We start from the raw sequence: 72,089 nt of genomic DNA, 5'->3' as shown, positions 1-72,089 counted from the left end.
CAGCCATGATCTGTTAAAAGATGACTATGTTGAATATTTCAGTGTCGGCTAAATGTCAAGCTCTATGTTCCACAGGAGTATTCAGAATTTTAATGGGAAGAGAACAATCAGTAACGTACCTCGATATGACTTTCTGGATCCTCTGTGAGGGCAGCAGACACGGTTTCATCCTCCTCATCCTGGATAAATAACATCTTTCAGTATATTTGCATATATTTTTCCAAACTAACATTTGGCAAAAATATTCTGAGTATTTCCTACTGACAGTTTCAGGTTGGTTGTAGCATGAAGGGGCTCCAGGCATGAAGGGGCTCCAGCAGGCAGATAGAACCTTCACAATCAGGGCTAAAAGAAGAAAATGACATGAAAGACAAAATAAATATTTGTATCAATAACATTTTTAAAATATTATACTCAAATAATGGATAATAATATCAGATAAAACAGGATTAATTATTTAACATAAAATGATATAGATTTGTGACATAAAACAACGGCACAGTCCATAAGCCACTTAGTATTTGTGCTACTTTACAATGTTAAACATGCTTAATATGATGAGCCTCATTGAGAGTATGCCGAGGTCTTTTGAACAATGTTTTTATATTTCATCTTTAGCTGCTGCCATGTGCGCTGCTTCCCCGTGGGATTGCAACTGAATGAAACACCTTAATTGGTGACCATTCAAACAGTTTCCCTGTAATAATATTTAATATTTAATAATATTCTGATATAAAGGACTACATTTAAACTGACGCATTGACATGGGCAGCAATTTTCTGCCATGGCATCTCCCTCTCTTGCTGCTGCAGCGGAGTTGCATTTTTTTCTAAAAATGTGTTCCAGACGCTCTGCGCTTCTCTGTTGCCATGGTGACTCGTCAAATTGGCACTCCATTGATGCTGGCTATTTATAGTTGTAGTGCATGTGCTAAATCCAGGTGAAACTACTTGAAGTTGAGCAATCCAACTCAAATCAGCTGTTGTGTAACCGAAAACCCAGTGTTTTCCTTTTCAGAGTTGATCAACACAGACTGAGGGAATCCACCATTTTGGGAATCCCCAACTGGGCGGAACGGGCTACGAATGCCCAAAAGCGACCCCAATGGAAATGGGGGACCTCTATTTGGGCTCCCTGGGAATTTTGGGCTACTGGTAGCCCAAAATCACCCAAAAGTAACCTGTCTTTTGGGCAACTGCAGGAAAGAATAGGCTACTTCCTGTGATGAGAGCCAATGGGCACTAGGTGGACCCGTCTTAAAATTTTTCGGTTGGCCACCCCCTTGGGTTTCGGCCCCTCCCCTGGCCCCGCCCACCTCAATAAGGGCCACCCCAGGTCATTTTGGGGGACTTCCAACCCAAAGTATCCCGTTGGCCCCCGGAAGTGATGTCATGGCCCCGCCCACTTCAATAAGGGGCACCCCAGGTCATTTTGGGACACGTTGTCCCAAACGCTCCCAAAGTCGCCGGGAGTGATGTCATGGCCCCGCCCACCTGAATAAGGGGCGCCCCAGGTCATTTTGGGACACTTTGTCCCAAAACGCTCCGAAACGACACGACGGGTCTGCGGGTGACTGCTCTCGGCCCGTGGGGTTGTGTACATGTGTTTCAAAGTGAACCACAGGTTATGGATCATTTTGGGCTACTCATACCATTAAAGAAGTTGCCTTAAATGACGACTTTCTTTTCGGATTACTTTTCAACCACAGAAAGTAGCCGTAAATGAAGAGGTCACTACCTGTGTTCGAACAAACATTAATAGGTAAGTTTGGGCTACTTTTTCTCATAAGGAAGTAGCCTCAAATGAAGACAAGGTCTGGGCTCTATGGACTCCCAAGGCTAAGGAGGTAAATTTGGGCTACTTTTCCCATTGGAAAGACGTAACCCTTAATGAAGACTTCATGTTAGGCTACTTTTTAAGCTCCATGAGTTGCCCAAACTGAAAAGGTCACTTGTGGGTTTCTGTCATTCTGCCAGGCGAAGGAGGTAAATTTGGGCTACTTTTCTAATTAAAAAGTTGCCCCCTTCCATAAGGGGCACCCCAGGTCAATTTGGGACAGCTTGTCCCAAACTGTCCCAAAATGAAACAAAGTACCCCTTACTGAAGTGGGCGAGGCCAGCACAACTGCCCTCAGGGTCAACGGGTGGCTTTCCAGGTGTTTTGGGCAAAAGTGTCCCAAAATGACCTGGGGTGCCCCTTAATGAGGTGGGCGGGGCCGTGACATCACTCCCGGCGTCTTTGGGAGCGTTTGGGACAAGGTTCCCCAAAATGACCTGGGGTGGCCCTTATTGAGGTGGGAGGGGCCATGACATCACTACCGGGGGGAAACGGGAGACTTTGGGACAAGGTGCCCCAATATGAACTGGGGTGCCCCTTTTTGAGGTGGGGGATGGGAGGCTGCTCTCACAGCCAGCCAGCCTGCAGCCTCCGTTCTTTCTCAGAGAAGAGTTGACTGCCCATCCCCCACTTGAGTCCCCCAAACGATTGACACTTCATTTTAGGATATCAAAAAACTGACTGAAAGTGCCCCGAATGCACAAGGGGTGACCTTGGCTACTTGGGAAGGTCGCACGTGTCCGAGACCCGGCACGCTGGTCGAGCGCGGGGTCAAGATGTGCTTACTCAGTTTTCAACCTCCTAGCTCAAAGCGTTTGTGAACCAGGAGCAAAAAGATACTCACGGCTTGACCTCTCAGCCAATTAGGGTTGACCTTTTGTACTTGGGAAGGTACATCGCATGACATCGGGCACAATTTATTAACGTGATGACACGATGCACATACTTGGTTTTCAACTTTCTAGCTCAAAGCGTTTTTGAATTAGTAAAAAAAAGGGACTTAAAGTTTGACCTCTAAGCCAATTAGGGTTGACCTTTCGTACTTGGGACGGTCGCAGGTGTATGACACACACTGGCACACTTGAACGCACGCAGTGACATGATGCACATATTCAATTTTCAGCCGTGTAGCTCAAAGCGTTGTTGAAATATTAAAAATAATTGGTGTTCCCTCCTTTTTCAGATTCAAATAGGGGGACTCTTAACTGCTCCAGGTCAAAAGGGGATACTTTAAGTATCGGCCCCTTTTTGCATCCCGCCAAGCCCCCCGTGACCCTAGAGACCCCAGATTCGGAGTGTAGGAGGGCGTGGGGCCCCTCTACCAGGATACGAAAGAATTAACTTGCCACACCCCTCGGAAAGTACTTTGGCCCGGATAAGACAGCTGCTTCAGCAGGCTGTCAGGCCCATGTCCCCAGACACCATTCTGACAGAGATACTGTGAATAGAGCAAATGGCTTTGCGAAGGTCCAAGGAGGCTGATTTTTTAATATCTGGTAGAGGAGCCTGGGATGAGTCCAGAGGCGTAGGTTCGGTGCCGATCGGACCTAGACTTTTCGGTGGGCGGGCCTTTGAAAAATTGCCTTTCTGGAGTTTCCACGGCTCGCTGTTTGCAAGCGGTAGCACCAAACCTCTTGAAAATTGGCCTCTGGGCATCATATCAGACCCAGATTCAGTGTGCCAAGTCCCGTCTTGATATGCGCGCCGGTGAGCTAACTAGCTTCCCGGAGGGCGTATCAAGACGGGACCAAACCACACCCACACGGGGTCGTTGGTGAGGTCACATAGTCCAGAATCGGGTCGACATTCCAAGAGGACGCCATTTTGAGCAGTGTTGTTTTTTTTCAATTTGGTTTACTCTGAGTGTTTTCAAAGTCCCCCACAATGTAGGAGAGGTGACCTTGGACACTTGGGAAGGTCGCACTGGTCCGAGACCCGGCACACTGGTCCGCCTTGAGCTGACGATGCATAAACTCAATTTTCAACCTTCTAGCTCAAAGCGTTTGACAACCAGGAGCAAAAAGGGACGTTAAACTTGACCTCTCAGGCCCTGACGGTTGACCTTTCGTACTTGTGAAGGTCATAGCAGTTTGCCGCGCAGCACACTGGCGACACGTCATGACACGATGCGTATACTCAATTTTCAACTTTCTACCTCAAAGCGTTTCTGAACTACGAAAAAAAGGGACTTAAAGCTTGACCTCTCAGGCCCTGATGGTTGACCTTTCGTACTTGGGAAGGTTGCAGGCATATGACACCTGGCACACTTGAACGCACACGGTGACACTATGCGTATACTTCAATTTAAACTTTCTACCTCAAAGCGTTGTTGAAATATTAAAGATAATTGGTGTTCCCTCCTTTTTCAGATTCAAATTGGGGGACTTTTAACAGTTTCAAGTCAAAAGGGGCTACTTTTAACAAAAAACCTCTCTCTGGGTCTCCCGAAGCCCCCAGGGACCCTAGAGACCCCAGATTCGGAACTTAGGATGGCGTAGGGCCCCTCGGCGAGGTTTTATGTGAAACGAGCGACTCCGCACGGCTTCCGGAACGTACTTTGGCCCGGATGAGCTCGGGGGAGACCGGACACACTACCCATGTCCCCACCTGAGAGCCCAGAGTGAGGAGAGGGCTGACTTCATTTTGGGCTACTTTAAAGCGTGACAGAAAGTAGCCACAAATGATGAATTAAAAACGGGCGACTTTTCAAGCACCCAAAGTTGCCCAAACTGAAGAGGTCACTTGGGCGCCCGTCATTGTGGGAGACCTGAAAGAAGGAGGTAAATTTACGCTACTTTGTCCATCAAAATAGTAGCCGCAAATGAACACTTTCATCTTGGGCTACTTTTTAACCACAAGAAGTAGCCCGAACTGAAGAGGTCACTGTGCGCACGTGTGTTTCAAAGTCCACCGTAGGCAATAGGTAAGTTTGGGCTACTTTTTCCTATCCGAAAGTAGTCTCAAATGAAGACAAGGTCGGGGGTCTCGGGACCACCGGTCCGACGTAGGTAAATTTGGGCAACCTTTCCCATGGAAAAAAGTAGCCCCTTTGTTTTGGGCTTCTTTTCAAGCTGAGAAAGCAGTCAAAACTCAAGGGGTCAACTTGGCCTTCTTGCCCTTGCAAGTGGGTGGGGTAAAGGCGACCACCAACCCCCAGGGTCAACGGGAGGCATTCCCTGACGTTCGGGGCCAGGGTGCCCCAATATGAAGTGAGATGCCCCTTTTTGAGGCGGGGTATGGGAGGATGCTCTCACAGCCAGCCTGCAGACTCTGTTTTCACTCACAGAAGACTGACTCTACTGCCCATCCCCCACTCGAGGCCCCAGAGTGAAAAGGAGCCTACTTCATTTTGGGCTACTTTCTATCCCGCAGAAGGTAGCCTCAAATGACAAAGTAAAAAAGGGCTACTTTTAAAGCACCCAAAGTTGCCCAAACTGAAGAGGTCACGGGTACTTGTGGTTACAGGAGACCCAAAAGGAGGTAAATTTAGGTTACTTTTTAATGAAAAATAGCCGCAAATGGAGACATTCATCTTGGGCTACTTTTAAACCACAAGAAGTAGCCTAAACTGAAGAGGTCGCTTTGCACATCTGTGTTTGAAAGGGATCCATAGGTAATGTATTCAATTTGGCCTTCTTGTCAAAATTCAAACAGTGGCCCAAAATGAAAACTTTATTTTGGGCTACTTTTTCAATTGTAAAAAGGAGCCCAAATTTTAGACATTAATCAGCGCTTCTCCTCAAAGAAAGGAAGACTTCACTTCAGGCAACGTCCCGTGTTTAAAAAGTAGCCCGAAATGAAAATTTTGTGCCCCTGGTACTCCGTAGAGGTGTATTTGGGCTACTTTGTCCATTGGAGAAGTGCCCCAAATGGAGTCTTCATTTATGGCTACTTTCCACAGTGAAAAAAGTAGCCTAAATTGAAGGCATCTTTCTTGAGCTTACATGAAACAAAGACTTCAATTTGGGCTACTTTTGGTCTTTGGAAAGTTGCCTAAATTGAAGGCGTCACTCCTTTCCTTGTAACAAAAGTAAGTTTTAATTTTGGGCACCTTTTTGTGTTTGATGAGTAGCCCCAAACGAAAAGCTGGCTTCTCCTGCCACTGCAAAAGAGGAAAGTAAATTTGGGCTACTTATCAAAATCTGAAAAGTTGCCCAAAATGAAGTCTTCATTTTAGGCTACTTTTTGAGTTTTGAAAAGTAGCCCAAATTGAAGACATTAACCTGATTGCTTCTCTTTAAGGAAAGTAAGACTTCATTTCGGGGCAACCTCCCGTGTTTAAAAAGTAGCCCGAAATGAAAATTTCGTGCCCCTGGTACTCCGTGGAGGTGAATTTGGGCTACTTTGTTTATTGCAGAAGTGGCCGAAATTAAAGCCAATGAAGATTATATTTTGGGCTCCTTTTTGTATTTGAAAAGTATCCCAAAATAAAGACGCTACTTTTTAAAATGTAAAAAGTTGCCCAAAATGAAGTTTTCATTTTGGGCTACTTTTCAAATGTTAAAACGTAGCCCAAATTTACTTCCCTCTTTCGAAGTGGCAGGGAAAGCCAGCTCTTCAATTTGGGCTACTTTTCAAATACAAAAAGGAGCCCGAAATGAAAAAGCAGCTTCATTTCCGGACACAATAGAAGGAGGTACATTTGGGCTACTTCATAATCATGAGAAGTAACCCAATATGAAATCTTCAATTTGGTTAGGGTGATGAGATGACTTGCAATGGAAGTCATTTTTGGGTACTTCTCAAACTGACAAAGTAGCCCCAAATGAAGACATGATGTTCGGGGTCACTGTGGTCTCCAGTCACCTGACAGAAGCAGGACAATTTGGACTACTTTTTAATCATGAGAAGTAACCCAAAATGAAATCTTCAATTTGGTTAGGGTGACGAGATGACTTGCAATGGAAGTCATTATGGGGTACTTCTCAAACTGACAAAGTAGCCCCAAATGAAGACATGATGTTTGGGGTCACTGTGGCCTCAAGTCACCCGACAGAAGGAGATGAATTTGGGATCCTTTTTAATCATGAGAAGTAACCCAAAATGAAATCTTCAATTTGGTTAGGGTGAGATGAGATGACTGGCAATGGAAGTCATTTTGGGGTACTTTTCAAACTGACAAAGTAGCCCCAAATGAAGACATGATGTTTGGGGTCACTGTGGCCTCAAATCACCTGACCAAAAGAGGTAAATTTGGGCTACATTTTTAATTTTTGAAAGTGCCCTAAATTGAAGCAGGTAACTTTGGGGCACTTTCTAAATTGACACACTAGCTAAAAACGAAGCAGTAAAATTGGGGCACTTGAATGTTAAGAAATCGAGATTTTTGAGATGCACAATGTGTTGAAGGACAGCTAATAAGACGGTGCTTTGCTGTGATGGCCAGAGAAGCAGGTCCGGGGACAAAAGTCCCCGAACCAAAGAAAGGCATTCCGTACGGTACCGCCCCACGACACCCCGTGCACCTCGAGTCGCTTTGGGGCGCTGTCTCGCGGGTCCTGTCTAAAGTGCCCCAAATTTGCAAAAAGTACCCCCGACGGCAAGGGAGCGTAAGCGCCCACCTGCGCGACCCGGTTGGGAGACTTCCGGAACGGCTTGGGGACAAAGTCCTCCGGAGTGAACCGAAATGCCCCGCTCGGAACCCCCACACCCCCCACGGGTCGCCCCGAGACCTCTCGGGGCCTTCTGCCGAAGACGGCGCGCAAAGAGTCCCGGATGGGAGGGGGGGTCCCCCAAATTGACGGAAAGTACCCCTTACGGCATCCCGGCATCGAAACGAATGGAAAGCGCCCCAATGTGAAGAAGAAGTCCCCAAAAGTGGAAAAAAGTTGCCCCTCTTGGGTCCCGGGGCATCCCGGGAAACCTTCCCCCAAACCGAAGCGAAAGTCCCCCTAATTGAAGGGGGCGGTCCCTGGGCGGTCCGGGGGCGGGACCCGGCGGGGTTGCCCTTTTTAAGTCGGGCTACCCGAAGCCTGCCACCTGGTGGCCGATCGAGGGTTAAGTTGCCCTGAAACGAAAACGGAGCTTTCTCCGCTCAAAATTCCCAAATGCTACTTCAGGATTTCCCTCAGAGCTTTTTCAACCTGCTTGGTGAAATATACCCCTGTTGTCAACGGTTCAGTCTCACCCCACTTCAACATCGATGAGGAGCTTTTGGTTTTGGAGGTGCAAAACCACAAAATACTTAATGACCCGTCACATGCTTTTTTTAAGGATAACCATAGAAAAAAGTTGCCGAAGTTGTTGGTGTGGATGGAAAGTCAATTATGTGTTTATATACAGAAAAAGAAGTAAAAAAAGTAATATAACTTGAATTTAATGATACAGAAAACCATCAGAAAATTTGCAATAACGGTCCCAAAATCATTGTTTTATTTTTATAAATTTTTCTGATGATATTGTTAACTAAATTTGAGTTAATTAAAGTAGAGTAATACTTTCAATGTTACACTTCAAGTATTTATTGAACTTTTGAGGGGTGAGATATTTTCAGAGGACAGAAAATGTTTTACACTGATTAGTGACCAAAGTTTCAATTCTGTCACCTGAAAAGGTGTAATAAAATATCTTAAAACATTTGAAGCATGTGCTCTCATTTATGAGAAAGTGTATTAAACAATTTCTGAAATAAAGCTGTACTATATTCACATTATATTATTTCACCACCACAACCCAAACAAAAAAAATAGCGTATTAATATAATTTCTTAGGCTTTTGTAAAAACAAAAACATGATTTAAATGAACAAGCAGGCCTTAATAATTACCAAAGTTGTCCCTACCGATGCTTGAGGCTGAATCACAATTATCTCCAGTGCAGGGAAGGTCAACAGGTCAGCACCAGGGGTCTATTTCACCAAGCAGGTTTTAGGAAAACTCTGTGTTGAATAACCCGGAAATGAGGGAAACTCTGAGATTTCCATGACACAAAGGGAGATGACTCAAACCAGAGACAGAGGAGTAACTCCAGCCTGTTCCACTAGGAGAGGTAACTTAAACTGTCGGTCAGTTACCGCAGTAGCACACTCCGTGACTCTAACCTGGTCGTTTGCAGGTTTTTCTCAGTCAACCCTGAAGTTTCTCTCTGGCTCCGCACCCTTTCAGCCACAAACGCTGTTCCATTTCCTCATTCTTTCAGTCAGCTGGCGAGTTTTTGTGTAGCTGTCAAAATTTCAGGTCCTTTTATCAGCGATCCTGCCGATGAAGGAGCGGCATTACTGCAGCGTGAATTGATTATTCGTCGGGAGATTATTTACAGACCGCGCATAGATGTTTTAGTGTTTCCGGACAGTTATCTTTTTGAACGGTACCGCTTCTCGGCTCAATCCATACGTTGCATTTCACAATCTTTTCCGTCCATATTTTGCAACATAACCAAACGTAGTCGCGCACTCACATCCCAGCAGATATTGTGTGTTGCGCTGTGGTTCTTCGCAAAAGGGAGTTTTTTGTATAACACTGGAGATGCAGAGCACTCAGGAGTTTAAATCACCACCATCATCACCACCACAGCAAATAAAAGACATGACACACATTTCATTCTGTCTTGTTTATTTCCTACAAAAAAATAAATAAAATGAATAAATTAAAAAAAGGGTTTAGTTCATGTTCCAATAGTGAACATAATTCACCTGTGACCATGAACCCACCTACAACTTGTGCTCCAGTATCTCAATTTCCAATTTCATCTTCATCTGGAGGTCCAGATACTGCTGTTCTTTAAGGGATTTATCTGTCTTGTTAAGTAAGTGGATTTTGTAAATTTCTTTGACTGGTAACTGGGAATACATAGAGGACATTAAATTCTACAGCTGCACATGAATTGAATGAAATGAACCTCTAGTGTTTACTGAACATCCGTCTCACAGTTTGATCTGTGATGTGGAAGTTGAGGGACCATCCTGCTACTGACCAGCCATGATCTGTTAAAAAGGAAAACAATTTGAATATTTCAGTGTCAGCTAAACGTCAAGCTCTATGTTCCACAGGAGTATTCAGAATTTTAATGGGAAGAGAACAATCAGTAACGTACCTCAATATGACTTTCTAAATCCTCTGTGAGGGCAGCAGACACGGTTTCATCCTCCTCATCCTGGATAAATAACATCTTTCAGTATATTTGCATATATTTTTCCAAACTAACATTTGGCAAAAATATTCTGAGTATTTCCTACTGACAGTTTCAGGTTGGTTGTAGCATGAAGGGGCTCCAGGCATGAAGGGGCTCCAGCAGGCAGATAGAACTTTCACAATCTGGGCCAAAAGAAGAAAAGGACATGATAGACAAAATAAATATTTGTATCAATAACATTTTTAAAATATTATACTCAAATAATAGATAATAATATTCGATTAAATAGGATTAATTATTTAACATAACATGATATAGATTTGTGACATAAAACAACGGCACAGTCCATCAGCCACTTAGTATTTATGCTACTTTACAATGTTAAACATGCTTAAAATGATGAGCCTCAATGAGATTATGCCGAGATCTTTTGAACAATATTTTTATATTTCATCTTTAGCTGCTGCGCTTCTTCCCCATGGAATTACCAATAAATGAAATACCTTAATTGGTGACCATTCAAACAGTTTCCCTGCAATAATATTTAATATTCAATAATATTCTGATATAAAGGACTACATTTAAACTTACGCATTGACACGGGCAGCAATTTTCTGCCACGCCATCCCCCTCTCTTCCGCTGCTGCAGCGGTGTTGCATTTTTTTCTAAAAATGTGTTCCAGCTTCCATCTGTCGCTCTCCGCTTCTCTGTTGCCATGGTGACTCGTGGAATCGGTGCACCATTAATGCTGGCTTTTTATAGTTGTTGTGCACGTGCTAAACTCCAGTTGAAACTACTTGAAGTTGAGTAATCCACCTCAAATCAGCTGTTGTGTAACCGAAAACATAGCGTTTTCCCTTTCAGAGTAGATCAACACAAAGTTCAGGATTTCCCTCAGAGTTTTTTCAACCTGCTTGGTGAAATAGACCCCAAGTCTATGTTTGCTACTACTAATTGTTTGAATGGATGTAGTTATCTGTAAATAGTACATTTCTGCGTTTGTATATCGCGCGATTATACATAAAATCGCAAGAGCCCGTTGACCTGCTGCAAGGCGGAGCCGTACGGCAGACGGATTTAGTGGGAGTTGACGTGCGTCTGATGATGGAGCGGAGCGGCAACGAACGGGATAGGCATTCAGTGGAATCCTGGTGTCAGTGAGCTAGCTCTGCCACCCATCCCCCATAAAGAAGGAGAAAGACCAGGGGCCTCACCTATAAAGCTTGCGGCGCACAAAACGAGCCCCAGACTTTGCACAGCGGCTCCACTGCACCAAAGCAGGTACCTATACACATTTTGCGAAGGGAAAAAATGCGCATGACTTTGCGGTCCTCACCGCCAACAAAAAAGCTGCCGTACACGACCACACAATTCAGAAAAACTACGTGGAGACGACAAAGCAGAAGGAAACGGAATTGAAAGTCTGTTATTTGTCCCGCATGGGGAAACTGCAGGGTTGCAGCGGCAAGAAACGTAGAAAGAAAAGTAGAAAAATACAAAGTGCAACCAGACAAGGGCAAGTTAAATATAATTTGTATGTAAAATTAGATGTAATTGCATAACAGGAATATACTGACCGACACAACTAATTATTCAAGTTAAATTAAATATAACGGAAATACAAATCGAAGACACATAATGAAATAATAGATAGAAGCCGACAGATATAAATCAAACATAATTTACTCCAAGATCCAAGACAGATATAATGAAATAAATAACAGACATAAGTTCGATATAATTTAAATATACATTTAAGACAGACAGTGAGTGGTGATGATTGCACATGAGGGGAGACACTTTTAGGAAGTCACGTTCAGAGGCTTTGGAATGTTTCATCCTGTACCCTCACCTTTCAACATCTTCTAAAATGAACACAAAATAAATAGTTCAAAAGGAGCAATCAAACACATCACGTAATAAAAACACTACAATGTCTTTGTCTCTGCACTTACAAATACCGACTGTCACTTGTAATGACACTTTTTCTCATGATACACACTTGAAATTGTTCTCAATTAAAGCTCGTGTCCGGAGTTTTGAAAGAGAGAGGTTTTTTTAATCCAACTTCTGAAGGTTCCGCCCTCCCTCTGCTTTCATGAGCAACCAAGCCACACCCCTTTGATTGTGCACGCAAATTATCTGTCGGGTGAAAATGAGAGCCTCCGAGTCCTACAGCATCCGACACGTTTAGCTGTTTACGGTGGCTGTTCAGCAGACCATGGATATATTCGAGGTAAGCGGGGCGGCTGCTGCGTAGCTAACTCACCTCTGCCTGGGCAAGTGGCCGTGCTCTCTGGCTGTGTGCACATGTTGATTGACAGCGCTACCAGGCGGAAGCTCGAAATCTATTGGCTGACGCTGACCGGTACTTTTTCGGATAACATGGGGGACTATGAGACAAAGGCGGGGCTCATAAATAAATGTTTATATTGCTTTATGCTAATATTATAGTAAAGTATGGAACCAGACTGACACATTTAAGCTCTGTTGAAAAATGATACATACATTAGGCTCCCTCTAGAACTGCCACCTTATCGTGGTGGGGGAGTTTGAGAGCCCGCATGATCCCAGGAGCTATGTTGCCGGGGGGCTTTATGCCCCCCAGTAGGGTCTCCCATGGCAAACAGGTCCTGGGTGACGGGCCAGACTGAGAGCAGTTCAGTAGCCCCTATGCAGAGAAAAAGAACAAAGGTCGTTACGTTGCCCGGTATGGCGCAGCGGGGGCCCCACCCTGGAGCCAGGCCTGGGGTTGGGGTCGTAAGCGAGCACCTGGTGGCCGGGCCTTTGCCCACGGGGCCCGGCTGGGCTCAGCCCGAAGGGACAACGTGGGCCTGACCTCCGGTGGGCTCACCACCCACCGAGGGAACCGTAGGGGCCGGGTGCAGTGTGGATTGGGTGGCAGCCGACGGCAGGGTGCCCAGCGACCCGATCCCCAGACACAGAGACTGGCTCTAGGGACATGGAATGTCACTTCGTTAGCGGGAAAGGAGCCCGAGCTTGTGAGGGAGGTTGAGAGGTACCGGCTAGACATAGCCGGGCTCACCTCCACACATAGCTTGGGCTCTGGAACCCAACCTCTCGAGAAGGGCTGGACTCTCCACTTCTCTGGCGTTGCCCGCGGTGAGAGGCGGCGGGCTGGTGTGGGTTTGCTTATAGCCCCACAGCTCAGCCGCCATGTGTTGGAGTTTACCCCAGTGAACGAGAGGGTCGCATCCCTGCGCCTTCGGGTCGGGGATAGGTGCCTCACTGTTGTCTCGGCTTACGGGCCGATCAGCAGTGCAGAGTACCCGGCCTTCTTGGAGTCCCTGGGAGGGGTGCTGGACAGTGCTCCGACTGGGGACTCCATTGTTCTACTGGGGGACTTCAACGCCCACGTGGGCAGCGACAGTGAGACCTGGAAGGGGGTGATTGGATCGCACGGCCTCCCCGATCTGAAACCGAGTGGTGTTTTGTTGTTGGACTTCTGTGCTATTCACAGTTTGTCCATAACGAACACCATGTTCGAGCACAGGGGTGTCCATAAGTGCACTTGGCACCAGGACACCCTAGGTCGGAGGTCGATGATCGACTTTATTGTCGTGTCTTCTGACCTCCGGCCACGTGTTTTGGACACTCGGGTGAAGAGAGGGGCAGAGCTGTCGACCGATCACCACCTGGTGGTGAGTTGGATTCACTGGCGGAGGAGGAAACCAGACAGACTTGGCAGACCCAAACGTGTTGTGAGGGTCTGCTGGGAATGTCTGGTGGAACCCTCTGTCAGTATGGTTTTCAACTCCCACCTCTGGGAGAGCTTCTCTCATGTCCCGAGGGAGGCTGGGGACATTGAGTCCGAGTGGCCCATGTTCTCTACCTCCATTGTCGAAGCAGCGGCTCGGAGCTGTGGCTATAAGGTCTCTGGTGCCTGTCGTGGCAGCAACCCCCCGAACCGGAAGTAAGGGCTGCCATCAAGCTGAAGAAGGAGTCCTATCGAGCCATGCTGGCTCATGGGACTCCCGAAGCAGCTGACGGGTACTGGCAGGCCAAGCGAACTGCAGCCCGAGTGGTTGTGGAGGCAAAAACTCGGGTCTGGGAGGAGTTCGGAGAGGCCATGGAGGAGGACTATCGGTCGGCCTCGAAGAAATTCTGGCAAACCATCCGGCGCCCCAGGAGGGGAAAGCAGGTCTCCGCCAACACTGTTTACAGTGGAGGTGGGGAGCTGCTGACCTCAACTGGGGAGATTGTTGGACGGTGGAAGGAATACTTCGAGGACCTCCTCAATCTCGTCGCTACGACTTCCGTGGAGGAAGCAGAGGCTGAGGTCTCAGAGGTGGACTCATCCATCACCCAAGCTGAAGTCACCGAGGTGGTCGGTAAGCTCCTCGGTGGCAAGGCACCGGGGGTGGATGAGATTCGCCCTGAGTATCTTAAGTCTCTGGATGTGCAGGGACTGTCTTGGTTGACACGTCTCTGCAACATCGCGTGGCGGTCGGGGATGGTGCCTCTGGATTGGCAGACTGGGGTGGTGGTCCCCCTGTTTAAAATGGGGGACCAGAGGGTGTGCTCCAACTATAGGGGGATCACACTCCTCAGCCTCCCTGGGAAAGTCTATTCCAGGGTACTGGAGAGGAGGATTCGACCGATAGCCGAACCTCGGATTCAGGGGGAACAATGCGGTTTTCGTCCTGGTCGTGGAACAGTGGACCAGCTCTATACCCTCCATAGGGTGCTCGAGAGTTCGTGGGAGTTCGCCCAACCAATCCACATGTGTTTTGTGGACTTGGAGAAGGCGTTCGACCGCGTCCCTCATGGTGTCTTGTGGGGGGTGCTCCGGGAATACGGAGTCCGGGGCCCATTGTTAAGGGCCGTCCGGTCTTTGTATGACCGGAGTAGAAGTCTGGTCCGCATTGCCGGCAGTAAGTCGGACCTGTTCCCGGTGCATGTTGGACTCCGGCAGGGCTGCCCTTTGTCACCGGTTCTGTTCATCATTTTTATGGACAGAATTTCTAGGTGCAGCCAGGGGCCGGAGGGGGTCCGGTTCGGGAACCACAGGATTTCGTCTCTGCTTTTTGCAGATGATGTTGTCCTGTTGGCTTCATCGAACTCGGACCTACAGCATGCACGGGGGCGGTTCGCAGCCGAGTGTGAAGCGACAGGGATGAGGATCAGCACTTCCAAATCCGAGGCCATGGTGCTCGACCGGAAGAAGGTGGCTTGCCCTCTCCAGGTCGGTGGAGAGACTCTTGCCCAAGTGGAGGAGTTTAAGTATCTTGGGGTCTTCTACAATTCTACAATTCTACAATTTCATTTAGCAGACGTTTTTGTCCAAAGCGCCGTTCACGAGTGGGGGACGGATGGAGCGTGAGATTGACAGGCGGATCGGTGCAGTGGCTGCAGTGATGCGGTCGTTGTATCGGTCCGTTGTGGTGAAGAGGGAGCTGAGCCGAAAGGCGAAGCTCCCGATTTACCGGTCAATCTACGTTCCCACCCTCACCTATGGTCATGAACTTTGGGTCATGATCGAAAGGACAAGATCCCGGATACAAGCGGCTGAAATGAGCTTCCTCTGTAGGAGGAGTGAGGAGCTCAGTCACCAGGGAGGAGCTCGGAGTAGAGCCGCTACTCCTCCACATCGAGAGGGGCCAGCTGAGGTGGCTCGGGCATCTGGTCAGGATGCCTCCCTAGGGAGGTGTTCCGGGCATGCCCCACTGGGAGGAGACCCCGGGGAAGACCTAGGACACGCTGAAGAGACTATGTCTCGCAGCTGGCCTGGGAACGCCTTGGGATCCTCCCAGAGGAGCTGGAGGAAGTGTCTGGGGACAGGGAAGTTTGGGCATCCCTGCTGAGACTGCTGCCCCCGCGACCCGGCCCCGGATAAGCGGTAGAAAATGGATGGATGGATGGATGGACATACATTAGAAATGAACGGAAACTCCGGAAACGAGCTTTAAATGGCAAATTGACACAAAAATGTTTTCTATTTTGCCATGGCCTTATCTGACAGCCTCTATGTGCTACAGCGCATTAAATCCGTGTTGACTCAAGAGGCAAAACAATTTTGATAAAGCACAATCATATTGTGCAAGCAATTTCCACTACATTTTTATGTTGGTTTTTTGTTTTAAGGTGTTTCTGCAATGTTGAGACACTATGAATTATGACAACTCACCTTCAAGTCGGACCACTTTTTTTCACTTCTGCAGTAGTGCGCCCGATGGCACTGACCACATTGTGGTCACCTGCTCCACTCAACGTCTTTCCGTCTGTCCCTCCACTGCTGTGTCCTCCAAAAAGGCCAGAAGACCGGCTCTCCACCTCACCAATAAGGGACCTGCAGCATCACCTCAAACCTCCACAGCGGCAGATCCACCTGCATGCGGCGCATCTCACCTGCCGGCTGAGGCTTGTGTTCTGCTGCAGCGAGACGCTGATCAGCCTGGAAAGGAAAAGCTGCGTTACTCTGCTGAATGTGCAATTAAATTGTAAATGCCATGATTATGCACACTTTTGCTCATTTTGCCGATCAAAAAGTGTTTTTCTCTCGTTTTCGTTCATTTCTTTGTTTGGAATAAGATTTAAAATGTTACTTTTTTTGTTTTGAGTGCTTCAAACGCAACCCGCCCGAATGTCATTAAAATCTTAATTTTTCGACACTTCATCCGCCTGATCCGCTGTTATCTGCAGGCTCCGCGCTGCGCCGCACCGTCTAATATGCCCAAATTTCATTCATGAGTTCATTTACATACCTATGGTGCCAAGGGGTGGAGTTGGGGCGGGATTGTGGGTGTGATCGGCCACTGTCACGTTCTCCGCAGGATTTAAAACCGTGACTTGGAAATTGCGAACAGCTGTGCGGCTGACTTTTTTTTGGCTCCTGAATTTTTTTTGCAGACAGAAATTTGCGTTGCGTTCCCACGCACAATTATTGTCAGATTTTCCCGCAGAGTTTCATAGGTGAGGCCCCAGGTGGATCCAATCACCTGATTGATACCCCCCGCCACCTGGGTAAGGAGGAGATCTATGTGGCAGCCTTCAGGGCTCAATCACATATACGCGGCTGTGTGGGCACGGATCTGTCCGGGTTTGCACGGTGTCTGCGCGGAAAAGTCAGAACTGCATGCAAACGGATCAGTCCTTTCACACTGCATGCGCGGGGAACGCGCGTGGGCCGTTCAAATCCACGCGGCGGTTTCTAAATAAAATCAAGTCTATTTTTCTGCGCGGACTTGAGCAGGCTGTGCGCGGGGTCCCGTTGAAACCAATGGCATAAACACACATCTCGTGTCAACTAGGCTTTCTATGCATGGATTGAGCTCATGTCTGGCCACAAACTAGTCTACACAAGAGGCTTTTGCCAGTGTTCTGCTCCGTCTATTTTTCTGCGGGGCTTGGAGCGGGTCCCATTGAAAACAATGAAGACAGGTCCTAGTTGTCATATATGCAGATATATGTTCCGTTTGAATTTACTATTCAGCGCAGTTCTGAGGAGTGCGCGTGTCTAGATACACATATCTAGAGATCTATATCTATAAGTCTATGTCAGAGCTACGGAAGCTGCATTGTGTTGTGTGTTTTTGACTCCCGATGCTGATGCACGTTTCTGGATGCCTACTCTTGGGAATAAACATCCTTTCGCTCCCGAAACGCCTCTAGAATTACTTCAAACATATTACACTAGTATCCCATTGCCGCGGACAACCGGCTCACGCAGACCGCGCTGGTGAGAAAGGGACGCCTGAACACGCCGTTCTAATTCCCGCGTGGTCTACGCATCCGCACCGCGTCCGCACCGTGCCCACGCAGTGACAGCATATGTGTGATTGAGGCCTCATGTACAGAGCAGGACACAGCTCACAATCTGAGAATGATCAGAGAACTGTTCCTGTCTGGGATTTTCATGTGCAAAATCTCTTTGACCTGGATGGACAGTCAGCTGGGGCGTTGCACAAATATCTCCACTGGCTTAAGGGAGAAATGTTTGTTTGCATTGAGGAGCGCCTTGGACATTCGGGCTTCAAATAGGAACTTTAAAGGAGCTATCCGTGATTCTGCACAATTTTGAGCCCTGACTTCAGTTTGAAATGTTTGCTCCGTCCCCGAGCTCTCTGACTGGTCCCTCACATTGAGAAAACTCTCCCACTTCCCCCTCAGCTCTGCTCCCACTCAGCGTGCATGACGCTACATGCACATCCCGTACGCGTGCACAATCCTCCAGAGGAAACACAGCAGAAGCCACTTTTTTGTTCAAAATAAATGGCCACTTCTTCTCAGGTAAACCATCACTACATGTTCAGTGCAGAAAGTAGCTTGTTACTCCTTTGGCTTCCATGCTGGTCTGTTTACCAGTGTTGTGCACGCGCTGAAGACGGCCTCGCTCCCCCCCGCCCCCCCTGCTGCTGCTGCGCTGTGAGATGAGGAGAGAGGTCGTCACGCTAAATCCTCAGGCAGCGCTTTGCGGGGCCAGATATCCAAAACACGCTGATCAATGTGTGATTTTTTTTCACAGAAATGTAGCATGGACTTGCTAGTATTTTTCTCGTCGTGGTTAAATTAAAATTGCGGATAGCGCCTTTAAGTTTAATGTGCTTCCCCCCCCCCCCCCCCCCCCCCCCCAATGAAGTGCAAAGTATGTGTTACTTGATTTAAACAAGAATTAATACTTATTTAAGATATTGAGAAGTTTAAGTTAAAAACTCACTAAACTGTGAGAGCATGTTTTGTGTGTTTTGATTTGTTTCTGAATTTATTTGCTACCTCTGTTTAAACTGTTACGTAAGTTTAAAATGGACCTTTGTTAAAATTACTTGATACTTTATGGCCAAATCATTATTAGTTCATCATATTTCTCTGAGTACAACCTTTGTAAAAATTCTAAATAGTACTCCTAGGACTAATTGGGCATATTTTGTGTTTTCCTTTAGGTTTTTCACCTAATGAAGAGTCTAATGATGAACCTAGGGAAACTAAGAACCCTCTTAAAGGTTTAAGACTTCAAAGAAAGCTGAAATGAAATAGAAGGAACTCAAAGGGACTTAAGGATTTGTTGACAATAAAAGGATTTTTTTTTCCAAACATGTTTTTATTGAGTTTTTGTTATTTTAACAGAACATAAACACAAAAAACAATAATAATAAAAAAAACAATAAAGACAATTAAAGAATTGGAAAAAGGTCTTGGACTTCTTCTTTGAGTGGAATCCTGCATCACATCCACACGAAGAGAACACTCCATTCAAGTCCGAAGCAGCGCAAAAACTCAGAGGACTTCATAAAATTTTAAAAAAAGAATGTTGCTAATATATTTTCTCTTCCATAGATTTTCTTACTGCTTTATTTAAGTTAACTGACTCACTAAGTATTTCGTACAGAATACCATGCTACATTTGCTTATTTGCTAATGCTAGTCATGTTATTTTTACAAAAATGATTTCATGGTATTTTCTTTAGGATTATGGTGAAGATTTACTTAAAAAGCAGTGCTATGTTGTACTGTAAATCCAGCAATATACAGTCTCTTAATACATAACAGTAATATACTTTATATTAAGCTTACAGTAAGCAAGCTTTATAAAAAAAAATGGTCATATGCTGCTGCCAGCAGCCTACTGTAAAAATAAAAAAAGAACAAGAATTACAAAATCAGTTGGCCCTAATCAAACCTAATATTGTTATATCGCAGCCAAATAATGTCTGGTTTAGCCTCTGAGCTTGAGGGCTCATTGAAGGAAGAACAACATGTAAAAGAAGACACAGAGAACTGATCCAATGGATGCAGAAGAAAAGGCTTCTGAGAAGACAGATGAGATGCCAAGAATCCAAACACAAGATGAAGAATCAGTTTGTGGAAAACTATACATGGTGAGTTTATTTTTACTGCATGAAATGATCTCAGACGTGCTGCAGAATTCATGTGAAAAAATTAAATGCGGAAGCGCAGCAGTCAGTAATTTGGTCTCGTCATCATGCTGTAAACATGGCACAGAGGAAAGGCAGTCATTTGTGGCGCTATTTCATCGCCACAGACAGCCAAGATGCGGTTTGCAATGTCTGTGGAAAAACCGTCAGGAGTTGTGGCAACACAAAAAAACCTTGTGCAACATTGAATACGAGGCATTTGTGGCGAGGCGGACAGAGGAGGAGAGCGCAGTGTCAGGTGCTGCTGCTGCCAGGGCGAGACAGACGTGACGTCTCTGACGGAGTCCTTCAGTGCTGCAGGCAGGCACTATCCAGGTACAGAGGGAGAACAGGGGAAGCTCAGCACTGTTGCTGTTGGAGTTGCTCAAATGAATAGATATGGTTATGAAATCAGTAACGAAATGTAATGTGCTTCAACAAATAGTTGCACGAGTTCATCTTGGAATAATATTATGTTTATCACTGAGATAATCTAGCATACGCACAAAAATTTTCAGGTAAGATTTCCTAAAGAATTAATCATTCAATGTGAATTACATAGACTAGATGTCATTAAATTATACAGAGCAATTGCAACAAAAACAGCCATAGTGAACTTAGAAAAATAAACCAGAAAACATTTAAAAAAAAAAAAAACATTTTATCTGGAGAAATATATCTGTTAATATTCACAAACAGTCTTATTTGCTTTAACTGCTCAATGAATATTTTAAAATGTAGGTATTGACAAACTTTTCATTTTTTATATCAGATCTAAATAATTAAACAATTTACTTTTATTGTTTTATTTTACGTGTTTTCTTTTTGTAGTGTGTGAAACACCATTATCACATAATTTCTCTGATTGTGTCCTCCGTTTAGTTCTGTTTTGTATTGGCTCGGCTGTGTTGTAAAGGAGGCTGCAACCTCAAAATGGTTCTGAGTGTAAAATGGATGAATAAATACATTCATATTACTATTATCTTGTATTCTTCATGAAGCTGCTATTTGAAATAAACTTCTTTTATTAGATTTACCAGACAAGTCAGGTGTATTTGCACAAAGTATCGGTATCAGATCGGTATCGCCGATACCAGCCTGAATTTTACTCAGTATCGGATCGGAAAGGAAATTGGTGATATCGAACATCGCTATTACTAACAGATGTAGGAAAATTTCAAGGAGGCGGTAAAGCGTCCACCGTATCTCCACACACTGCTCTCCCCCCCCCCCCCCCTCCCCTCCCCCCCCCCCCCCTCCCCTGTGCAGGCACGGGATTGCCAGGTCTACACACATGCATACAGACCTGACCCATGGGTGGGGGTGAAGAAACACACCCCTCTCTCTCCCTCTCTTTTTTTTTTTCTTAAATCCTTAAGAGTGCAGTGCTCGGAATAACGAAGATCCTGCAAAACATTCAAGCTCCCAGGCTTCTGGTAGAGGACCCCAGCTTGAAGGACACACCATCCAGGAAGGGCAGGAACACAGTTTTTAATGCAGATATGTGCATAATATATCTGATGCACTCTGATTAACCGGAAGTAGTACCTCCGAAGGTCAGTGCACCTGCAGCACTTACTGACTGAAACAGACCGCACATGGTTTTATTCCAAATTAACTTGAACATGCATGTCTTATTGGTGCATTCATTAATTAACCAGAAAGCAGATTTTAATAGTCTCACATTTGAAAAAATAAAAAATAAATAAATAAAAGACCATAAAGGTTTTCATTTCAAAATTTGAAGTAAAAAAAAATATGTTTGATTGCTTTATATAATAATTACACCACATAACTAAACCACCCACCTCCAGGGTTCAATGTGTCAGGCAGACTTTACTCTCATGCAATGACACCAGAAACACACATGTTCAAGATTTTAAAAAGTTGTCGAGAAAAATCAGTCACAGCTTTTACTGTGTGCGCCAAGAAAGTTTGATTAAAAACAAAACAAACAAACAAAAAATGGATAATGGAAATCATTTATTGCATTTTAAACTAAATCAAAGCTGTTCATATTTTAATATCTGTATGTACTTTCTGTTTAATGCACAATGAACTAAATTTAAGATACCTGTTAAAACTATATCACCATTTCACAAACAGCAAATTACTCTTCTATATATAACAATATATATCAAAAACAAACAGCTGACTCCTGTCATGCTCACTAGAGTTATGTATGGGATAAGCATCAAAAGTGAGCAAAAATTTCTCAAGATCATAAAATGATTGAAAACTTCTGTTTTCATTCATTCCAGGAAGTGTCCTTCACGAGCATTTACTTTTCTGGCAGGAAGATCTTTCCATTTGGCTGCTTCTTCCACTTCAGCATCAGATTTCCGCTCAGGCTGAGCTTCAGCCTCTCAGCCAACTGAAAAACACAGACATTCCTGATTAGATTTTAACCCTATAAATAAAAGATGTCTATGACTGCAAACAAGTGAGTTTTGGATAATGTCTGTGTCTTTCTGAACATGAATGTAGATGAGTTCAGTTAGCATTAGCAGCTAGCATGACTGACTGAGGCTCTGGTTTGAAGCTTCATCACGTTCCACCTGAAGGACAAACGCTTTTTGGTTTGGTTTCCTCCCACAGAGCAGTAATGATATTTGCGAAGACTTCTTCACTCGAAATGGATTAATGTACTGGCATATGTGTGTTTCTGACCAAAACATTCATCTCACTTTCTCCATCTTTTTTTTTTTTTTTGCACTCATTCACACTTTGGTTAAAATTCTCCAAGGAAAATCTGTAAACTGTTCTTTTTAACCTTGAGATAAAAGAACATGACAAGTATTGATTCACATGTGAAAGGATCCAGGATTACAATCCATGTCAATCTCTCTAACTCATTGATAAGGTTATTCTATTCATCCTCTCCCCTTTGTTTTCGATTTGGGAGTCCCGAGTTAATGGATAAAACAAAATAGAAAAATTTAAGTTATGGACACTGACGTAGATGAACATAAAATAGTGCTATTTGCAGATTATGTGTTAATATATTGACCACAGCCCACTGCTAACAAACAGATGATCTAATTTGGCTGTGAACCGGACCAAACTGTTAGAGTTCAGTAAATTCAAAATCCATTAAAGAAATATTTAGGAGTAAACCTTCTTCAAGACTTATCTCAGTAAAAATCTTTAATTTATGATCCATTTATTTCACAAATGAAAGTAAAAAGTGATCAAAGCAAGGTCATGTTTAATAGTTCACAGGTTTTCTTTCAGACTCCGTCTACAAAGCCACTGGATGCTCCATTGAAGCTCCTCCTCCATGTGTAATTAATGTTAAATACGAATGAGATGGGTTAATTGTTGAGAGAAAACTTCCCCAAAGGGATAACCTGCTGCAAGATGTCCTCTGAAGAATCCTCCAGGCTCCCAGACCATCCCTCTGTAGATATTTTGACTTTCACCAGCGCTTGTATCCACAGTGCTTTTTGGCGAGAGCAACAAGACACATGTATTACTGGTACATTTTGGATTTCCAATAGTTTTCAATATTGAAGCTCAAAGCTCACCACTGGAGCAGACAAAGGGGGCTTCAACTTCACAATAATCATCTTCCCAAACGTCCTCATGAAACAGCGAGCAGAGAGAAGAACCAATCCCATTTGGTTCTTCTGGTCCACGCCACATGCTGGATGTCAAGGAACTGTTATCACCCCAGAGCCACGTGTTTTTGAAGAAACCAATCCAGCTGTCCCTCGTACCCTCTGGCCTCTGACACCAGTCATTCTCAGCTAGGTTCCTCACAATGGCCAGGGTGGAGTAGTGCTGCTTGCAGTAGGCATAAGCTTCATGCCATGCAAACGGAATCTTCCCATCATGAAAGGCGGGAGAACCTTCCAAACCTTCACATATGGGTTAAAAACACAGAAACATGTTAGATATCAAGAATGGGAAACATTTCTCGACATATTCACTTCAAGACTTTGATACTGATCCTGTACTGAGCCTTGGAGGATGTTAGGATGTCCATTCCATTCATATGGTTTGGACAATTATGGCATACGATTTGAAATCTTTGCGTGTGTGTGTGTGTGTGTGTGTGGGGGGGGAGGTTCTGGAGTTGTGTTGGTTTGTTGGGTTTACACGTCAGTATCAGCAGACACCTTGCAGCTCCCAGTTGTTTTATTTTTTCCCCCTTTTAAGAAGTTTTGTTATAATATTAACTGTTGGAACAAAAATAAATTTTACTTTAAATTTCATGACATTCAGATTGTTTTTTTTTACCATGATGATCTTGGAGGTAAGTTAATATTTCCAGAATGATTTTTTTCTTATTATTTTCTTGCCATCACATTATTTCAAACAATGTTCAATAACCTCTGAGAAGAATTTAAAATGTGTCTTTGCTTCTACACAGACATTTTGTGAAATTACCGAATATTGTATCCATGCAGTGGAGGCAGACACACACACACACACACACACACACACACACACACACACATTACACACACATTATGAACTCCAAAAATGGCAGAACATCTCACCAAAGTTTAAAGTTCACAGTTTGAATTTGGTAGAAGATATTGAATTGAGGTTTTCACATCCAAATAGAGGACAAAAATAACAACATTTTGATATTTCAATGACGTCTTTAGATGAAAGTATGTCGAGGCACGATGGACTTGTTCAGGGATGATTTTTTTCATTATTTTCACTCACCTCTCAACCCCTTACATGAGGAAAAATAGTCTATTTTGGGGAATTTTCTTGGAATTCCTGTTTGCCGGAGTGCCACAAAAAGTCATAGGACACAGTTCCTGAATTTTCTGCTTGTTTTGATGTGTTTTTCATGGTGCTACTTCAAATTGTGCAGGACTGGTTACGCACCAAACTTTTCGCGGCAAACGAATGATTTTTTTTTTCTTTTAATTGACATATAACCCCTGGATGTGGCCGGGTAGGATAGTAATCTTTGTGCCTTGCAAGACAGGCACAAAGACTAAAACTAAGCAACATTCAAGTATCTGTTATTTGTACATAAAATGGTATCAAAAATAATGTGTATGAAAATAGACTTCAAATTTTGCAGTCTGTATTTAGTTAGTCTTGTACGCTTTCAAATGTACCAAGATCCTTTCATCATTCTCACATTGCGGATAAGAGTTTCCCAATGGAAGAGGTTTAAAAATGTAATGTGATCCATAACATACCAGAACAGATGACAGCAGCATCCTCGAAATGGTAACAGTTAGCCACTTTGGCGTATGTACAGTCCCGGAGAACCGTTTCAGATCCCACACACTCCACATCATCCATGTGGATTTTCCCATGTCCTTTACCGAAAGTATCTGCATTGGCCCGGGCAAGCGGCGCGCCGCAGCCCATCTGTCGGCAGACCACCTCAGCATCTTTCATGTCCCAGAAGTCATCACAGACTGTCCCCCATGCACCATTGAGGTAGATTTCAACTCTTCCAGAGCATGGACTCATCCCTGCAAGTCTAATCTGACCATCTGACAGAAAAAGAAGAAACAGTAACTTCATCAAAACCTTGGCTCACCAAATCGTTCAAACTAATTTATCAGAAAACTCATCTCCATTGTCTCAGGGCTCATATACACATCAATATTTTCAAGTGAAAATGCAAAACTTTCAACAGAGGTGCTCTGAACTTTTTGAAAATGCTTCAACTGTCTCCACGGAAATGGAGAAAAGGAACTTCCTGGAAACACCCGGGCACAAGTTGTAAAACCCTCTTTGTGAGAAACAACTCACCTTTCCCATATGGACTCTGAGAAGGTAAAGCCAGGTTTACACTTGCACAACTTTTTGACACAATGTTGTCATGGCAAGGCGTGCCAATCTGGAGTCACGAACCAGCAGGCTCCCGCACTGTTCACACACAGTTCACGAATAGTTCACGAATGCGCCCTTCAGTGTTGCGAACTGGCACAACGCATTCACGACGCATTCACGCATAGTTTGCGCATAGTTTACGAGCTTCCCACATTGGCACGACGTGGTTGCGCGCGCAATTACGCACGTCATATAAAAAGGGGACTTCCCCAACCCCGGGTCATTTTTGGATTTGCTGTGGAACAGACAACATGCTGAATGCCAGTGACACCGTCATTGCGGAGAACAGAACATGCCGATACCTGGCAGCTGCTCTGTGTTGAAGAGCAGGGGGTGGGGGCTCAAGGATGCTAAGAAGAAAGGAGAAAAAAAATTGCAGCTGTGCCAGTGTGCAAGTCCCCACTGAGTGTCATGTCGTAAAGTTGAGAAAAACCAGACACGGATGCGCTTCCAGAAACAGTATAAAAGGAGAGAGCTGATATCGATCCGTGCGTCAGTCTCAGATGGTCAAGCTGGCTGCTGGGAGCGTTTAGAAATAAAGGCTCGCTATTTGCATTCTGACTCCGACTCTGTCTGATTTTTCTGGAAGAACCAAGAGTGGATTTAATTGAAGATTTTAAGATTTTTCTGGAAAACGTGTTTGTGGGGTTTTTTTGCATCGCAACTGGCCTAGGTTACTTTTTAAATAAAAATCCACAACATACTCGCCGGTGGCCACGACTGGCACGCATCCTCCCGCATTGTCCCGACGAGTTCATGGACAGTTGGCACATAGTTCACGGCCCGTTCTCGATATTTTGTCGAGACCAAAATTTAGAACATTTTAAAATTCTCGTCCCGACATGGCACGCAGTCACGACGGGTTTACGCATACTTACACACACTTGCGCACACTTCACACCACTTTACGTGTAGTTTGCTACTTGATTCATGCCAATGCGTGCCACAGAATCGTTCAAGTGTAAACCTAGTGTGATACTCACAAAATGTTTTGTTGGCGATTATTGTTTTTGTTTATCTCCTCATCAGAATGTCATTTTACTTCATTTTGGGAGATTATTAAGAGACAGATATAAGGGCATGACATGCTGTTCTCTACAAGGACACAAGGTGGCAGCACCCTCTGGGAGCATTCATTCGGTGGCCCTTTAAGCATTGCAGAGCAAGGAACTTTCACAATTGGAATGAATGGAGAAGGAGCAACATATGTCTCGTGTGCTGATTCCTGTGAAATATTTTCACTATTTACGGGTCAGTTACCCACTGTCTGTATAATCACAGATGTTTGTAAAGTCATGTAGATTCCTGGTAATATGTGTTCAGTCAGTAAGAAATATGTTATTTGTGGAAACGGTTTAATTTGAAGGCCCGCAGTGAGAAAATGGCGGCCACCATATCTGTATAAACTCTTTCTTTATTTCTTCATTTGTGGCTCTGGGGCATTTGAGGTTTATTTCGGTGTGTGTAAGATAGTTGTGTGTGAGTAAAAATGTTAAAAAGACAATCAGTTCATATCAATTCATAGTTTTAGATAAGTTATGGCCTCATTGGGCAGTACATGGTAATGTTTTATGGTGAATTCAGTTCTGGGAATCTGGCGCCAAGTGAGAATGTAACCATGTTTGTCATTGTTCTCTGTGTTAAAAAACTGTAAATGAGATTCATTCTGTTTAATCAAGTTGTGACTTATAAACTGTATCCTTATTACAAGAAATACTCTTTTCATGAGTGAACAAAGATGTAAAAAGTGTTTGAGTCTAAGTACTGACATGATTGATGGAAGAAAATGTGATTTCAAGAGAAGATGTGTATTTTGTTTTTCACTGACTTTTGATAAGTTTATGTTTAAAAAGAATGTATGGCTTCATGTTATCCAAATGTGGATTTTGCATTTGCTGATGCAGACAAGATAACAGAAAAGAGTTCTTTAATGCAGTTAAAGTAAAAATGAAAATGTAAATAAACACAATCCGAATGAATGGAGAAGGAGCAACAGATGTCTCGTGTGCTGATTCCTGTGAAATATTTTCACTATTTACAGGGCACTCCGTTCAGCCGGTTTTCTATATATCTGCCTGCGGAGCCCAAGCTGGGACCCGCTACACTAGCTTAAGAGATTGCCTGTGGAAGGAAGAGCAAAGTCAATCCACTGCAGTCAGAACATAAACATCAGTCCATCCCATCTGTTTTTTTTAATCTTTTTAATTATAAAATAAAAACTGTTTCTATTTTGATTGTCTCAGAATGTCAGGGTTCCTTTGCACGTTTCACTTCCTCACATGTCTACTGATTTCGTCTGCTCACTCCAGCTCCATGTGTCTCATCACCAGATGATTGGTTTATGTCCTCATCCACATTCAGCGTTTTCTTGTTTGACTCTTCTTGTGTCTCGCACTCCAAATTCACTCACGACTCCACACCATCTCTCTCCTTGGATAACTTCACCTCAACTTATAAAGACTTTTAATAAAAAAGTACTTTAAATAAAGACTTTTCTCATGTCAGTTCTGCCTCTGTCTGCTTTTGGGTCCATGTTGGTTCTGACACAGAATTAGAATCTTCTCAAGTTAAAGTTGTTTTTTTTTTTGTTTTTTGTTTTTTAATCTAGAAAGAGACAGTCACTTCATATAGGGACATTTTTATTAAAACAAATAATGACAAATTACATTAAACGATAAATAACTGAGCACAATAATTGTATGGAATGTGAATTTGTACTTCAGATATATTCATCATCCAGGGAATGAATTCATTCCGAGATAAAGGTTCATTCAAGACACATTAAAGACTGGACTGAGGAGGCTGTGCTTTGCCTACAGGAGTGCTATAACTGCACTGATTGATGGTGAGGATCTTGATGAACTTCTTCATATGCCACCTTTAGCAGAGACATGATCACTCTCTGCAGGCGGTTGTTTCTCAACAACAAGCCATGGGTCACCAAGTCAGTGAAGGCTTGTCTTCAGGCCAAGAGAATTGCTTTTAAACAAGAAGCAGCATCTGAGCTGCACACAGCTACTACGGAGGTGAAAATTGACATTTAAAGCAAAACAGGACAAACGGAACCTGGAGAATAATATGGCTGTTAATACTCATGGATCTGCTTGGTCAAGCATGGAAGCCATTGCAGGCCTCCAACACTAAAACCAGCAGTATTATTTCTCTTGATGGCTTTGAGTGAGACTGTCAGGGCTTGGCTCTGGAGCCCCGACAGGAAAAGACGAGGAAGCGCCAATGAGCAATTTAACGCCACTTTATTACTGCAAATAAAAAGGCCTTGGACGAGGAGGCTGCAGAGAGACGAGGGAGCCGAGGAGACGTGGCAGTGCAGGGCAGGCAGCGTCCACAGGTGAGACTCGTCAGCTTAAATAGCCAGAGGAGGAGGAGGAGCAAGGAGCGAGGCGGGACCCAGACAGGAGGAGGAGGACCACAGGACGGGGAGACAATGACGCCGAGCGCCCACATACTGCGCAGGTCTGCAATCTGGAACGGCCGCGAAGCTTGCAGCCGTTCCACAGTCGTACTAGTGATCTCACCTGATGCGGCGCCTGTGCGTCACAGCACTCCGCCTTTTGACCAGACGTGCGCTCAGTGGCATATATCTTAATTTAATCATTTAAAGGTGCTGTAGGCAGGATTTTGCTAGTCAATGCTAATTTTTCTGTGTTTTCTTTGGATTAAATGTTAGAGTATCCATTGATAGCATAATTGCAGTACCGCGAGGGCACAGCGTTTCTGTCTGTCTCTGTTCTGAGCTGAAAAGGAATCTCGACAGCTCCAGGTATCTTTGACCAATCAGAAGAGCCCCTGAGGCTCTCACCGTGATTGGTCGAGGGGTGTTCGTCGCACGTTTCTTGTGGGAGGGGCTTAACTTGCGTAAGGGCGTGATGTCAGAGAAAACGGGACAGGATTGGTTGTGCTGGGTTTCAAATCGCCATCTTATATGGGTCAAATCATCATCTTGCTTAGGTAACCCTAAGCAAGATGGCGGAGATGTGGAATCCTGCCTACAGCACCTTTAAAATGCAGTTGAGGAGTTTTTTTTTTTTGTGACGATCTCCATGTAAACGTGTTTGAACATGCACTTTATATTGTTACAATTTACTTACCACTCACGCCAATGACTTGAGCTTTTTTGCCAAAGTGTTCTCCTTTCTGCTTGTATCTTTATAAAATGGATGAGTGGTATCAGAGGACTTTCTGCTCTTGTACTTCCAGGATCAGATTTTCTTCGTCAACCATGATGCTGGTTCTCTCAAGAGTTTAAAAACTTCCACTACTCCTTTGTTTTGTGAGTTCAAAGCGCGTTCAGGTTTCAAAAGAAAACACTCATGTATAAATGCGTATAATTTACATGTAAAAACATGTGTGACAGCTTCAATAGTAATATATATATATATATATATATATATATATATATATATATATATATATACACACATAAATAATATGCCTCGGACTAAAAAAATGTCTACTTTTTTGTCAGTAATTTGTTTTGATATAATGGATGTTGCACTCTTTTGGTTTCCTGTTGGTGCTTTGACATTATGGGAAATTGACTGCGGATCCACTGCGTTGCGGCAAAAACAGACCTTGTTCAAAGTTGTGCGGAGGGCTGTCCGCAGGATGACGGCGGGCATACGCAGGCCTTGAGCGGGCTGTGGGCACGCTCTGCCTGCAACTTTATTGACTTCAATGGGTGCGTAAGAACTGCTTGAGGGCTGTGACCTGTGCGGCACAGCCGTTTCGCAGTATGTGTGCGCTCGCCCTCAACTGTTTTTATACACGTCTTGATGCTTCTTATTTTTGTCAGGAAATACAGGAAGTGAGTCATGAAGTGAGTGACAATTAGCACTTTTTTTTTTAATCTCCCTGAAGGACATTGAAAAATCCTTCTGCTCCCTTAAACATAATTAAAGCTCTGAGGCTTTACCTATAAAAATCTGACAATAATCATGCGTGGGAACGCAACGCAAACTTCTGTCCACAAAAAAAAATTCGGTAGCTAAACAAAAGTCCGCAGCACAGCTGTACGCAATTGCCAAGTAATGGATCCCAATCCTGTGGAGAACTTGATGGTAGTCGATCCCACCCACAATCCCACCCCAACTCCACCCCTTGGCACCATATATGGGTATGCAAATGAGCTCATGAATGAAATTTGGGTATATTAGAGGGTGTGGCACATAGCACTGTTACATGCAGTCCGCGGATAACCGCGGATCGGGTGGATGACATGTCGAAAAATTAAGATTGTTATTACATTCGGGTGGGTTGCGGTTGAAGCACTCAAATTAAAAAAAAAAAGCAACATTTTAAATCTTATGCCAACGTAAAGAAACAAACGAAAACGATAGAAAAACACTATTTGATCAGCCAAACGAGCAAAAGTGTGCATAATCACGGCATTTACAATTTAATCGCACATTCAGCAGAGTACAGCAGCTTTTCCTTTGGTGAGGTGGAGAGCTGGTCTTCTGTCCTTTTTGGAGGACACAGCCAGGGCCGGCGCGGGCTTCTCAGGCGCCCTGGGCAAGCCCGACACGAGCTGGTAGTGTCGCGGAGAGTCGCGCCGCGAGAGTTGTTGAGCGGTGGGGGGGACTGCGGAATGGCTGAAGTTGTCGGACGGGGGGGGGGGAATGGCCGCCGACTGTCGCAGAAAGTTGTTGAACGGTGGGGGGGAGCGAGCGAGCGAAGCCAAGCAGTGTGCTGCGCCCCCGGGGCGGTGCGCCTCACGGCCTCAGGCGCCCCCTATGGCTTGGCGCCCTGGGCAAGTGCCCCGGATGCCCAGCCTAATCACCGGCCCTGGACACAGCAGTGGAGTAACAAACAAACGAAAAAACGTTGAGTGGGAGCAGGTGACTACAACGTGGTCAGTGACATCGGGACACTACTGCTGAGGTGAAAAAAAGTGGTCCGACTTGAAGGTCAGTCAGGACGATCTGCACCGGAAGCAGCCTCTGACCACAGGCTTTGCACGCTCAGTGAAACAACGCGGACAGAAAAAAGATTGGAATATAACTTCATACAAGTCATCTTTAAGCGATCTTCTCTGGCTTATGACCTGTAATGGGAAGATTTAATAACTTGTCTGCAGCAGGCGGCTGAAGACTCAATCGGTGACAGAGGGTAAGCCGCAAGCTCGCGTTAGCTGCGGTTACAGCAACTCGACAGTGAACTTTGGCTCTGTGTGCAGCAGTGAAGATTGCTCTAAGACTGCAAGGGAAGCTCAACTTCCCCTAAAATGTCAAAAAATAAGTGGTCCAATATTTACTGTTGTGTGAACATTTCATTGACTAAATATGCGCTACAACACGTTCATCTTTTGTTCAGAATCGGCTACTTATCTCAAGTAATTGACTCGGCTTTTTTCTCACTCCTCCTCGCAGCGCACGGCGCTTTAAACAGCCGGACGCTGAGCGTCCATGCGGAAGCTAGAGTGGGTTGTTCTGCTGCAGTGAAACTGGACGCTCATTGGATAAAATACTGGGCTGGTCCCGCCCACGTACGCTCAGCGTCTCTGGGGGTCTATGGGGCAGTGGGCTGGCCTGGACGCTGAGCTTCTGCATGGTGATTGGATGATCTGTGTGAAGCTTGATTGACAGCGAAATGAGCAAATCAGCAATCTTGAAGTTAAAAAAATGCACCAAAGTGCTTCTGAAGTTTTTCATTCTGTTGTTCTGAGTTGATTCGGAGGCTTTGCTGATCCCTGGAGACTTTGTGTTTGTGAAAAACGACTAGCGTTGTGTTTGGAGACTCGTTTCGGTCACTCTGTGGTTTCTGTCCTCGACTAGCAGCTGTGGAGCTTCTCCCCTTCTCTCACACAGCTCCAGCCTCCAGCAGCTCCAGCTGCTCGCTAGCTGCACACAACGGCAGACAATGTGAATGTTGTGGACCGGATTTTGGCGAAGCCATTTGATAGTCTTCCTTACGAAGAGAAAATTGGTGTTAAACTGCATAACAGATCAACTCCTAAGACTGAGCTGGCGCCGAAAGGTGGGGAAAAGCAACAGGTCCTCTCAGCTGTCCTGGTCTGACCAGGTGAGCTGCTGACTGGAAGCGCTGTCACCAATAAAATGTACTGCTGGCCATGCCTCTGGATGAAACTATCTCAGGGAGGTGTTGTCTGGTCACAAGTGGGCTTTGGGGATCTGTCTAACTTTGACAGGGCATACAAAAGGCATGAAAGCTAATAGAATTTACATACAAAAAACAGATTACACATATTACAATGTATGCTGAAAATGAGCTTCCCCTCTTTGGAAGACCAGCAGCCGCCACTGGTGTGCAGTTTACTTTTTTTCTTCATTGACATGCCACCAAAAAAAACACAGCTATGGAGGAGACGGAGGAAATCAGAAAGACACTTGATTTTCTCTCGCAGGACATATCAGCAATAAAGACGAAGCAGGACAAGATTCTCAAACTTGTGGAGGAAGTAACGGAGCTACGTACTCGCATCGAGGAGAAGGACAGGAAGATCGCGGAGAAAAGAGTGGAAGACCTGGAACAGTACTCAAGACTTAACGATGTGATTGTGACGTGATTAAAGATCAAACCCCGTTCATATGCACATGCAGTGTCTGCTGGCGGCGGGGAGCAGCCCAGTGAGCTGGAGGCGAGCTCCGCAGAGCAACAGGTGGTGACTTTTCTCGCAACCAAGGACATACATCTGGATACGGACTCAATCGAGGCTTGCCACCCGCTCCCCATGAAGAACACCACACCAGCTGTGATACTGAGGTTTGTCAACAGGAAAAATAAGACCGCACTGATGAGACAAGGAAAAAAGCTGAAAGGTACTAATGTCTATTTAAATGACCACTTAATCAAGAGGAACGCAGAAATCGCCAAGAAAGCCAGATTCCTAAGGAAACAAAACAAAATACAAAACACCTGGGTGATGAACTGTAAAATATTCATCAACCTTAATGGATCCCCTGAAGAGGCTAAAGTATTGGTTATCAATGACATGGAAGAACTGAACAAATATGAATGATACTGAGTCAGAATCATTGAGATGAAGCACCTGTGTATACTCAATGACAACCAATCACAGTTCTTTGGATAGCAAGGACTTAGAAACACATCAAGGAACTCTGGAAGTCGAACTTATGGAACTGAAATTATCTGAGTGCACTGAATATAGCTCATTAGAATTGGAAAACCAAATAGACCCTGATAACATGTTTCTCTCATCTAACCCCATTAATTGTAAATATTACACTGAGAATGATTATAATACTTCTGTTGAATCACAAGGGAAATTTTCTATTATCCACTACAATAGTAGAAGTATGTACACAAATTTCAGAGGAATCAAAGAATATTTACAACAAATTATGCATCCGTTTAGTATTTTAGCAATCTCAGAAACATGGTTTAATGAAGACAAAGGTGTTTTGAGTTAAATGATTATAATCTAAATTATGTAAACAGAACAAACAAAGCAGGAGGAGGAGTCGCTGTATATGCAAATAAAAAATACAAATACAAAATATTAGAAAAAATGACAGTAACAACAAACGACATATTGGAATGTCTATCAATAGAAATTATCCATGAAAAAAACAAAAATCATATAGTTAGTTGTGTATATATAGATCACCGGGTTCGTGTGCGGAGGCATTTACAAACTGGATGGAAAAAACATTTTCAGAAATAAGTAATAAAAAAATATTTATTTGCGGGGATTTCAGTATTGACTTGATGAATCCAAATAACCATAAAACAACTGATGATTATATAAGTAGGATGTATAGTATGAGCTTATATCCAGCTATTATAAGACCTAGCAGAATTACATTGCACAGTGCCACCCTCATTGACAATATCTTCACAAATAATATGGAGTCTACAAATGTCAGCGGCCTGTTGATTTGTGATATATCTGACCATCTACCTGTCTTCATATTGTATGATGACGATGGTAACAATCACAAATCACCTAAAAAATGTACATATAAACAAGTAAGAACTGAGGAGTCAATCAATTTACTTTACAATGATCTAATAGAACAAGATTGGAATGCTGTTTATAGTAAGACAGATGTGGATGGTGCTTTTGATAAATTTTTGGAAATTTTCAGTTCAGCTTATTATAAAAACTGTCCAGTCCACCAGGTTAGTAGAAATAATACAACCGTAAAGTGTCCATGGTTAACTAAGGGTTTAAGAAATGCTTGTAAGAAAAAAAAATCTATATAAACAATTTATTAGACTAAGAACTGAAGATTCTGAACACGATATAAAACATATAAAAATCGACTGACTGATATATTAAGAACTAGTAAAAAATTATATTATACCAACTTATTAAATAAAAATAAGAACAACATATAAGGGGTTTGGGGAATACTTAATAATGTAATTAAAGGTAACACAAAAAATAATTCATATCCAAACTACTTTACTGATAGAAATAATGATAATTATAATATGAATGAAGTTGTAGAAAGTTTTAATAGTTTTTTTGTGAATGTTGGTCCAGACTTGGCAGCAAAAATCCCTCAGTGCAGTAGTAATAACGTAGATTCCTTAATAGAAATAAACCCAAAGACAATGTTTCTTTCAGGAGTATCTGAGGCAGAAATCATAGATGTGCAACAATAAATTCTCCACTGATTGTTTTGACATAGATATGTCATTAGTTAAACAAATTACACATAGTATCATTAAACCTTTAACATACATATGTAATCTATCATTTCAAACAGGAACATTTCCAAACAAAATGAAAATCGCGAAAGTATTGCCACTATATAAAAGTGGAAATAAACAAATCTTCACGAACTATAGGCCTGTCTCTCTGCTCCCCCAGTTCTCCAAAATATTAGAGAGACTATTCAACAGTAGGCTAGAGAAATTTATTGACAAACACAATTTGATTAATGAAAGTCAATACAGTTTTAGAACAGCTAGGTCAACATCAATGGCCATAATTGACGCAATAGAGGACATAACAAATAGCTTCGATATGAAGAAATATGCAGCTGGTATATTTATCGACTTGAAAAAAGCTTTTGACACTTTAAACCATGGCATTTTAATAAGAAAAATGGAAAGGTATGGTATTAGGGGAGTGGCTTCAAGCTGGATCCAAAGTTATTTAACTGACAGACAACAGTATGTCAAGATGGGAGAATATTCATCTGGGTATTTGGGCATTGATTGTGGGGTTCCTCAAGGATCTGTGTTAGGGCCAAAGTTGTTTATTCTATATATTAATGATATATTTCAGGTATCTACGTTACTAAGATTAATCTTATTTGCAGATGACACAAATATATTTTATTCTAATGATGATTTTAATGATTTAATTCATAATATAAATTAATGAAATTGAAAGCATGGATGGACATTAACAAATTATCCTTAAATCTAAGCAAAACTAAAGTAATTTTCTTTGGATACTACAATGTCAATTTAGATCCCGTAATAAATATCGATGGCATAGACTTAGATACTTTTTCGGAAATTAAATTTTTTGTTATTAACTATTGACAGCAAAATAACCTGGAAATCCCACATAAGACACATACAAGGTAAAGTCTCCAAAAGCATCTCAATCATTAATAAGGGTAAACACTATTTAGATTATTATGCATTACTGTTATTATATTGCTCAATAGTTTTGCCTTATCTAACCTACTGTGTTGAGGTTTGGGGTAATAATTACAAAGGTTCATTACATCCCCTCATTATACTCCAAACACGTGCAGTAAGAATCTTACATAAGGTATGATATTATGACCACACTAACACTTTATTTTTGCAGGCAAAACTTTTAAAACTCCCTGATTTGGTTGAGTTTTATACAGTCCAGGTTCTATTCAAAGCTAGTAAAAATACACTGCCGGTGAATCTCCAGAAGCTTTTAATGCTGAGAGAAGGGGGCTATAATTTGAGGGGATGTGGTAACTTTAAGATTAAAGCAGCGCGCACCGTGTTGGGCTAATTCATAAACGTGTTCTTAATCATCAATTATTCAAGCTAATAATGGGAAGTATGCATTATTATCACTATTATCAAGATGACATATGTATAACGCTATCTATATCTATCTATAACACAGTTACTTAGATGTTATTTGGTACTATTAAAATAGAATGTTATATGTATTATATAAGACTATTTTACTAGATTACTGGTCAATTATAGTATTTAATATTCAGTCATATATTGGTGGTATTATTATTACTATCATTATTGTTATTATTATTATTATTATTATTATTATTATTATTATTACTACTACTGCTACATTTGTCACTACAATTATATCATCAACATATGACACTTGATATTACTATTGCTACAACTACTATTATATCTTAAAGGTGCTGTAGGCAGGATTCAGCATCTCCGCCATCTTGCTTAGGTAAACCTAAGCAAGATGGCGATTTGACCCATCTAAGATGGCGATTTGAAACCCAGCACAGCCAATCCTGTCCTGTTTTCTCTGAAATCACGCCCTTACACAAGTTAAGCCCCTCCCACAAGAGCGTGTGACGAATGCCCCTCGACCAATCACGGTTAGAGCCTCAGGGGCTCTTCTGTTTGGTCAAAGATACCTGGAGCTGTCGAGATTCCTTTTCAGCTCAGAATAGAGACAGATGGAAACGCTGCGCCCTCGTGGTAGTGCAATTATGCTACACTCCTAAAGGATTATCAATGGATATTCTAACATTTAATCCAAAGAAAACACATAAAAATTAGCATTGACTAGCAAAAAAATCCGCAGACTGGGGGAGCCAACCCATCAGTTCGGGGTTGTAAAATCATCTGCAGCGGTAGCTCCTCTAGCTGCCCCGGAACTTCCTCCGGTTGCTCCATCCATCATAGACATGTCTGCCTCTTACGGTGTGTTTCCACCGGATGCGTTTAACGCGACTGCATTCGCGTGACAAATGACACCGTGCCGTGCTAGACGCATGAATTTTATCACTGGTGTGTGAATTCATTTGCGGGACGTGTCACGCTGGTACAAATATGCAACACAAAACATCCTGCAGAAACATCACAGCCTCCTCATCACCGTCTCCTGCACAGCAGCAGTGGGCAGGATTCTTCCGTTTGTCCCACAGTCCTGTGTGCACCCGGCTGTCTGTCTGTCTGTGTGTGTGTGCGTGCGCACACATACTGATGGATGGTGCGGTTTTTGTTCTTTTTTTTTTTTATGACTGTTTTACTGTTCAGCACTTTTATGAATATGAGAAGTGCTTTTACAAATAAAGATTGAGATGGAATGGCTCCACCTGCCACCATCACTGCTGGATGCATGCTGCCCTACGGAGGCGGTCTGAGCTCAGTGAGTTCCACTGTCTTCTGCTGGAGCTGCGCCCGGACGGCCAGTTCCAGCGCTACTTCAGGCTGACCCCCAGTGTCCACCAGAAGCAGTGAACAAGTGAGATCGCGCACGCCGCTCGCCTTGGCATCATACCAACTGTTCTGTGTGGTCAGAGCCCTGCATGCTCTACGTCAGCACGTCCGTGACGACCTCCACGCTGATAGGCTGTCCTTGTACGACTTTGCTTGAAAAGTTCAATTATTTCAACTCGAACGACAAGTGTGGAGTGATGAAGCGGCGGGCTTCGGGCGGCGATCGACGAGTGGTGGGTGGGGCCGAGTGGCAGTGCAAGTCGACGGGCGCACGGATTTTTCGCTGGAAACGCTCGCCGCCGGCCACTCTCCACATCATCGCTCACCATCCGCCGCCCGCCGCTCGATATTGAGCGACAATCGCGTCATTACCATTGACTTTGTATGTAATCTCATCACCCGAAAAATTCGTGTCGCATCCGGTGGAAACACGCCGTAAATACACATGGTGACATGCTGCCTTCAGCTCGGTCCAGCACACTCACTTGCGCTGTCTGTTCACCAGACGAGGTGCCACTCCTCTTTACTTTTCAGTGATAAACCAGAAACCACAACTAAACAACACATCCTTCAAAGATTGTCTATTGCAACACAATGACAGATATCACACTCCAACAGGGGTGCGTGCGTCCGCTCGAGGGCCCGGGCTAATGCGTGTGTTTGTGCGCGCGCGTGTTGGAATTCTCTCTGACCCCTGCACTAGGCCATCACTCCGGTAGTTTACATCTATTACTTAATTATATCTGTCTTAAATTTGTATTTAAATTATATTTAATTTATATTTAATATTTAATTGTGCCGGTCAGTATGTTTCTGTTATTTAATTATATCTATCCTAATTTTACATACAAATTGTGGCGGTTGCACAAAGAGCAGTCAGACGAGGGATTCGGTGTGAGCGGAGTTTATTTCCATGCTCAAGCCAGTAACTGCTGACATACCAGGAAGCCCCCATTGACAGGTAGCTTCCGCCTTTATAAACCCCGCCACCAGTACACACACCTCCCCACGTCAGCAAGCCCCACCCCTTCTAATGTGAGGAAACCCAGCAGCGGGGGCGGCAGTGATGAGCCGAAACCGGGACAAAATGCCAACGGGCCTCCATGGAAACAGGCCGCCCAACCGCTATTGACCAGGATTTCGACGGATCAGGGAGGAATTCCCCAGGAACCCCTCAGCGGCTGACCCAGGACCAGCTCCGCAGAAGATGCCTGCAGATCCTCTTTAGGGGCCAAACGCAGGCCCAGCTTGACCCACAGCAGTCGGTCAACCCAGTTGCAGTCCGTAAGGCTGGCACGGAGGGCCGCCTTCATGGAGTGATGGAAGCGCTCGCACAGCCCATTAGCCTTAGAGTTGAATGCCATGGTGCGGTGGAGCTTCACACCAAGGCTCGTCGCCACTGCTGTCCAGAGCTCGGAGGTGAACTGAGAGCCCCTGTCTGATGCCGCATCCAGGGGTGTGCCAAAACTGGCCACCCAGGTGAATATGAAAGCCCGAGCCACCTCTGCCGACGTTGTCGACACCAGCGGGACCACCTCCGGCCATCTGGTGGTCCGGTCTACCATGGTGAGGAGGTGTGTAAAGCCTCGGGAGGGAGGCAGCGGACCAACCAAATCCAGATGAACATAGTCGAACCGCCGCTCAGGCACAAAAAACGGTTCCAGCGGGGCCTTAGTGTGGCGGTGAATCTTGGCCCTCTGACACGCCACGCAGGAGGCTGCCCAACTCCGGACGTCCTTCCTGAGACCCGACCAGACGAACCTCGAACCAGCAAGCTTCACCAACGCCCTCACCCCAGGGTGCGACAACACGTTGATGGCGTCAAACACCCGCCGGCACCAGCCTGCGGGTATCATAGGGTGGGGCTGTCCTGTGGAGAGGTCACACAGGATCTTAGCCCCATTCCCTTGGAATGAAACGTCCTCCAACTGCAACCCTGTGGTGGCCGGTCTGTATGCCTGGATCTCGCCATCAGCCCGCTGGTCTGTGGCCATAGCAGCGTAATCCAGCCCCAGCTGCACAGAGCCCACATGCGCCCTGGAGAGGCAGTCAGCCACCACCTTGCTTTTACCAGCAACATGTCGAATATCCGTGGTAAACTCCGAGATGGCAGAGAGGTGGCACTGTTGTCTGGCAGACCACGGCTCACTGGTCTTGGAAATGGCGAAGGTGAGGGGTTTGTGGTCCACAATTGCCGTGAACTGCCGCCCCTCCAGCAGGAACCGAAAATGGCATACAGCGAGGAAAAGGGCCAAAAGTTCTCGGTCAAACGTGCTGTACCTCTTCTCGCTGTCACGCAGCTGTTTACTGAAAAACCTCAGTGGCTGCCAGGCTCCATTAACCCACTGCTCGCACACCGCGTAGTCCGAGGCGTCTGTGGTGAGCGCGACTGGTGCCGCAGGCAACGGATGTGCCAACATGGCAGTGTTGGACAGTGCAGCCTTGGCGTCCTCAAAAGCCTGGATCCTCTCCGGGGACCAGTCCACATCCTGTCCAGCCTGGCCTCCCTTTGAAACTTCATACAGGGGGCGCATCAGATGAGCTGCATTCTTGATGAAACGGTTGTAAAAGTTCACCATACCGAGAAATTCCTACAGCGATTTGATGGTGCGAGGAGGAGGAAAAGCGGAGATCGCCTCCACCTTAGCAGGCAAAGGAAGCACCCCACGAGAGGAGATGCGGTGCCCCAGAAACTCGATCTCCGAGAGCCCGAACTGACGTTTAGCTGGGTTAATGATCAACCCATGCTTGCTAAGCCTCTCGAAGAGCTGCCGCAGGTGTAACAGGTGCTCCTCAGCCGAGGCACTGGCCACCAGGATGTCATTCAGGTATACAAACAGGAAAGGCAGATCCTTCAACACTGAGTCCATTAACCACTGGAACGTCTGTGCCACGCCTTTAAGTCCAAATGGAATCCGCAGGAACTCGAATAGACCAAACGGTGTGATTAATGCAGTCTTAGCCACATCCCGGGGGTGGACCAGGACCTGGTGGTAGCCCCTCACTAAATCCACCTTGGAAAAAATAGCTTTCCCCGCCAGGTGGTCCGAGAAATCCTGGATATGCGGAATGGGGTACCCATCGTGCCTGGTGACATCATTAAGGCGCCAAAAATTGCCACATGGCTGCCATCTGCCATCTGACTTCGGGACCATGTGCAAAGATGAGGCCCACGGGCTGTCAGAGCGCCGCACAATCCCAAGCCGCTCCATCGTGGCAAACTCCTCCTTGGCGATCGCCGGCTTCACTGCATCCAGGTGGCGAGGGTGCGCAAAAACCAGCGGCCCGACCGTGGGAATGTAATGCTCCACCCTGCGTTTAATGATCGAGGCTGAGAAAGTGGGGACAGTCAGATCGGGGAACTCAAGGCCTCGAGTGACTTTTTCTTGTTCCCCAAGTTGAAGAAAGAGATGAAGGGACAGCGGTTTGCAGATGTGGAGGAGGTGAAAGAAAAATCACAGCCGGCAAAAAATGGCACAATTACGCGTGGGTGTCACAACGCATTCGTGAAGTGAGAGACACGGCTGGAGCGCTGCATTAATGCGGATGGAGATTATTTTGAAGGCGACAGTGATGTTTTATTTAGAAATGTCAGAAATAAAAAGTTACAGTCAAATTCCGGATTCTTTTGGGTACACCCTCGTATGATTGGTTTGGAAACCAGTTAGCAGTGACAGGGCAGCCCATAACGAAGCTGTTCCACTATTGTCACGTCCCCTACCTCTGGCTCCAGCTAGTGGTAGGTGTTTGCTTTTGTTTTCTTCCCTGTTTCCCTTTTCTTTAGGTGGGCGTGTGCTTCTGATTAGTGAGGTGTGGACTGGTGCAGGGAAGCAGCTGATCACCTAAGTGTATTCACCTGTAGTGGGGTATTTTCTGCATCAAACAATTTGTCTCGCTATTAGGCTGGCTCAGACCACAGTGCAGTGTTGGAGCGAGAACTACCAACAGAACCACCCTGCTGCACTAAGTCTTGGACGTCGCCCCTGAGCGACTTCTATTACTTACTGCACCAGTTTTAGAGACATTTTGCAAGTAAGTAATAGAAGTCCTTCAGACTTGTTTAAAGCGACACTAAGGAAGTTTTCAACCTTAAAAAAAACATTTTAATATCTTTTGTGACGACACATCGACTTACAACTAGTTGAATGACCCCTCTGTCACGGCCTGAGGGCGTCAGTATTGCTTTCACTTGGACTAGTGGTAGGTGTTTGCTTTTGTTTTCTTCCCTGTTTCCCTTTTCTTTAGGTGGGCGTGTGCTTCTGATTAGTGAGGTGTGGACTGGTGCAGGGAAGCAGCTGATCACCTAAGTGTATTCACCTGTAGTGGGGTATTTTCTGCATCAAACAATTTGTCTCGCTATTAGGCTGGCTCAGACCACAGTGCAGTGTTGGAGCGAGAACTACCAACAGAACCACCCTGCTGCACTAAGTCTTGGACGTCGCCCCTGAGCCTCCTCTACTTCACTCTGACTCTGTGCTTGGACCTCACCCCCCTGGACTGCTGCACCAGCATTTCTGTCCAATCTCTCCACTGGCTGAGCATCCACCATCCCACCTCCTTTATGCCTTCCTCTTAGTCAGCAAAGTCACTAGCTGGGTTGTAGTGATAGGTTTCCAGTTCAGTCATTAGCTTTCTTGGTTCCCTTCTGCCCTGGTTAGCTTTGTGCTGGTTAGGGTTCTGCACAGTCCTTTGTTTATTGTACTTGTGACTTGTCAGGTACTTCCATATAGAATTGGCCATTATTTCTGTCTGGGTCCTCAATCAGCTGTTAGAAGTACTTAGAGTCCTGTTTTTGTTCCTAGGAAGTACCTGTGTATTTTCTGCAGTACTGGATTGGTGTGGGTTTTGTGTTGGATTCTTTTCTATAAATGAAATTATTCTTTGGAAATAACTGATCTGCTGTGTCTCTGTCTGTGCCAGAGATTCTGAGTCTGATCTTTGACAGCAGTCTGATCTTTGACAGCCATGAACCTCTCATTGGGGACAAAAACGTAACCAAGGCATTGTTAGTGAAGACAGTGGATGTTTCTTCCATATTATGGTGACAAATGGGAACATTTGTAACAGTGGCGATTGCTCTAAGACTGCAAGGGAAGCTCAACTTCCCCTAAAATGTCAAAAAATAAGTGGTCCAATATTTACTGTTGTGTGAACATTTCATTGACTAAATATGCGCTACAACACGTTCATCTTTCGTTCAGAATCAGCTACTTATCTCAGGTAGTTGACTCGGCTTTTTTCTCACTCCTCCTGGCAGCGGCACGGCGCTTTAAACAGCCGGACGCTGAGCGTCCATGCGGAAGCTAGAGTGGGTTGTTCTGCTGCAGTGAAACTGGACGCTCATTGGATAAAATGCTGGGCTGGTCCCGCCCACGTACGCTCAGCGTCTCTGGGGGTCTATGGGGCAGTGAGCTGGCCTGGACGCTGAGCTTCTGTGTGGTGATTGGATGATCTGTGTGAAGCTTGATTGACAGCGAAATGAGCAAATCAGCGATCTTGAAGTAAAAAAAATGCACCAAAGCGCTTCTGAAGTTTTTCATTCTGTTGTGCTGAGTTGATTCGGAGGCTTTGCTGATCCCTGGAGACTTTGTGTTTGTGAAAAACGACTAGCGTTGTGTTTGGAGACTCGTTTCGGTCACTCTGTGGTTTCTGTCCTCGACTAGCAGCTGTGGAGCTTCTCCCCTTCTCTCACACAGCTCCAGCCTCCAGCAGCTCCAGCTGCTCGCTAGCTGCACACAACGGCAGACAATGTGAATGTTGTGGACCGGATTTTGGCGAAGCCATTTGATAGTCTTCCTTACGAAGAGAAAATTGGTGTTAAACTGCATAACAGATCAACTCCTAAGACTGAGCTGGCGCCGAAAGGTGGGGAAAAGCAACAGGTCCTCTCAGCTGTCCTGGTCTGACCAGGTGAGCTGCTGACTGGAAGCGCTGTCACCAATAAAATGTACTGCTGGCCATGCCTCTGGATGAAACTATCTCAGGGAGGTGTTGTCTGGTCACAAGTGGGCTTTGGGGATCTGTCTAACTTTGACAGGGCATACAAAAGGCATGAAAGCTAATAGAATTTACATACAAAAAACTGATTACACATATTACAATGTATGCTGAAAATGAGCTTCCCCTCTTTGGAAGACCAGCAGCCGCCACTGATTTGTAATAATTTTCATGGTAAATTTCATTTCTCTTTTACCTTTAATTCCTGTTTTGGGAAACTTTCACTCGTAGTTGACTGTGGCATCGACTACTAAAATCAAAGTGTGACTATGGTAACTGCTCCAACATTCTGCATTCATGTCTCACCTGTACAGACGACAGAAGCATCTTGAACATGGTCACAGCCACTCGCTACTGAGCGTTGACACTCAGCCAGACGTGTCTCAGCTCCTGTATAGGACACGTCTTTACGCCAGACAGAGCCTTCTTCTTGGTCGGAGGCACCTGATTTTTTTTGGTTCAGGCTTTCCTTTTAAGCTGGGAGCTAGTCAGAGCGCTCTCTCGCTCTCTCCCCCCCCCCCCCCCCTCTCTCTCTCTCTCTCTCTCTCCCTCTCCCTCTGCATGCTGGGAGTGTGTGTTGGAAGGACTGTGTGTGAGCGTGGTGCGTGTGGACTGACTTTTTTTTTGTTTTCTCTGTTTAAAGCTCGGGTTGGCGATTTGAATGAGATACATTTTTTAAGTACTGGTTAAAATGATCTTTATGACCCGATGGGAAGCAATTCATAGCGTGTGTTTAAAGTAGTTTGGAAAATATCCGCTATCTACAGCAGGAGTAAAACGGGAAAAACAGCAACCAATAGTCTTGAGGGGACACCTTTTTTTGAACCAATCAAATCCCTTCGCCGTTCGACCTGCCCCCATGCGCGTACATGTACGCCTGCACTGACCCTGGTTCAGTGCGCGCGTATGTGGCATGGTGGGGAGTTGCACTCTCCTCCACTAGAGGCAGTGTGGCTTCTAATTACTGGGCGTCTATAAATATCCCTGCTCCGCCCTTCCTCTTCCTCCCTCATGGGACTGACAGACATGTGGCTGCTCTCCTGACAGCGTGTCTGTGCAGGGTAGTGTTTGGTGCTCCACAAAGGTACGCATGTCCTGTTTCTCTTTAGTCCACTTAGCAGCCTCAGTAGTGTATTCACCCCAGCCCTGCGCTTCACAGCTGTGTGAACTGACTGAGAGCTGGACTGCCCTGGAGTCTGTGTGGGCGTGGCGTGCTTCCTGCCGCCGCTGCTGTATTGGGTTGTGTGTGCTCTCCTTCATGCTGCCAGGTGTGTCATCCCTCCTCAGTAGGAAATGGTGATTTGTTTAGATTAATTTCATTACTTTGGTATGATTTCATGATGTGTTTTACAGCTGCACAGTCATCAGCTGCAGTTGACCCCGGGCTTTACTGCTGTTTTGGCTCCCTGTTCTGGATGTGCTTGGCACTTGATCACCGCGTCTCCTGCTACATAGAGCACTTTTCTACCCCGGTGTCCTGACGGACGGGCCGGGCTCCTCCAACAGCGTTGTCCAACCGCAAGCAGCTTAGGAGCATGTTTAAGTGCCGGACTCACTTGTTTTTAAAGATGCAGATGCACTGCTTCCTTTGATTTCTTGTTGCTTTTTGTTTCTTCTGTTGGATTAGTGCTTACTTTTCTCTTCTTCCTTCTGTTTCTTTATTTTGTTAAGTATTTTATAATTATTTCTGTTTTGTCATTTCGTATAAATTACTTTGTCCTTCTTTTCCTTTGAATATTGTTTAGGTATTGGATTTTTGTTTCTTGGGGTATGAGGGCTGCCATCATTTTGTGAGTTTAATTGTTGATTTGTTTTTCTTTTGACAGGTGCTGGGGGGCCTGGAGCGGCAGCGGTTCCCTGGTGGTGGTCCCTTTTTCACGTTTTGTTTGCTGTGTCACGGGTGCTGTGTGCTTTTTTGGATCCTTCCCCCTTTCTGTTACCGCTGTCGTGGTAAGCCCCAGGTGGTGTCCTCCGTGAAGGTCATCCTGTCTGAATGTAAATCTCGCCTGCTGAAAAACGCCGTGTGTCACAGAAGACACATATTTATGATACTCAATAACTGGAACCAGTGTTGCCAACTATGCGACTTTCTCGCTAAATCTGGAGACCTCTTGGCGACTTTTTTTGTCAAAAGCGACTAGCCCCTCCCCTGTCCCAAATCACTCACAAGCGGTCAGTCTCACACAGCACTCCCTGCTGCAGTCAAAGCAGAGAGGAGACCCACACCACTCCACGTCCACACTTCAAATGAATCGCATGTACGCAAATCTGCCACTGCTCCCGCCCTGGCTCACAGAGCGGGATGGACATGTAAATATTTCTTCATTGTCACACTTTCGTAAGTTTATTGTAGTTCTAAACATGTTTAGAGTGTTTTTTTACTCATTTCTTGCTTCTCCCATGACGTTATTCCTCTCTCCTACAGCTTCCATTACAATTACATGCAAATGGCCAAATATGCAAATTAGGTGATGACATCATCTAGCGACTTCTAGCGACTTTTAGGACAGCCAATAGCGACTTTCCTTACTGGAGAGTTGGCAACACTGACCGAAACGAGGAACCTGAACCTCAGGTTCCGCATGAGAGTAAATGATTATGATTACGTGGTGTTCGCGAGCCCAGCTGGCATGAAGTGTTTTGGGCGTGGACAAGAGGGACATACTGTGACAGCCTGCCCAGCACAACTTGTGTCAGCTCCATCTGGTTCAGCAGAGTTCGGTTCGGCGGAGTGGGTGAAATATTCCTTTCCAAAACACCGGCTCCGCTCCGGTTCGACACACTTCTCCTCCGCTAGTTAGCTGCTGCGTTCAGGTGACTGGAGCGAGCTGCGGAAAACTGAAACTCGGTCATTCACATGAAGGCAGCGGTGACAGCTGGACTCAGGAGACACTCAGGAGACATGTGAAGGAAGCGTGGATAATTTGCACAAAGGAACGGCTCTCAGACAGCAGTGAACCGGCTCTCGTCGTTCACTTAAATGAACGTTCAATGAACGTCACAGCACTAGTAACTGTCTGTGGAGGATGACAATGGTTGCTACAGACTATGGTTTTTTTGTTTCTGCCACCTGAGTGCAGTTTCTCAGCTCGGCAGTTACACAGTGGAGGAGGGGCGTGTCGCATTTCTGCACCGGCTGCGGAAGAGCGGACAACCGTGATTTCCTTGAAAAATTCTGCAGTCGCGGAACTTGGGCTCCCGTCCAAGGCTGATTTTTCCAGCCCAAGGAGTTAAAACCAGCCCAATTTTTACATGCCCGCCCAAGGCTCTTTTTCCCAGCCCAATGACTTTTAAAGTAACCCAATTGGGCGGGAACCCGCTCAATCTTGCAACACTGAACGGAAACAGAAAGAAGTGGGCGGAGCTAAAGAAAAGAGGGTCAAGCTGAATAAAAGGAAGTTGGTGAGTTCTCAGGAGACTGAGACTGATCAGAGCTCAGCTGAAGAGGGTGGAGGAGGGACAAGAGACTCTCTGGAGGAGGGTGGAGATTATCACTGGAACTTATTGGCCGAGGAGGTCCACTACTTTTCAGATCTCGAGGATTTTGTTTATTTTGGGAAAGTGAACATAAAGTACAAAGCAAGCGGGGAGCTGATGGATTGGGAGAAATACAGACTGAAAAAACTGGTGCAGAAAGTGAGAAAAGAGCTAAAAGAACAAAAAGAATACGAGTTCCCATGACTCTTTTGTTCATGTAGAGGATTCTGTTTGCTGAGACTGATGGAGGCTTTAAACCATGGAGGGAGTCTGTGACCAATCCTGATATGTGAACTGCTTTAACAACTTGTGAACATGAGAATGGTAAAGGGAATGTAAAGGAATATTTGAAATGTGAATAAAGTGCGTTTTAAAAATCAAAATCTCTCTCTCTCTCTCTCTCTTTATCTCTCTCTCTCTCTCTCTCTCTTTATCTCTCTCTCTCTCTCTCTCTCTCTCTCTCTCGTTCTGTAAGGTGGTGTTGGGAAAATGAGTCATGGATTGATTGTACAAATCTGTGAAGCTAGGGCTGGGCGATATGACAAAAAAAATGATCACGATTTTTTTTTTCATATCATTCAATCTCGATTAAAATCACGATATGCTATATTGTTTTTAAACCAGTTTTAAAGCATCTGCACTGAAAACTAGAACTATAGAATAGTTTAACATTTTATTAACAAACCAAGCAAATAGCAATGCAAATTAAATAATATAAACATAGAAAAATATAAGAACAATCTCACTTAACAGTGCAGTAAATGGGAAAAAAAATCTAGCACCAAGACAATAAAATCCTGCGATGCACCGTTTTTTCAGTAAAAGAAAAGAACTGAACGATCGTTAGTTAAAGTGTGACAGTTTACAGCCCTGAGGATTTTTGTTGCTGTAAAAGATTAAAAAACTAAAGAAACCCTCTGGGGATAATGAAGGTACTTTAGAATGTAAACATTATTTTCAAGTTATGATGCTAAATATGCTGCTGCCATCATTAATGCTTGTATCAAATGTACAAAATTTAAATAATCTAGATTGGACAGATTAGATTTAAAATGTAACAGTGCAAAACTACAATAATATCAAAAAAATAGACAAAATTAATCATTTTTCTCCTCTTACAATGTTGCTTGTATGGTGCAGTGGCCTGAAAAGACAGCACTGGCTACGTTTACGTGCAGTCAATATTCGTGCTAAGATAAATATTCTGGTTTCTGAAACATTTGGAATAACCCCAGGGAGATCCTCATTCAGACTACAGCCACAGGCGACGTCAGGACTGCAATTGCACTTCATGCCACTAGGTGTGCTGTTTGCATGTTCAACCTTATTTTACACAGACACCACAGAAGAAGACCGGCGCTGCAGCCGCTGCAGGCTCAGTCTGCATGTCGTTAGAAACAGAGCGTTAGCGACAAGAAGTGGTGATATGTTCAATGATGCGATGCACCGTTATTTTCAGTAAAAGAGAAGAACTGAACGATCGTTAGTTAAACTGTATCACAAGTAGTTCCTGGACTCAAAAGACCAGATTCTTTGCGGATCGGTGTGCTAGCAGCGGTGAGCTAGCAGCGGTGCGGGTGGAGCAGCCTGTCCTGTCAGCAGCAGCCTCATCTTCAGAGGATAACGCCAATACATGGCTGACTTCATCTGCTTCGCTGCTCCACGTTCAGCTCATCTCTGTTTACTTCTCAGACAACTTGCAGGCGGAAGTTGAGCAGGAAAAAGTCGACTGTGTCACGCACATTTCTGCCATGTCTGATCGAGTAAATGTGCTCACAGCTGATCACCGTGATCGACTGGAAATTAATCGCGATCACCAATCACGATCATATAATCGCCCAGGCCTATGTGAAGCCGTGTCCACGTCAATGAAAGTAAAATGATCTCTCCCCCTCTCTCTCAAGGATTGATGGTCGATTCCACTATGGGAGACTAAAAAGTCAGAACACCAAAACCCTAAACAAAGAGGCTGTCTCTTAGGTGGACTAGAGCCGTGATTGAGTGATCGCATACAGAACATCAATCGCGGCTGATCCTTTGATCGAATGATACAACCTGGACTTAATGGGTGGAATCAGTTCTAATTGGGCATCAATCAAAACAGCTCATCCATTGATTGACTGACGTAACCCAGACCCAGAGTGTGTAACCGGTTTACTTAACCCCGGGTTCCTACCATGTGGAACCGGCTCCCAGTTCTGCTCCTTTCTCTCGTTTCAATGTAATTTCATTCTAGTACCACGTGTCACTGATGATTGTTCCTCCTGTAGTCTATGTACTCTCTGTTTATACATGAAATATATGTTGATGCAAGAAACTGTCTATCCTATCTCCTCTTTCTGTCCCCTCACCCCAACCGGAATAGCAGAAAGCCGCCACCTCTGAGCCTGGTTCGGCAAAGGTTTCTTCCTTTTAAATGGGAGTTTTTTGCTTTCCGCAGTCACTTGTGCTTGCTCATGTGGATCTGTTGGATTTGCTCTTTAAAAGTGTCTAGAAATGACTATGTTTTAATTGGCACTTCATAAATAAAGCTGAGTTGAATTGAATTGAATTGAATTGAATTGAATTGAATTGAATTGAACTGAGATGAACTGAGATGAATTGAATTGAACATGCAGGACAGTCCCACAGCTCAGCTTTCTGCAGACCATATTTGCATCGTCCACGTCCCAGCCAACATCAAAGATGCTTCCCCAGCTCCCACTGTGGTAGATTTAAACTCTTCCAGCACATGCAATCGGCCCAAGTAATCTGAGCTGACCCTCTAACAGAAAACAAATCATTTTTTTCACTGCCACATCGTGTGAAATGTTTTTGGTGAAATGTGACTGACCTGCAGGAGGGGCATCCAGAACACCAGGGACTGTGGAGGAGAGAATCAAGGCTCCATTATCGTGTTCGTCACTTGAAATGCACAATTCACTTTTTCTCTGGAGAAGTTTCAGAAAATTCAGTAAAGAATTTCAGAAAAGAAATCCGATGTAAATGTTGGTGTTGGTTATCTTATCAGTAAACCTAAAGTCATCAGTAGTTCATTATTACAGTTTCAATGTTTTCTGAGAAAAAAAAAAAACCCTAGTCAGAATAGTTTATTAAAACTGCACAAAGTGTGGCAAGGAGTGGTTTTGTTTTCACATTCACAAGATTTTATGTATTTTCTACATCGATCTTGGGACATTTGTACACGATGTGCAGCTTTACACATGTTCTTGTTGACCAGAGGTCTGCTATATGTATAACCAAAGCAACACTTTTGTCACTTTCCACCTAATCAAATGTAACTGGTACTGCAAAATTCACGACCTGTCCATTTGAATTTCAGATGGTAGACACTTCATTTTCAACCCTTTTTGTACTGAGCTGCAGTTTGCACACAGCTGCTGTGGACAGTAACAGTCAACAGCAATTTAAAAATAACCCTATCTGATGAGTCAGCAGCCACAACGGCTTTGCAGGATTTTGTGACATTGGTACAAACAGGATCAAATAGTGGCTGCTCCTGTGTGGTAAAATGATCTTTTGACTTTGCTGCTTCAACAATAGACTATTGTCAAGCTGCAGATCTCAACCTGCGCTCTGCTCAGTGTCTACACTATTTCTGTTGAATCATCTCTATTGCACAGATAAAATTTGCATACTGCCTCTGGTACTTGTTGTTAATGGCAGTATAGAAGGGTCCTGCAAGCTTGAACCTTTTTCTTTAAAAGCAAAAGTTAGGTGGGTGGTTTCTTGTTGCAACCTGAATCAGACATACCCAGTGGAGTCATGATTGTCACTTGTCCTGTCAGTTCTTTTTCTTACCGTTCATGCAGAGAATATGATGTTTGTTCCTGCAGTCCTCCTCAACCCACTGCCCAGTGGGAAGCATGTAGGCACAGGTATTTCTTCCCGGGTCCATTGTAGGGTTCATGTGCCAATTCCTGAATGTGTCATGTTCACCAACATGAGATTGAAGTGTCCATTTCCAGGGTGTTTCCACAAAGTAAAGTCCAATCCAGTATTTCTCATTTGGATTTCTAGCAGTCAGACTCTTCAGGTTTTCAGTATCCTCCATAGTTGCAACAGAGGCCAAGTCAATGTGCTGCTCCCTGCAATACTTCTGGGCCTCTGTCCACGACTTTGCTTCATCCACAACAACAAAGCCATATTCCCTGCAGGTGGTCAGGCAACATGCTCCTGGACAGATCAAGAAAAAAAGTCACAAAATACTTGTTTAAATCTTGTCTGTTTACCACAACCAATGAAGGAATGTGGTAAGGTTAAGGCTATAAATCCTTTTAGCATATGGAAAATGTGCCCCACAGTGGCGCAGTGAATTAGCGCTCATGCTGTGGTGTGTGTCTGATCACATGGTGATGACATAAGGTATTTGTAGGCGCTGTTTGCACCCTGGGAATGATGGGAAAATGTCAAATGCCGAAATAAAATGTTCATTGATTGAAGTCACACCGCTGTCTGGATCATCATTGGGGATGTAATACATGCCTCACAGCAATAATGGGTTCAGATACCAACTAGGGGCCTTTCTGTATGGAGTTTGCATGTTTGTGGTCCAAAAAACATGCATGTCGGGTTCATTGGTAACTCTAAAAACTGCAGCGAGTTTGTGAATGTGAGAGTGAATGGTTGTTTTTCTGGATATGCGTTGGCCCTATGACAGTCTGGCAACCTGTCCAGGGTGTACCCCACCCTCACCCACAGCAGCTGGGTGCAGCCGATCACCCTGAGAAAAACCAAGCGGCCTAAATAATGGATGGAAGTGTGACCTTTCTGTAGTAAATCTTAAAGGTGTGAGATGACAGTTAGTGGAATAATGAACTTGTTCAAAACACAATGCCAGGGTAAAATTCCTACCCTCTGTTGAGCATTTATCGAGTGTAACTTGACACCACAGCCATACCTGCACTGTTCTCTATTTTGGAGGACTGGAAAAAGAACTGGGTTCTCCACTGTAGAGCAATGGAAGCAGAACCCAGCTCCCCACTGTGGAGCACCAGAAGGAAAGGAAAACCTGGTTCTCTACTGTGAGCACAGCAGCGAGCAGCAATACAGCAGCGTTACACTGATGCCAGCAGTGAACTCGGGCACCAAAGACCAGAGGAGCATTCAAATGGGTACCTCTCAGTCTCAGCTGGGGAAAAGCCAACAGACTTTGCTGGAGACAGGACATTAGAGGAGCTCGAGAGGAAAGAGACTGAGGACTTTGGTGAAACCATTTTATCTGTTGTAGTTTAATGGCTGAATAAATTTAATGTTGATCATTGATCTGTTGTTGTCTATCTCTCCCAATATTAATAATGATAGAAGGAAATTCAGGCTAAAGAAAAAGAAGTCTTGCAAAACTGAAATCCAATCTGGACTCAGTTGCTCCACTTTAAACTAAAACAATCAAAAGGCAACCCAAACCCCCAAGGAGCAAAAACAATGAAATCAAATTGAGCAGAAACTGCAGGAGTACTGAAAGAAGATGGAGGAAATCCAAGTTGACTGTACATGAGATCCTATGTCAACAGGTCAGAATTTACAATAAAACAGGCACGGACTTCCCATTTCTCTGAACTGACCATGAAACCAACCCCCAGTTCCTCTTCTCCACCTTCAGCATTTCAACAGGCACCGATTTTAATGAAGCTTTTCAGGTGTAATCAGACATTCTCTGTTACCCCTGTCAGGATTCTGTTCAGGCAGGCAGCAGGCAGTAGGCAGTCTCGTCTCCCTGGGTCCATCTGATTGCTGATTGCATTCACCTGAGGACTGCCACTCTGCCTGCCAAGACCTACGTCCTGCTCCCTCCACCTGCTGTCCATATTCAGATGGTCTGCAGCCCGTAAGCCTCATCACTCTGTGACTGCTGTCGCTCGCTTCAGAGCTGGCCTGCGTGCTCGAGTTTCCCCCTTCATCTACGGGCTCAGGAGACTCCCACGTCGGAACTGGTCTGAGCGAACCTGCGACGCTACCACAAGGCAGCAGCCATCTTTGACCACCTTTGGTCTCAATAAAACTGTTCAAATGTCAACCCAGGTCTGGTCTCTCTGCATCTGGGTCTAACGGTACACCAATCATGACGACCACTTTTCCACAAAAACTAACCAGGTGCTGGATCGGTACCAGGGCCGAGTTGGTTCAAATCTCATGTCCCCAAAACACCGGTTTGCTTTTCCACTGATAAGGAGCCGAGCTGGAGCCACGTCATTGCGTCACCTTAGAGCAGGGCTACTCAACCCTGGTCCTCGTGGGCCGCAATCCAGCATGTTTTAGATGTTTCCCTCTTCCAACACAGCTGATTCAAATGATCAGGATCGTTATCAGCCTGATCATTTGAATCAGCTGTGTTGGAAGAGGGAAACATTTAAAACATGCTGGATTGCGGCCCACGAGGACCAGGGTTGAGTAGCCCTGCCTTAGAGCATCAGTACGTCACTGTGGATGAAGCCGCACACCCACAAACCAAAACAACAATGGAGGACTTCCAAAGTACTTTTGGCTGTCTGTTTTTCATTGCAAACTATTAAAGCACCATGAAGCTTTTGGCGACTGCCCACCGTCGTCTCGTTCAACAGTGACAGGGTTTGAGAAAGAAGGTAAACATCAAAGACGTTTTATTGCTTAAAGGTGTAATACAACATTTTGATTTCCGGGTGGATCACCTAAATAATTGATGGGTCTGTTTGTCAATCATTCTGACGAGCTGCTTTCGTAAGGCGGTTCTACGTGCTTGCGCCCAATCAGCTTCCCCTTTTGCGCATGCGCATTCAGAGTGTTTATGTAGCCGGTGAGCTTCTGAGCTAGTACTTACCGATGGCGAGTCTGACATAATGAAACTGTAACTGTTTCGGAAAAAAAAGCTTTATTTATGAGCGAGGCGGATCGCAGAAACTGTAAACAGAGCCGTGCACGCCGGAGAAGAGGAGATCGCGCTCGTACACTTCCGCGTTTCCTGAGAAGCAGGAGAGCCGGGCGGATGGTCTGGCGCATGCGCATTGTTCAAAAAGTGAGTAACGGACGTGGGGCTTCGTCTTTTCGAGAAAATCGTGTATTAGACCTTTAACAGTGAATGTGCTACCGTTAGCCAAGCTACTAATGGGTATGCTAGCATCTATCAAGCATTAACAAATGCAGTAAGTTTATGATGTCTGTTCATCTTGATAGATGATCTTAAGGACTGTGAGCTGCAGATCGCCGGCTGCCTGGTTCCACCCACCGTCACGCTACCGGTCGGACAGATTTCAACAAGCAGCAGTTTGTGAAAAACTCCCGTGTTTGGCAGGACTTATTTCAATTAGGGCTGTCACGATGTCAAATTTTCTCTTCACGATTATCGTGGGCAAAAAATATCACGATAACGATATTATCATGATATCAGCAAAAATTTAACTAATAATAGTACAAACATTCAGATTCATCTTTAATTTTATTTTGTTTATTTTATCTGTTTTCCCAGATGAATTACATTCAGAATACCTGTCAAATGAGGTGTTGAAACAATATGAGAACAGTAACAGTACAACTACACACAAAAAGTGTAGTTACACTCAACTAATTAAAATCTGATGAACTGATAAACAGAGGATCCACAGCAGAGGCGTAATGTACGTAGGGTTGGTGGGTTATGAAAACCCACGGGCCCTGTTGGGATGAAATCCTGTACCACCACCACACTGCCGAGAATTTTTGTTTGTTTGTTTGTTTAAATCAGAGGCGGAATGAGCAGCAGCTGCTTCTCTCCAGCCAGAGGCGCAGCTACTGGCAAGGGCCCCGAGCTGAAGGGGGTCCCGAGGAACGGCATACATCAGTCAATTTCAATGACAAATTTAAGGCGCTACACTAGACGCTGCAACGACAACGTGTCGAAAATCCCCCGCATGGGGCCCTTTCCGAGTACTCACCGGTTAGTTGCTAGAAGGGGGCCGGTGGAGAAGACGGCGGATATCAGCGACACAACTTGAAACCGCCCGGACACATTACAATGACACGTCTGGAACCTACCTAATGGGGCCCCACGACTACCCGGCTTGCATCGACGTGCAGTCAGTGTTGCTAAACACACTTTTTTCGGGTTAGGATAGAGCGTCTCGCTGTCGTTGTCGGCCACCGCCGACATGTTTAGTTCACTCGTGACGCTCGCTAACTGGGAGCTAGCTAGCTAGGAGCCGTGAGGCTACCGCTGCTGCTGTGTTTATATGTGAGGGGAGGGGGAGAGGCTGGGGTGCTGCAGGAGGGAGACGAAGCAGGGCGGAAGAACAGGAGCGGATTTTGAAAATACACTTCAACACATTTCAAGCGGCACTAGATCCTCTTTACGATATTATCATGTGCGCATTTTGAAGACGATATTGAAATTTAATTTTTTTAATACCACGATTATCGTCAATACCGGTTTACCGCGACAGCCCTAATTTCAATACATCTGTGATCTGGTGTAGATTTTTATCTTTCTGATGACCGATGTGAGTGTGACTGAAGGGATTCTGCTTTCTGCTTACATTGTAAAGGGATGTTGTTATGTATCCACCACTGTTGTTACCATCGCTCATTAAATACATTGAAGTGAGGAAATCACAAGTGTACGCTTGTTCTTACAAGCCCTGCTGGGTGGAGGCCGTATCATGCAAAATTCACTTTTTGCATGTTTTAACCTTGTTATATAGTTATGTACTCACCGAAAACACCCCCAAAGCGTTTTTTTTTCCTTCGTGCCTGCGTGTTTAAGCTTTCCTCATGTTTCTGCTGCTCAGAGAGGCAGCCCCTCCCGCACCGTGAAAACTCTCTGCACCCGGAGAAGATGGCTCCCTTGAGCCCCCCCCCCCCCCCCCCCCCCGCAGGCCCTCGGCAATCAGCGTTGCCGCTTTTTGTATCTCTGATTATGGAGATAAACTTTAACCATCGTCTGAAAGCACGATACAGCCCCTTTAAACTTCTCCCAAAACCCGAATTACTTTACTGTAAGTAGTGCATGTAGACAGATCATATAAGGACAATACTGTGCAACTGTAGATAATTTTTACCTGCGTGGTGTGACAGTAAACACAATGATATGACTCAAAACATGCATTAGTTATTGCAGCTGCTTTTATTCACATCACACTGCAAAAACACACCAAAAAATAAATACCATTTCGTTAATGGGAAAGCATTTCAGTTCTGTTTTCATTTTTGGGCCAAGCTTTCCGTCGCCATTGTGTTCATGTTGTCCATTTGCTGGATGTTTTCCGGTAATACCGTCGTGAGCTCGTCCTTCCCTGCCTGATCCAGGTGCTGCACGTCTGAATGCTCTGTTCGATCCACGCTTCTTTTTGTTGTACATAAAGCAGTAAAGTAAATTATTTTAATAAATATTCTCTACATTCACAAGAAAACTAATAAATGTTGTAACGTGCTGTCATGAGTTGGCATTCACATACTGTAAACAAATCTTACCGGGTTTGATTTGGGAGGACATGGTTCCAGAGGTCCTGCAGGACAGTACTGGTCAGCTGAAGCACAGTACTGGTGAGCTGTTCGGGGCTGGTGAGCTGTGGAGACGCTCTGGTGAACTGCGACCCATCGCCATGGGCCACAAACTCTAAAAAACACAATCAACACAAATTGTTGCAGGTAAAAGTTTGGGATCATTTCTAGCAAGAGTATTCATAGTAGACAGACAACTTATACTTATAATACTGAAAAAAAACTGACCGGGATTGGGAGTCATTCAGGAGCTGCTTCATGCTCCGGTTGGATCTGAAATTTGGTCTCCATTGCCCCATCAAGTTTCTCCTGGGCTTCTGCTGAAGACCACAGCACCAGGAGGCCCTGGGTCTCCTCCGCAGACCACCGCTTATTCTCAATATCCATTTCGTTGCTAAATTAAATGCTGCTCCACCATCGCTTTCTTATAAAAAAAAAAAAAAAAAAAAAAAAAAGGGGACTCTGTGTTTTGCTGGAGGAGACATAACCCCGCCAGCAATGCCTGACGCCGTCGATATGTGGCCCGGGCCCTGATCTGGCCCAGCAAAGAGTTGATGCCCGACAAAAGCCCTGGTTTTTGGGAGCTGGAGCCGGAGCCGGACCTCAGTCAGTGGGAAAACAAAAACTGGTTCAAAGTTGGGCACCAGCACCGAAACAGCACGGGAATCAGTTTGGTGGAAAAAGGCCCTGTGAGAACTTTGCAGAACTAAAATCATGGACATCAGGTGCAGTCTTTTGCCTCAACACGTTTTATCAGTGAACACAGCTGAACCGTTGCCCATGCCTGAGGAAACTCTGGTCCTTAACTGGTTCAGTTCTTATCTGACAGATCGATGTTTTTATATAAGTATGGATACATGTTCTTCAGGAACCCATAAAATTAGATCTGGGGCTCCCCAAGGCTCAGTTTTAGGTCCCATTCTTTTTAACCTTAAAATTGTTCCACTTAGAGACGTCATCAGGAGACACAGCGTCAGTTTCCATTGCTTTGCTGATGATACTCAGCTGTACATTGTTGTGTCTCCTGATAACTCAGGGCCCATGGAAATCCTTTCTAACTGTATTTTCTACATCAAGTCATGGATGGCTGTATAATTTCCTACAATTCAACCAAGACAAAACTGAGGTTTCAGTTATCCATCCTGAAGGCCAGAGAGAGAGAAACTTTTAAGAAAATTACTAGATTTTAAACCAGCACAATCTGTTAAAAAACTGGGTGTGATTTTCAACTCTGAACTAAATTTTATCCTACATATAAAAAATATAGCTAAGATTGCTTTTATCATCTTAACCCAGACTCCACCTGTTTCTCTCTCAGGCCAGCAGGAGGTGCTAATGCAGCTTTTCTCTTATGTCAGTTAGATTCCTGTAATGCCTTGCTCTCTGGTCTTCCCAAAAGAGTGTTTGTAATCTGTAATTAGAGCAAAACTTAGCCGCACGAGTGCTGATGAGAACCAGGGGGTGGACTTACTTTACACCAGTTTTAAAGTTGCTTCATTGGCTCCCTGTCTGCTTCAGGATCCATTTTAAGGTTCTGTCATTAGTGTTTAAATGCCTAAACAGCCTTGCGCCATCTTATTCAGCTGATCTGTTTTCACCATATCGACCCTTGTGTACCTTCACTGGGAGTTTGAGCTGGTTAGATGCTGGGGGTGCTGTGTGCGGTTCTGTGTGCTTTGTGCTGTGTGTGTGTGTGTGTGTGTGTGTGTGTGTGTGTGTGTGTGTGTGTGTGTGTGTGTGTTTTCATACTGTAAAGCACTTTATGTTTTTTGTTGATGTGAAAAGTGCTCTTGAGATAAAGTCCTTTTTCAATCAAATCGGATCAAGTTTTATTTATGTAGTCCTTTACACACAAAGAGTGACCAAAGTGCTTTATAGTGAAATAAAAGCAATAAAATCATAGTAACTAAAACAGATGGTACAATTTGAAATTTTGTCCATGATCAATTAAAAGAAGCTATGAAAATAAAAACAGATAAAATACAATTATAACTAGAATTTGGCACTCAGAGAGTGGAGACCTCTGCCACAGCTCAAATCAGTCACCAACAACAATAAAAAATTCCTGGATCCAGAAAATGATCCGGATCATCACCAAAATTTAATGGATTCTAAGTTAGCCCAAGGCCCACCTTTCCACAAAGTTTCACTGCAATCCGTCCATTACTTTTTCCGTAATGTTGCTAACAAACTAACCAACCAACCAACCAACTAACCGGCATGATTACATAACCTCCTTGGCGGAGGTAACAAAGTGCCACTGTGCTACTGAGTGTTAAAAGCCAGCCTGAATAGATCAGTTTTAAGCCTGGATTTAAAAAGGACCAAGTCAGTGATGGTTCACAAGTCGTGGGGCAGTTCACTTCAAAGTCTGGTCCCAGCAACAGAAAAAGCCCGATCTCCCCAGTGTTTATATCGCGCTCTAGGGATTCCAGCAAGATGATTTGATGACCTCAAAGCTCTGTTTGGATAGCAAACTTTCAGAAGCTCTGTCAGGTATGGGGCAGCGAGGCCATTAAGCGCTTTAAAAAGAAAAAGTAATAGTTTTTTAAAATTGACTCTGAAAGAGTCTGGAAGCCAATGCAATGATGAGAGAACTGGGGTAATGTGCTCACGGTGAGGCGTGTTTGTTAAGAAACGAGCTGCAGCTCGTTTATTTGATTTCGTATATTTGATTTGTGGACCACTGGAAAAACCACCTACCATCAGCCTCTGGTCTCTGTGTTTGTCTTTTGATCCACTGTGTGGTTTCTAGAATGACTTGTGCAGGCAGATGAGTGGCGGTGTGGCTTCACTGTAATGTTCAGGGAGATCAGAGATCAGAGGGAGTCCATCAAGGCAATCTGGAAGGGCTTCAAGCAAAACCCAGATAAATAACCTGCTGAGAGTTTCAGAGTAACTTGAACAGAGGGGGTCAGTTTCAAGACTGTTGATATGAAAGATGTCTTTCAGTCACACTGACTCCTTACTTCTGAAGTTCCACTGAACATCATCATTCTGCACTTGTTTGCATGTTTGTTGGAAGATTAACTCACCTGATAAGACCATGAATATTAGAACCCTTCCATCCATGACAAGTCTTTGGTTTCTGTTTTGTCAGAGAAAAACAAAGCATTATTCACTGAAATATTTCTGTTCCTGCATTTACTGAAAATTACGGAGCCCCAGACATGACATGGTAAAAAAAAAAATAAATTGTGGCCACGAATTACTAATTCGTTCCCACGAATTAATAAATCGTGCGCATGAATTACTAATTCGTTCCCACGAATTAATAAATCGTGCGCACGAATTACTAATTCGTTCCCACGAATTACTAATTCGTTCCCTCGAAATAATTAAATCGTGCGCACGAATTACTAATTCGTTCCCACAAATTACTAATTCGTTCCCTCGAAATAATTAAATCGTGCGCACGAATTACTAATTCGTTCCCACGAATTAGTTATATCATTCATATTGTAACGTTCTGCAATCTGCGAAGCACCAGACGTCTCCAGGTCGTTCCACACGGCTCTTTTTATTGCACTTAGGCAAAACAAACAGCAACACAGGGCTACTGTTGTGGCCGTAACCCACGCCGATCTCTCAAAAACTAACTGTTTCCAACAGTCCATGAACAACAGCAAAAGGCTGGCTTCAGCCACCTCTCTAATCCTAGAGTGCCACCCTCAGGAAAAATGGTGCAACAGCACATTTAACTAATACTGACTCAAGAGTCATTACAATATACTGAACAGTTCAGTAAAGTTGGCAGCATATTGACAGATACGGACTTTCAGTCTCAATAACTCTTTAACAAAATGTCAGTAACATACAAAGGGCGCTGCATCCCATCGTTGTGAGGTGGACGATATGCTATAAGCTCATTTTTATTAAAAATATCTGCCTATCAAGCAGCAGAAACAATATTGATTTCAATCAGCACCCGGTAGTGCTGCGGGCTTCAGGGACCGTCTACAATTTACAAGACGCAGCAACAGTGAAGACAAATACCATATCCAATAAATTTGATAGGAGACAAATGAAGGTTGTAGCGATTATGGTGACACTGTAGTAAATCCAAGTATTACGTTTTTTTTTTTGTTGTTGTTGTTTTAGTTGTTGGGGTTTTTTTTGTTGTTTTTTTTGAGCTATTTGTCTTCACTGTTGCTGCGTCTTGTAAATTGTAGACGGTCCCTGAAGCCCGCAGCACTACCGGGTGCTGATTGAAATCAATATTGTTTCTGCTGCTTGATAGACAGACATTTTTAATAAAAATGAACTTGTAGCATATCGTCCACCTCACAACGATGGGATGCAGGCGCCCTTTGTATGTTACTGACATTTTGTTAAAGAGTTATTGAGACTGAAAGTCTGTATCTGTCAATATGCTGCCAACTTTACTGAACTGTACAGTATATGAATGATATAACTAATTCGTGGGAACGAATTAGTAATTCGTGCGCACGATGTAATTATTTCGAGGGAACGAATTAGTAATTCGTGCGCACGATTTATTAATTCGAGGGAACGAATTAGTAATTCGTGCGCACGATTTATTAATTCGAGGGAACGAATTAGTAATTCGTGCGCACGATTTATTAATTCGAGGGAACGAATTAGTAATTCGTGCGCACGATTTATTAATTCGAGGGAACGAATTAGTAATTCGTGGCCACAATTAAATTTTTTTTTTTACCATGTCATGTCCGGGGCTCCGTAGAAAATCATTCAGCAGCTCCAGGATGTTTCTACATGACATCATTTCTACTCCTCCAGACCCGAGGCTCAGTGATTTGAATTGTAAACTTGTGTCACGCAAAGATAGGATTAATTGTTTTCCACTGCACGATACAACCAGGATGTGACTGAAGATGCGATTCAGCCCAGTAAGCCTTATTTTCTTAACTCTCCTATCATGTTCCGGGTCAATTTAACCCATTTTAAAGTTTGAGGAAGCATTTAAAATTATTCTTTCAGGATGAAACTTCTTCTGTTTGCCTTAATTAGTGTGATCAACATATAAAATGAAAATGGGTCATTTTACATATTTGCAACCAGCTGTGTGTATACATATATACATATATATATATATATATATATATATATATATATATATACATATATACACATATATGTTTATATGACAGAGATATTGTTCGGGTTAATTTGACCTGGCAGTCAAACTGCAGGTAAAAGGGTGTCAGAAATGTCAGATTATTTCTTTATTTGCATTGAAACTGTGAGACAAATTTCACCACAATCACACACACACAAACACACACACACACGCAGGTGTTTTGACTTTTGAGAAGAACCATTTATGTTCTCGCAGGAAAACTATCTTGAGCTACATTCTGATTGTAATAATTCTGATTCTGAACCACGTGAGGGGATTTATATTCCTATTCCCCCAAGCAAGACATTCATGAAAAAAAAAGGTAAAAATACAGTGGTGCTCATCCCCAAATATGCATCAGGCAAACCTGTCTGCAGGAATCATAAAGAGTGGCAGGGCCCACTACGATGGCAGTGACTCTTGTTACAGACATCAGGTCAGCTTTTGAGCTGGTCATGCCTAATCCAGTACAGAAAATCATCCTGGATCTGGATTAGGTGTGTTTTGGGGCAGAAGTGGAAGGACTTGGACAAAACACATTCAGGAGTGTATTTGGGGCTCTTCATCCTGGCTGGAATCTATTGGTCAAAGGATGAATCGACAGTCAGTCTGTGGGATGCAGAGACAGACAGGGCCAGATTTTGAGCCACAATGTCTCTGGACACTTTTCACATTTTCTCCAGAGTAATCCAATTTGATAATTGTGACGGTCCCCGTCTTGTGGTCCTCCTCCTCCTGTCTGGGTCCCGCCTCGCTCCTTCTCCTCCTCCTCCTCCTCCTCCTCCTCCTCCTCCTCCTCCAGCTATTTAAATTGACGGGTCTCACCTGTGGACGCTGCCTGCCCTGCACTGCCACGTCTCCTCGGCTCCCTCGTCTCTCTCCAGCCTCCTCGTCTAAGGCCTTTTATTTGCATTAATAAATTGGCGTTAAATCGCTCGTTGGCGTCTCCTCGTCTTTCTCCTGTCGGGGCTCCAGAGCCAAGCCCTGACATAATCCAAAGACAAGGGCTGGTAGACAGGAGAGACAACCTGGGAGCTCTTAAGACAGTGTGGGACAAGTGGGTAGAACCACCTCCACAACTCTATAACCCAGGCCCTCATATCACAGAGGATGAAAGGCTGGAGGCATTCAGAGGTCACTGTCCATCAAGGCAATACATGCCTTCCAAAACAGCTAAATATGGGATAAAAAACCAGACAGCATGTGATGGAAACACCATTGAACATTGGAAATCCAGTTGAAGGAGCCCCAGAGAAGAATCAGGGAACAATTCAAATATTATGTTTCAATGTCATCTAAAACTATTGTTGTATTTGTTAGTCTTTCAAAAGCAGTGAAGTGGAGAAACAATTAAAAAAATGTTTGAACATGTATTTTTTCAGAAAAAAATTTGTGACTTATCCTAATTGAACCATTACCTGTGAGAGGCAAAGAACACCATTGTAACAAATATTGAGAGAATAGTTAGTAATGGAGTTAGTAATGAAGACTAACAATGATTGTTAGGATTTTTTTGGTTTTGCACATCTTTTGGATAGTTAAACATGCACTGGGTCAAATTGACCCGGGAACTGTTCCTAAAAAACGAACATAATAGGAGTGTTAAGTGATGACTAAAGGGAAATGACTGAAAATAAGTGACTGTAAATAAGGATATACAGATCGACTGACATTGAGCGGAAAGGGATCAGAGATAGGATGTTCTCAGATATCAGTAGCAGGAGGAGAAGCAGTTGAGACATGGCAAAACAATCCAATAAAATCATGATAGTGGTTATTGTAGCTGGGAGAGGGTCGTCAAAGAACAGATGACAGAGCCAGAGAACAGTCAAATATATCAGCAGAAAATGTGTCGGTCGATAAAGTCAGTAAAGCCTTATTACTGAATGAAGTGTGGTGATGTGATGGCAATGGTGGAGGGCAGGGGCGGGGTGGCCATCGGGAGGTTCAGGAGGTTTCCCGAACGGCCAGTGTGTTCCGGGCCGGTGGGGTCTATTGTGGGCCGGCGGCCACGAGCAGCCGAAGCCCCCCCCCCCCCCCCCCCCCCCCCCCCCCCCCACTGTCACGGCACCGGGTGGAGGGAGAGAATGCCCCCCCCCCCCCCCCCCGCCAAGGTCAGTTTCTGAGTTGACCCCAGCTGGACCTCCAACCACACTCCACCACCACCCTACACCAAGACACCATGAGAGGACTCTTTTTTATTGAACAAATAAGAAATGAATTTGTCTCTCCTGACTACTTTATACAATTCACACCATCAACGAGATATTTTCTGTGTTGTACTCCTTTAATCCATGATGCTTCTCCATCGGGACCAGAATGATTAGATATCAACATGATGTTGAAGACTTTAATTCTGCTGATTGCCAGTATTTGGAGAACACAGAAAACTCAGAAGTTACTCTGACATTCTTCTTGACATTCATCATGATGGTAAACTGGAGATTAAAGTATCAGGCCAGAGGATTTCCATGAGTCGCTTACTGGCCAGGATCAAGTATTGGCAGCGATCAAGAGATCTCTCAAGAGAGAGGGAAACCAACTCTGAACCGTTCAATGCATGCTTAATGTAATATTATTCAAATTTGACCCCATAAGATACTGTATTTCAATGCCCACAAATTTCTTGGTTCACCATTTCTTGGGTCCACAGTCAGAACCCACACACTTTATCCATGGGTAGATTTGGTTGGTTTTTCACCCTAAACATCACCTAAAACATCACCCTGGCCAACTTTTCAACTCCAGTTTACCTGAAACCTCAAAGAGTAAAAACTCAACCTTGATCTATAAATGGATATTTTTTTAAATGTCATTTCTGAACCACATTGTCTTCTTAGAATGCACTTCAGAGCATTAAAACAGTTCTTTGTTTTAAACTGACATAGCTTTAAGTGCACAATCTGTGACCTTTCTAGAAGCCTTTTACACTTTTTTTCTTCCACTTTTTTAACAGCAAATATTTTTACTAGAGACGCACAAATACCACTTTTTTAAAGGACGAGTACAAGTATGAGTGCTAACCTTTAGCTACTTGCTGATACCCAGGACCAGTACCGTTTTGTATTAATTACCACATAACCTAAATCAAACTCCATTTGCAAACACTATGCAAAAGCTATGGATGATCACAAACCAACATCAACGTTACATGCACCTCCAGCAGCCTAACAGTATTCATAGCGTAGTGCATGCAGTGTCTATTTATGAACTGTACTGTGCATACAGTGGACTGTAGACCGAGGGACCGAACTCACTGTTCATGACTGTTTCAGTTATATTTTAATCATTTTTAGTAAGTAGCATCACTGATGTGTTAGAACTTAAAACGCTTAGCATATACCACGCTCAGCGTTAAATGACATATCGACTACACTTAAATAGTGTTTTTAAACGCTGATACAGCAGAGTCCAAAGTGTTTTACACTGTATTACATGCTAAGCAATTAAATCAATGAGCGTCATCACTCCAATTCTGCTCGTGATTAAGTTGTAGGTGTTATGTCAACTGTTTCTCCTCATCTTGATATTTTGACAGAACATAGTTTACAGCCTGTCTTACTTTCTCCAGTCTCAATATTACAGAATCTCCCTCGTGCTCTTGCATCTTCCTGTTAGTGAAGGATGGCATTATGTAGTATTGGCAGAGTTGTATCAGGAAACTTTATCAGCTGCTCTGCGCAGTATTGGACCAACACCAGTTGCTGGAATTGGTGCATCACTAATTTTCATCCATACTATCTTCTCTACTGCTTTATCCTGTTCAGGCTCAATGGAAGCAGGTCCAGCTGATTCTAGATTGAGGTCTCCTTACCTTTGACTGGAAAGTATACTGGAAGTGAGCTGTGATGCTGTGAGTTCGCTGTAGTTCTGGTACTGACACCCTGGAGTTGTGAACCATAGTTTTCACATCACTCCATGCCAACAGAGATGAAGACAAATTTACATCTAATTTCACAAAACTGGATTACAGAATTTGCCTTGAATGAGTTTGCATGATCTGTGCTTGAAAGTCATTATAATCTGATAGCTATGAATCAAGAGAAAACTGCTTCTGGGTGACATTCAAGGAGTTAAACAGGTTAAGAGAAGTTTTTAAGCACTTATACACAGTACCAGAGATAGATTTCATGTCGGGATGTCCTGATCAGGTTGGCCAATTGGAGTCTGTTATTTAGCAGAGCGAATTTCCTGAGTATGTTTCAAGTTCAAGTCAACTAGTAATAGAGATTGCTTTACAGAGGCAGAACTCTCCACAAACCACAAGGACAGTGATGTGCAGTTGATACGTGCCGAAAGAGTCTCCACTGCTTCACTGGTCCACTGCTTGGATTTCCTCACAACAGGTTTACAGAGGCTCTGCCTGAAAGCAGGAATCAGACGGATCATCACATGGTCTGAGAGTCCCAGTGCAGCGCCTCGAACGGCGTGATAAGCACTACTTACTGTGGTGTAGCAGTGATCCAGGATGTTCTCCTCTCTGGTCGGGCATTTAATTAATTGTATTTGGAGAGTTCGTGTGTGAGGCTACATTTTTTAAAGTCCCCAAGAACAATAACAAACTAGAATTTGGCTCCAGATGTGTATTGACTATCTACCATAAGTCCGTGATTCAGTGGCGGACCGTGCATTTCACACACACACACTAATTTCAGTTCAGATGACCGGTCATGTAATTTTATGGGTTTTTCATTAGAAACTAAAATAAACTGCTCAATTTTGGGTTTAAGCTCTATTTTAAGTTCACTGTGTTCACCCTTTTTACTTTTCGAATCAGTTTTTCAACTTTCAAGTTTACACCAATGGCACCTTTAAAGTTTACAAAATTGTGAAAAATCAAAACAAAGACAATGCAAAATGCAAAAGCAACTTCAGAACAGCTTTTCTTAACTGTCCTTTGGCTTAACAAACACTTCTTATGTCCTTTCAGCAACGTGTCCCGTTGAAGAAAATGCACCTTTAATGTCTTTGGATCCACAGAAAAATGTCAATCTCCTACCAAAACCTTGGCAGTGAGTTCGTGGGTTGTGTTGGCTGTGTAGAAATGGACCACGTGATGTTGTAGTGTAGTCCGATGACTTTTGCTCCTTGGGTAGGCTCGCCTCTGTGTCACAGTGAAAAGTTCAATCCCAGAAACTTCTCCCAACTCCTCCGGGGGGAATCAGAAACCTGGCCTGCAGGACAGGCCATGAAGAAAATAATTTTAGTCCATTTGTAAAAATAAAACCTCTCTAAAACTAAAACTGAGTCGTCTCACAGGGCTACGTGACTAACTGGAAACTCAAAATTGCGGCTACTCCTTGTCCAAACCGCTCTGTAGTACAGCTTAACCAACATCTCTTCACACAAAATGCACTCAAAACACATAAAATAAAACACTTTCAGGCTCAGATCATGTCAAATGAAATCACAAAACATAAATGTGCCGTTTTCAACCGTCTTGATCAATTTTGAATGTGAATAGACACCTTGATTACAACGACAAAGCACACTGTGCAAAGACAGGGAAAAAAACGACATAAAACTTACCAAAACTCTTCTGGTAGTGGCTAAAACTCCGTTTTTTGGCTCACACCCCTCCTCCGGTTCAGTTAGACAACAGTTTTGCGCTGATATCTCTTAGTATTTCTCGTAGTTTTCTGTTAATGGCTGATCTGCGTGCAGGCTGGATCACTGTGCTGCAGCGGCTGCTCTCTCCGTCTCACGCAGCTCGCGGGTGGGGGAGGGGCGCGTTTGAAAAAACTTTATTGAAACAAAAGTGTACAATACTTTTTCTTTTTAAACAAAATTAAAACCAATGAATTACTTATGTAAATGATAACAATGTTTATGTAACAACGTTTTTAACTGTTTTTATAATGTTTTTAATAAAGTTATTTATTCCTATTTATTGACCCATTTTCTTAATCATTAAGTGCTTTGTTTATTTGTAATGGGGGTTACATCCTCCCCTCCTTTTCTCATGTTCGTCCTCGGACATGTTTTATACAGTTTCTATCTTAAGCACTTTGGGAACAGTCAAAGACTCTGCTATTGCTGCAGATAAACCATGAAATAGGGACTGGAATACAGAAACTAATGGTTTACCAAGTTGGGGGTAAGTCAGTCTCTGTGCAGGTTCCCTATGCCTGGTTGAGCGTCTCAAAGGGTCAGTGGGACTGTCACTTTTGTTAGTGGTGTCTGGACACTGGTCAGCATCAGTAACAGTCTCTGTCTGCATGTCAGAAATGTCTTTGGTCTGAATGTCTGTCTGAAGGGACTCTTCAGGGGAAACTTGTTCTTCAGGATCTCTGGAAGGTAAGTTTTCTTCTTCAAGGTAAGTATCAGCTTGAATCTCTTTGTCACTTTCGATTGGACTGTATTGAGACAGGTCTCTCTCGACAGGATCGACTTCAGGTATGGACTCTTTTGGTAGGTTTGTCTCATCAGGTAAGTATGACTCATCCAGTAGGTGTGTCTCTTCCGGTAAGTGTGTCTCATCAAGTTTGTTTGTCTCAGCTGGTAGGGTTTGACTCTCTCTGGGGGCTTCCTCAGGATTTTCAGGTTGCTTTGTTTCAGGTGCGAAGTAGGGCCTTTTGGTTTCCACTACTAGGTCACGATAGTCATAGAAATAGTCAGAATCAGGATATTCTCCATCAGATTCCTGCTCGACACTTTCTCTTTGTTGGCGGGTTTTGGGACGCCTTTGTTTGTCTTTCACAGGAGGGTCTGCTTCCTCAGAAGTGGATGGAAGGAAACTGCAGGGCAGTAGTAGGTCGCGATGAAGGGTTCTTTGAGGACCATCTTTGGACTCAGGTTTTACGACATAGACAGGGAGATTGTTTGGCTGTTTCACAAGGACATAGACTTCGGACTCCCACCTATCGGCCAACTTGTGCTTGCCCCTTGCGCGGACGTTTCTGACTAGCACCCTGTCGCCTTCTTGTAAGGTGGCGTCAACAATGTGTTTGTCAAATCTTGCCTTGTTGCAGCTTGCTGTTTTCTTTGCCATCTCAGTTGCAACTTTGTAGCTGGACTCGAGATGTGACTTGAGGTTGCGAACGTACTCTGAATGGGAACTTGGCTGATGGTCAACTGACAAACTGAAAGCGAGGTCTCCAGGGAGGCGGGGCTGACGGCCGAACATTAACTCATATGGGGCAAACCCCGTCACTTCATTCTTAGTACAATTATATGCATGCACCAAGGGACGGACATGTTCACGCCAGTGACTTTTCTTGTGGTTCTCTAGGATACCGAGCATGTTGAGGAGCGTTCTGTTGAAGCGCTCAACAGGGTTCCCTCTCGGGTGGTAGGGTTCGAACCTTTCGAACCTTTCGAATGCCAGCAAGTTGACAGAGCTCTTTTATAGTGTGGGACTCAAAGTCTGGGCCCTGATCACTATGAATTTTCTCGGGAAATCCGTAATGGGAGATGAAGTTTTCCCAGAGGTATCGGGCAACTGTGTGCGCTTTTTGGTTTGGGGTTGGCAAGGCAAGTGCATATTTCGCAAAGTGATCCGTGATCACTAATACATCTTTCGTGTTGTTTGAATCTGGCTCTAAGCAGAGAAAGTCGATGCACACCAACTCGAGAGGACGGGTGATAACAATGTTCACTGGTGGTGCTGCTTTTTCTGGTTGTGCTTTGCAACATGTGCACCTTTCACAGGTCTTGACTTTGAGCTCTACATCTGAGGCCATTTTGGGCCAATAGAACCGCTTCCTTACAAGATCCAGTGTTCTTTCGACACCCATGTGTCCCATATTGTAGTGTAGACTTCTGAGAACAAGGGGTCTTAGCTCTGGTGGCAGCAGTTGGTATTGCATCTGGGCATTATCTTGTCTTGTATGGTAGAGAACTCCATCTTTGAGAGTTAACTTGTTCCATTCTCTTAGCAACAAACCGAGTTCAGGTAGCTCATTTTTTGCAGTTGGTGGGGGCTTTTCTCCCAGCATGATCTGATTGGTTATCTCTCTGATGCTTGTGTCTGCTTGTTGCTTTTCTTTCAGGTCAGCGGTCATGAAATGAGGAATGACTGGTAAGCCACCAAGCTGCTCCTCTTCTTCATAACTCTGGGGGATAGCTTGGGGGTTTAGAGTGAGAGACAAAACCAGAGGGCTATTGGAAGTGGCCTCTGTTGATTCATCAGCTGAGGTCTGGTGGGTGATTTTGTTTCCCTGCTCTGTATTGTAGTTGCAAGTCAAATGTGGACAGCGCCGCCAACCACCTATAACTTGTAGCATCAAGTTTGGCAGTTGTTAGGACGTATGTTAATGGGTTGCTGTCTGTGATGACAAGGAATGGGCGGCCATAAAGGAAGTCTTGAAATTTCTCACTGACTGTCCACTTCAGGGCGAGAAATTCTAAGTTGTGTGCAGGATACTTGGCTTCACACTTCGACAACCCGCGGCTAGCATAGGCTATGATGCGTTTTTGACCTTCTTGAGTTTGGTAGAGGGCGGCCCCTTGTCCAGATGTACTTGCATCTGTGTGCAAAGTAAAAGGGAGTTTGGGGTCGGCGAACCCGAGCACAGGTGCACTTGTCAATTTTTCGATGATTGTGTTGAATGCTGTTTGACAATCCATGGTCCATCTGGGCCCGAACGGATCTTTTGGATTGTGGTATTGGTCTGTGTCAGTTTTGACACTTGTCTTTTTCCATGTAGGTGGGTATCCGCCAGTGAGCTGGTTGAGAGGTCGCATGATTTTTGAGTAGTCCCTTACGAACCTGCGATAATAACCGCAGAAACCCAGAAACGTTCGCAGTTCTTTTAGGTTGTTTGGTTTTGGCCAGGTTTTGAGTGATGAGATCTTATCGGGGTCTGTTTCAATTCCCTTCTCTGAGATGATGTGGCCGAGGTACTTGACCGAGCTTTGGAAAAAACGGCATTTCTGGGGTGACAATTTAAGGCCATACTCTTTCAAATGACCAAGGACTCACAGGAGGCGTTCTTCGTGTTCCTCCAATGACGAAGAGAACACAATTAAGTCGTCAAGGAATACCAGGGCTTGTTTCAGGTTGAGCTCTCCCACGCAGCGCTCCATTAGCCTCTGGAACGCGCTGGGGGCATTTGTTATTCCTTGTGGCATCCTATTGAACTCAAAGAAGCCTAGAGGGCAGACAAACGCAGTTTTTTGTTTACCAGCCTCCTCCATTTCAATCTGATAAAACCCTGACTTCAAGTCTAAGACTGAAAACCACCTGGAACCACTTAAGGCCGCAAAAGACTCCTCAAGGTTAGGCAGAGCGTAAGAGTCTTTTACTGTCTGCAGGTTTAACTTTCTATAGTCAATACATAGTCTGATATCTCCATTCTTTTTGCGTACAACTACGGTCGGGGATGAGAAGGGGGATTCAGATTCACGTATGACTTCAGCATCAAGGAGTTGTTGCAAGTGGCTGCGCACTGCCTCCAAATCTTGCGGGTGTATCGGTCTTGCTCTGTGTTTGAAAGGTGTGGGGTTGCTCAGTGTGATGCGGTGTTTGATTTTTTCAGTGCGACCGAAATCAAGCTCGTGCTGGGCAAAGACCTCTGGCATTGAGTTTAGCTTGTCTGTTATCCTTTGTTTCCACTCACTGGAGACTGGGGAATCGGCAAATTCAAACTGAAGATTTGATTTGGTTTCATGCTTGGCTTTTATTGTTTTGTTGTTTGCAGGCTGGACACTTTGGATTGCGTGGATCTCTGCTATGACAGTCTTTGGAGTGAGTGTGATAGCGTGATTGGATTCGTTTCTGAGGATGACTGGTAACGCGGTGGGGAAGCTTGGATGGGAGAGTCGCGAACCCATCTTTCACAAGGAGACCACCAGGTAAGAAGCTTGTGGTTGGCACTTCGACAGTCACCCACTTTCCAGTTTCAGGTACTCTGCATGTGACTGATCCTTCCAAAACGTTTGTATGTCCAACCCCAGTAGTTTCACAGTCTGTGCTGTTCAGTTTCACTTCTTTTTTTTTTTTTTTTCAGTTTCACTTCACTCAATCTTGATTCAACTGATTGTCTTTTTCTGGCCGCAAGTGTTTTGAGGACGACCTTGTAATCATACGGGATTGAGTGTCTGTCTTTGGGCTCAGCAACCAGTCCATACTGCTCGTACAGGATGTCCAA

General features: G+C 44.3%; 1 long non-coding RNA gene across 1 annotated transcript; it reads left to right on the top strand.

Moving 5' to 3' along the window:
• The first annotated feature begins 44,987 nt into the window (after window positions 1-44,987).
• LOC115385569 (uncharacterized) lies at window positions 44,988-45,615 on the top strand. Its single transcript, XR_003931149.1, has 3 exons — window positions 44,988-45,057; window positions 45,133-45,241; window positions 45,327-45,615. It is a non-coding gene; the product is annotated as an uncharacterized LOC115385569 (long non-coding RNA).
• The last annotated feature ends 26,474 nt before the right edge of the window (window positions 45,616-72,089 follow it).

This window comes from Salarias fasciatus, unplaced genomic scaffold, assembly GCF_902148845.1.
Source record: "Salarias fasciatus unplaced genomic scaffold, fSalaFa1.1, whole genome shotgun sequence".
In the NCBI taxonomy this organism is placed as follows: domain Eukaryota; kingdom Metazoa; phylum Chordata; class Actinopteri; order Blenniiformes; family Blenniidae; genus Salarias; species Salarias fasciatus.
The sequence above is the reverse complement of the archived record's forward strand: the minus strand, read 5'-3'. Positions and strand labels throughout refer to the sequence as shown.